At 55.8% G+C, this 56,352-nt stretch overlaps 1 protein-coding gene across 1 annotated transcript; it reads right to left on the bottom strand.

The window, feature by feature from the left end:
* Positions 1–16,786: 16,786 nt before the first annotated feature.
* On the bottom strand, positions 16,787–55,051 carry Col5a3 (collagen type V alpha 3 chain). Its single transcript, XM_026399636.2, has 67 exons — positions 54,787–55,051; positions 50,734–50,895; positions 50,459–50,648; positions 50,227–50,383; positions 49,510–49,614; positions 49,068–49,220; positions 47,386–47,499; positions 47,131–47,277; positions 46,048–46,095; positions 45,934–45,975; positions 45,575–45,637; positions 45,132–45,206; positions 44,954–45,037; positions 44,348–44,404; positions 44,205–44,258; positions 43,978–44,031; positions 43,392–43,445; positions 43,260–43,313; positions 43,028–43,081; positions 42,646–42,690; positions 42,452–42,505; positions 42,230–42,274; positions 42,027–42,080; positions 41,846–41,890; positions 40,605–40,658; positions 40,471–40,515; positions 40,277–40,330; positions 38,803–38,847; positions 38,645–38,698; positions 38,392–38,499; positions 38,045–38,098; positions 34,840–34,893; positions 34,167–34,211; positions 33,960–34,013; positions 33,809–33,853; positions 33,178–33,231; positions 33,040–33,093; positions 32,896–32,949; positions 32,675–32,782; positions 32,437–32,526; positions 32,130–32,183; positions 30,884–30,991; positions 30,687–30,794; positions 30,556–30,609; positions 30,010–30,063; positions 28,936–29,043; positions 28,810–28,863; positions 28,572–28,625; positions 28,421–28,474; positions 28,251–28,304; positions 27,703–27,810; positions 25,968–26,021; positions 25,731–25,784; positions 25,558–25,611; positions 25,403–25,456; positions 25,167–25,274; positions 24,948–25,001; positions 24,468–24,521; positions 24,209–24,316; positions 23,879–23,932; positions 23,764–23,799; positions 23,292–23,345; positions 22,728–22,929; positions 22,532–22,644; positions 20,992–21,060; positions 18,902–19,141; positions 16,787–18,810 (listed from the first exon to the last, which is right to left on the bottom strand). The coding sequence occupies exons 1-67, from the start codon at positions 54,872–54,874 to the stop codon at positions 18,664–18,666; spliced, it is 5,235 nt and encodes a 1,744-aa protein (XP_026255421.2). The 5' UTR covers positions 54,875–55,051; the 3' UTR covers positions 16,787–18,663.
* Between the last annotated feature and the right edge of the window lie 1,301 nt (positions 55,052–56,352).

Genomic DNA, 56,352 nt, shown 5'->3' with positions numbered 1-56,352 from the left:
TTGGCCCCGCCCCATGTGCTCTTTAGCCCCGCCTTCACGGCTGTCTGATTAGTCCCGCCCCCAGCAGCCTGCCCTTGAGCCCCGCCTCCATGATTACACAGTTAGCCCCGCCCCCAAGCAACTCCTTCCCAGCCATGAGGTACGTGGGACTCACCCCTAACCGCACCGCTCTCAGCGAACTCTCTGGCACCACTTGGAATAGGCAATCTAGCGTTCTCTAGGGACTGGCAGGGGTGAGGGACAGTCCCCAGGTGGTGATTCCAAGAACCCTTCATAGAAACCAAATTCAGCTTCGTCCCTGGTTCATTTTTTTCCAGCAGTTCAAGTGTGTGCCTCTTGGTCTCTGACTGTCCGTCTCTTCATGTGTTCCCCTTTGCTTTTCTCCAGCTTACATATCAATTGAGTACCTACTGTGTGCAGCCGGATGCCAGGTGCTGGACCGCACTCCTTTTCCCAACCAGTGTGTAGGTGCTGAGATGGGGAAATGAGAGGAGGGGACCCCACAACCTCTCCTCATGGAAATGAAAATCCTCTTGTCTAGAATGTATCCTCCATCCTCCCAAGCCCCCACTGGGGATGCGCACACTGATTCCTTTCTTCTGCTGGTCAGATTAAGGAAGGTGCTAGACTGTTTTTCTTCTGAGTTTCTACCTGAAAACCCCACCTAGTGACATCTACACAGACACCGTCCATACCCTTGAAGTGAATTCTTCAACAAGCTCCTAAGCATGTGGCTCAAGAACCTGACTGCCTCGGTTCAGTCCTATCTCTGCGACTCCTGAGCTGTCTGGGCTTGAGCAAGCGACTGTCCTTTTCTCTGCCTTAGTTTCCCCATCTCTAAGGGTAACAATAGCATCCACCAGTAGGGCACTGAGGAGAGTAAATGCCTTCCTTGGGGCTATGTGCTTGAAACAGTGCCCTTCACATAATGAGCACTTAGGAATGCTTGCAGTTGTTATTTCATTATTTTTGATTCCAGCTTCCCTCTAAGCCCCTCCATAGGGGGTGTTCCCACCCCCAAGATGGAGGAAAAAGAGGTTTCTCAATAGCTGAAGAAAGCTTGGACCCTCTCATTTTGCAAGGTTCCCCAACCTGCCCAAGCAATGGGATACCACAAGGAGACAGACCTGCATCTGTGAGAACATGAAAGGGGTATACAAGAAATCTACACGCACGCACACACGGGTATGTGGATGCTCTCTTTTGCACACACAATCCCCCCAACTCCCTCTTTTAGAGTAATTTATTCAAAGGTATAGAATGGCACATGGTCATCTCAGCTCTCACCCAGTCACACACCTGGTCACATGCATTTTGTTCAACACCCATGCATTTGGAAAGGGTCAGGCAAAAACTGTCACACACACAGTCCTTGACACAGCTATGGCTGCACAAATACCCCCAGGATTAACACGGTCCTCACTTGAATTGATGTCACACTGCCAGTCACACACACACTCACAACTCGCATGGAAAGCTCACAAGCCTCACCATCACACCAACCCTCCGGTCACAGCCACCCACTGTCACACACAGACTCTCCCTCACGTACAAACACCCTCTCCTAGTCACACCCCAACTCACTTACAGTTGGACAAACACCTGCAGGGCCACACACACAAACTCCCCTCGGTCACACCCAGAGCGACACAAAGACACGTTTATCCTGCCCCCCCCCAGCACCTCGAACACGTCCCCATCAGTCACTCACACGTGAGTCCCGCCCCCTTTCCCACTCTGGGGGTGCAGATGGGAAGTGGGGGGCTTCAGCTAACACCTGGGCCATGATAGAGAAGTGAAGGGTAAGCGACATCCTAAAGCCCCCTGAAGTTTCCCCCTCCACCCCACTCAGCTCCAGAGAGACGGCGGGGTGTGGGCTCCAGGTCACCGAGGGGTTAAGAGCCCCAAAGCAGGGATCATGCTGTCTCCCAAACCATCCCGGCTTGGGGGCTGCATTTGAAGTCCCCCTGCTATTCCCCCCTGCCAGGGTGGATGTCCCAGCCCCTCCCCCGCTGCGACCCCCGCCCCTCGTCCCTCGCCACCCTGCGGCTCTGGGGGGGGGTGGCTCATGAAGACCCCGACCTCGTTTCTCCGAGGACCCTCCGCGCGCCCCTGCCCTCCGGGACTCCCCCGCGCCCACACCTGCCCGCCGGGCCCCTACCTGTCCGGCGAGGCCTGAGCACAGCAGCGGCAGCAGCAGCAGCGGCAGCGGCAGGACCGTGAGCGGCCACATGACGCGCCCCCAGCCCGGCGTTCCGTCCCCCCGCCAGCCCTAGCGGCGCCTCGGCGCGGGGACCGCCACCAGGCGCGACCCCGCCCGCGCGGCAGGGGCGACCCTCCACGCCACCTCCCCCGCCTCGCCGGCGGCCGGGATTCCGCCCCACCCCCGCCCCCCAGCTCGCTCGAGTCTTTGTTGCGGGCTCCGCCCCCCGCCCCGCCCCCAGCTCGTCTTCGGGCGCCGAGCGAGCGGGGTCTGGGGACCCGAGGGGCGGGAGCTGGCACTGGCGGGGGGAGCCGCGGACCGGAGCCAGCGCCCCACCCCAGGCCATCCAGGGAGTGGGTCACGGAGATGGGGTGAGGGCGTCCGTCACGTGCTTGTCAGTCTCACCCTCCCAGGAGGTTTCCCACGTAGAGGAAGGAGGTGGGAGAGGGGTGGGGGAGAGGGAGTTAGGAGGAAGGCCTGGAGCGAGAGGGGAATCATCCAAGAACCCAGCAATCTGCAGAGAAACTGAGGCACCGGGCCTGTGAAGCTGGAAGTTGGGGAAGGGGCCAACGCCAGGACAGGGGCAGATAGAGCAGAGATGGACCCTGGGAGTGAGAGGCAAAAGCGGGGAGCAGGAGCGTGACATTGAGAGGAGGCCAGGGGCAGGACCAGGTGGGCGGACCTGAACTCCTGCGGGGGCATCTCATTTCCACTCTTCCTGGGCGCCCGTTCCCTAGGGCTCTCCTGATGGAGAACTTATCCTCCTCCCAACCCCCAGCCACACCTGGACAGCCTCTCCTGGTTCCTGTTTCAATGGCCCAAAATGACAGACCGGATTCCCAAGAGAACCAAAATATGAAGGCCGCCTCCACACGAGGCATTTGCATATGAAGGGCGTCCTTGTCCGGTCTGCCTTCCCTGGGGAGGCTCTGCGGCCCTCACCTGGTCTCCCCGCAGCCCTTCAATGGCTCTTTGCTGGAAGGCAAGTAAATCAAATTATGAAGGAATCTGCTGTAAAATATAGGAGAGGGGTGAGAAAAACTAGCATTTTTCTGACCCTACTATGTGCCAGGAAGATAGCACATTATTGATGGTTTTGATGAGACAAAGAGGAAGAACTTGGTGTCTAACAGCCCTGGCTCTGTCACTATTTTGCCATGTAACCCCAGGCAAGGAGTTTTCCCTCTTTTTAAAAGACCTGAGGGCAGAGAAAGTGGCTCAAGGGTTAAGGGTTCTTGAATTCATTCCCTGGTTCCAAAAAAGAAAAGAAAGAGGGCTGGGGTTGTAGCTCCGTGGTAGAGCATCTGTCTCACATGCATGAAGCACTGGGTTCGATCCTCAGCACCACATAAAAATAAATAAAATAAAAATATTGTGTCCATCTACAACAAAAAAGAAAAGAAAGAAAAAATGTTATTTAGTGTATAATGAATCAAAATGCATTCTGATGTCATATTTACCTAATTAGAATAAATAAATAAATTTCATTTAAGAAAAAAGACCTGTTTCCTCCCAGGATCTCCCACTGTTGGGAGACATCTGTGACCCAGGAGCAAATAGCGCACTCAGTCCCCAGAGCACATTGCCACAGAGCAGTTGAGGACACTGGATGTAGGATTGGGTCACAAGTCAGAATCTGAGCCTTAGAAAACATCTCAGCTATTCCTCCACCTCTTTTTTTTGAAACAGGAGACTGTCCCTTTGCTGGATCCTCAAGCCAAACCTGAAGAAAGAGCATGTAGTTTGGTACATTCTGAAAACTCTTGACCAAGAGTGGGCGCCCTTGTACAGGGCTTTGTTTCAGGACCATGAACAGTGTCCTCCTTGGGTTCTGATCAGGGAGATGGTCACTGTTCAAGCCAGGGTATGACCTGTGTTATAATGCTGAGCTTTGGCCAGCATGACTTCAGGTCCATCTCTCATCTGTTCTCTGCTCTCTTTTGTAGTAGGGGAGATAGCATTTGTAAACTACATTTCCCAGGCTCCCTTGCCTCTTACAAACTACATTTCCCAGGCTCCCTTGCTTCTGGTTAGGCTCAGCGAAATGGGAGGTCTAGGAAGAGATTGGAGGGTGGAAAGAAAGTCTAAACCAGAATATTTCTCCCCCTCTCTCCACTTTGGGTGTCTCTAGGAGTGGCTGTTGGGTATTCCCGGTTGTCTCAGCCCTATCAGGTGTCCCCCATCATGGTTCAACTCTGTCCAGGTGGCTGTGACTCTGGGTCTCCAGCAACTAACTAACTTCTCTGTTGTTTTATCCTCTTGGAAAGATGATAATTTGCTTCTCTGGGGCTCAGTCACTTTCTCCCCCATGCTCTTCAAACTTACCCAGCACCTCTGTGACTCATTCCCCCTGTGAAATCCCCTCTATTGAATTAACTGGCTTGGGCTCTGGTGTTTTCAGACTGGACTGGAGCCAATACATTAAATGTTGTTTTCGTAACCACTGCTATGGTCAGTGGCAATCTCAGTGTCCTCATCATGCTGTGGTCAGTGTCCTACTGAAGGGTGATCTATGCTGTCATCAGCATCCTGGTTCTGCTGGGGTCAGCAATGTGGTCAGTTTTGTGGTCATTGCTGATCATTCCTGGTCATGCTATGGTCAGTGTGGCGATCAGTATTGTCAGTGTCCTGGTTGCCATGGGCTCAGCATCCCCATCACTGTCCTGGTGCTGTGTCATTGTCCTGAACTGGCTCTCGACAGAGGCCTGGCTGTGCTGTAGTCAAAATTATGATCAGGTCATACTGTGATCAGAGTCCTACTCGGTTTCCTGGTTGTACTGTGACAGCTTCAGAGTCAGCACTGGGGCTGGTGTCATGATGAGCGTGGTATCTACCGTGGAGTGGTCGGGACTGTGACCCATCCCTGAAGACACATCAGGGTCAGATTCCCAAGGATCTCATGTGGCAGAACTGATGAACTGGGTGGGTCAGTGTCTGGCGTCAGGCAGAGGACACTGTGACATGTGTGGGAAGCAGAAAAGGCTTTGGATTTTGTCATCTCATCACTTGAGTGTCCCTAATTGGTGCTTAGGAAGCCATTGGCTCTGCTGTCCTGGGACCCTTCATGTGTCCAACTGAAGGACACAGCCCAGATCTTTGTATTCTCACACCCTGCCCAGGGCCTGTCGTAGGGAAAATGATCAAGGAGTTCATGAATGAACGAATCCATTGCATGTCTACTTACGCCTTTGTTCTTGCTAATCCCTGTCTTTATGATTCCAGGTCCTTTGGTAGTAATTGCAGAAACCCAGCTTGAATTGAACTTAGCAAAAAAGAAGAAGAAGAAGAAGAAGAAGAAGAAGAAGAAGAAGAAGAAGAAGAAGAAGAAGAAGAAGAAGAAGGGCAAGGCTGGGGATACGTAGCATACATGAGGCCCTGGGTTCAACCCCCAGCATTGCAAATGCTGAAAACAATAGTCCAGGGGTAACAGAATTTAGGCATGGCTGTATTCATGGGGTTCTGTTACATCTTCAGGATTCTGTCTCTCTCCATTTCTTGTCTCTGTGAGGAATTCTCTTTTAGACGAGAGGTGACAACATCAGTTCCCAGAGGCTTCTGTCTTCCAAGATCAGCAACATCAGCAAAAAGAGAGCTTGCAAAATAGTGACTGTGGTCCATCACCAGTCATGTGCCCATCCTGAACCAATCTGAGGGATGTGGCTCAGCCAGACGAGCTCACAGATCATCTCCCTGGAACCGGAGAGTACAGTCGATCTCCCTCAACTGCACTGGGTGGGAGGTGGGAAGTGGGGGATGCAGAACTTTAAAAGGGAGAAGATGCTGTGGAGGTGAAACAAAGGATAGGGGGTTGATTCCCCCGCATGCAGCCTAATAGTGTGCTTCCTGTATCGCAGTCGGGCAGGCTAACACTGCGTTTCTGGACTCCCTTGCAGCTACACTCCATGTGCCAGTTAGTTTCTGCCAATCCGAATGAAGCCTGAGAAGTGAGAGGTGGAGGTGGGAAAGTCGTCTTCCTGCTGTCTTGGTAGAGGCAGCTGCCACCGCAGTTGTGCAGACTTTGGGTTTTCCCCCAAGTATGTTCCTAATTCCTGCCACGAACGTTATCACCAGCTTTTATTGAGAAACAGCTGCAGTAAAAATGAGGGTGGCCCCCAAACCGCTACATTGCCACTATAGCAGTGTATTCTCTTTATTAACAGCTTTATTGAGATATAATTCACATACCATACAATTCACGCCTTGACGTGTACAAGCCAACGGCTTTTGGTATATTCCATCATTAGCTTTAAGTGGTAATAAAATATATATATAACATAAAATTTGCCACTTTAACCATTTTAAGTGTGCAGTTCGCTGCATTCATTAATTCTACCATAGTGTTCAAATCAGCGCCACTACGTATTTCAAAATTTTTCATCACCCCAAACAGAAATTCTGCAACCATTATGCAATGCTTCCCTCTTCTCCCCATTCCAGCCTCTGGCAATCTCTCATCTTCTCTCTGTCTTTGCTTAGTCCACATGTTCCATGTAAGTGAGTCACATGGTATTTGTCCTGTTGTGCCTGGCTCCTTCCACTTAGAGCAGCACTTTAAAGATCCACCTGCGTTGTAGTGTGCACCGGAACTTTCTTTCTTCTTACGGCTGAATAGCATTCTGTTGTATGGATATACCACACTTTGTCCATCACAGTGATGTGCTCTTTTTTATTTTACTTTTTTTTGCAGTACTTGGGATTGAACCCAAGCCTTGCATTTGCTAGCTCTAGCTCTGAGTTGCACCCCCAACCCCTAGTGATGTATTTATTTATTTTTAAAAAATTTTTAGTTGCAGATGAACACAATATTTATTTGATTATTTGATTATTTATTTATTTATTTATTTATTTATGTGGTGCTGAGGATCGAACCCAGTGCTTCACACATGCTAGGCAAGCGCTCTGCCACTGAGCTACAGCCCCAGTCCCCTGGTGATGTATTCTTGAAACCAACAGTTACCACAGGGTGATTCCCCACCTTCCTGCTGATCCCCAAGGCTTGTGAGTGGGCCATGGACAGGAGATTTCCTATGCTGACTCAAACTATGGGCTCACCTTAGAGCCCCTTCACCCATGTTCTTCTCTTTGTTTTTTTTTGTTGTTTTTGTTTTTGTTTATTTTGTAGTGCTGGATATTAAATCCAGGGCCTCACGCACAAGAGGCAAAAGCTCTACCTCTAGCTATGAGCTATATTTTCATGGCTCTTTCTTCCTTCCTTCCTTCCCTTTCCTCCTCCATCTATCTCTTCCTCCTCCTCTTCCTTCTCCTGCTCCTCTTCCTCCTCCTCCTTTTCTTTTTTCTTCCCCCCATCTCTCGGCAGTACTAGAGATTGAACCGAGGATCTGAGAACATGCTGTTAAGCAAGCAATCAACCACTGGATTATATCCACAGCCCTTTTTATTTTTTTATTTTGAGGCGGGGTCTTACTAAGTTGCCAAGGCTGCACTCAAACTTGCAATCCTCCTGCCTCAGCCTCCCAGGTCACTGGGATTACAGGTGTGCACCACCAGACCTGGCACCTTCCACCACTTTGTAAGTACCAAGATTCCTGCTATCTTAATCCATTCTCTGTTGCCAAAGCAAACTACTTGAGGCTGGAAACTTTATAAAGAAAATAGTTGGTTAGGATCACAGTTCTGGAGGTTCAAGAGCAAGATGTCTGCATCTGCTTCACTGGTGGGGATCTGAGGCAGAGGGCATTGCAACGGTGGGAGCATGTTTGGAAGCCAGGGGGGGTTCAGAGTCACCCTTTCTATTTTTATAACAACATACTCTCCTAGGAACCAGCCAGGGTCCTGGGAGGACTCCACTGATCCCTTCTAAAGGCAGCACCCCAAAGACCTGATCACCTTCCGCTGAGCACCACTCACCACACTGAGGACCCCGCTTCCGATCTACGAACCTTTAGGGACACACTGAAATCACATGGAAACCACAGCACCTGGTATCGGTTCTTCTCTTCCAAACTAAGCCCCGATTGACCTGTGCTGGGAACGTCCGTTCCCTTTATCTGTCAGGGAAAACTTCAGCATTCATACGGCCTGGGTGCCCCAGGCCACGCTGGACACCTCCCTTTGTTCACCAGTCTCCACTCCTTGAGCTCCAGCTCAGCCCAGAGCACTGGGCTAGACCCTCGCTGCTACTTCCTTGCACTCTCGCAGCCCTGGGAGGTAGAGGTGCTTATCCCCAATTTAGGAGTGAGAAGGTTGAGGCTCAGAGGTTAAGTAACTATCTCAGGAGCAGACGTGGGATTCCCACCCGGCTCCATCCAACTCAAAGCCCAGCTCCAGACCTCTGCGGCACGACAGCGAGGCCATCTGTCCCACATCTGTCTGTCTCCATCAAACCCACGTAGGCAACTGAGACTCGACCCTGCTGGGGACCCCGGGAAATGCGTAGAGTCCAGACTCAGAGCTCACCTGAGCGCGAGGGTGCAGGGGTTGAATCTCTGGGTCCCACTCGTCGGGGAGAGCGGCTTTCCTGGACCATGGGCTCAGCAGGCTCAGCGAGGGAGAGACCATCACGGCCCATAGAGGATGCAGAACGGAGCGGGATGCTGACTCGGGGTCCTCCAACCCAGACGCGGAGCTCTCTGCGCTGAGGGTGTACAGGGACACCTGGGCCTCCCACGGCCTGGCCTGTGCCTGGTGGGCTGAGTGCTCTGCCACCCCTCCCCACCCTGCACCCCCACAGGGATGGGAGCAGGTGCCCTCCGGCTCCAGGCCTCCCGCTCCCGCCCCTCCAGATGTTCCCACAGACAGGACCTCAGTCCCCTTCCCACTCCCAGAAGAGGGGTGGAGGGAGGCCTGGGTTCAGCCTGGACCCGCAGGGCTTCTCCAGCTGTCCTGTCCGATCCGCTGCTCAGCCTTTTCTCCTCTTGGACATTTGTCATGTCCAACTGCTGCCGCTGCTGGGACTCCTTGCCCCTCGGGCATCACACACACGCGCACCTGCCGAATGACCCAGTTGTGGGACGGGAACTTGGTCCTCGGTTACCCAGACGGAGCCTCCAGCAAACAAATGCACACATGCAGGACTTGGGCACACGGTGAGCCAAGGCAGCACGGCCGGGCACGTGGCCCCGGGCACAGCAGCCCACGGGGACGCAGCCGACCGTCAGGGGTGGAAGACCAGCCAGAGGCAAAGCAGCCACGGGAGCTCGCAGAGTCCAGCATGCGCGGCCCCACTGCACGGGGCACCCCCAACGGACCCCCAAACCCACAGCGCAGACACAGCACACTCAGATCCCGGCGTAGACGTGTCATACACACATCCACATGCAATACGTCTACAACACGAGCACACAAAACACGCAGTGCCCGCACAAGCTCTCTCTCTCTCTCTCACACACACACACACACACACACACATTCATACACAGGACACGTGGTCAGGCCCCACACCCCACTGAGCCATGAGCAGGGCAGACGGTTCACACACAAACGGGCTCTTGCACACCCACCACGGGGACACACAAGGGTATAAAACACACCTGCACAAGCACAGCGCGCACACACACACACAGTCGCACTCACAAGCAGCCGGGCAGAGAGTTCACACACACACAGACCCACAGGGATTCGCCACGCTGACTTCCTGTGACACGCAAGCTCCGGGCCAGGCAGCGTGGGAATGAGGCCGTGAGCAGGGGCGAGGAGGCCCAGATGACTCAGGAGGCCTCCTGGGGGAGGGGAGGGCGGGGAGCGTCCAGCGCATGTGGTTCCCATTACGGGCCTGGGAATTGAGGCATGAGCTGGCGGGACAAGGAGACCCAGCATCACTTCCCAGCTCTGCCAAGGCAGGAAGAAGGGAGGCCCTGCCTGAGGTTACAGGGCCGGAACTTGGCTGGGAACCACAGCGGCTCCCACAGCTGGCGAGCCGTCTGCCCTGGGCCCGGCCAGCCTGGTGCTCATTTCAGCCCCTACAGTAGCCCTGAGAAGGGTTTCAGAGGACAGGAGAGTGAGGATCAGAGAGGTTATGCTACTTGCCTCAAGTCACCCAGGAAGTGGAGTTGGGATTCTGGTCAAGGACTCTGTGTAGCCCTGGCCCCTGCCCTGAGGTAGATGCTCCTCTGTTTGATCACAAGTAGAGATGGAGTGCTGCTTATGAACAAGGCAGTCCCCACCCTCAGATTATGGGATGCCGGGGTCTCTGGCTGTGTTTGGAGAGCTCTGATCCGCCCTGGGGCGGTTGGTGTCAGGAGTGACACTCTTACCGAAACCCAGAGGATGAGGAGGAGCTGGCAAGGTTCGTGGAGCAGGTGGGACGGTCATCTGGTGAGGGATGGTGACAGGCCACGCCACAGCTGCCCGTTAAAAAGAGTGGCACTGTACTTTGGGGCCACCAGGGAGCCTTTGAAGTGGTGAGAGGAAAGAGACAGTGGGTCTAGTGACCAGCATGAAGTGCACACCTGAAGGGACAGCTGAAGATGTGCGTGCGTCTCACAGCGTCCCGCACTTCCCTTCTCAGGAATCTCCAGGCACTTAAGCGTGTGCCCAAAAGACAGAGGATGTTAGCCAGGCTCCGTGGCACACGCCTGTCATCCCAGAGGCTCGGGAGGCTGAGGCAGGAGGATCACAAGCTCAAAACAGCCTCAGAAAAAGTGAGGCGCTAAGCAACTCAGCGAGACCCCACCTCTAAATAAAATACCAGGGGCTGGGGATGTGGCTCAAGCGATAGCGCACTCATCTGGCATGCGTGTGGCCTGGGTTCGATCCTCAGCACCACATACCAACAAAGATGTTGTGTCCGCCCAGAACTAAAAAATAAATATTAAAAATTCTCTCTCTCTCTCTCTCTCTCACACACACACACACACACCTCTCTCTTTAAATAAATAAATAAATAAACAAACAAACAAACAAACAAATAAATAAAATACAAAATAGGGCTGAGGATGGGGCTCAGTGGTCAAGGGCCCCTGAGTTCAATCCCTAAATGTTGAAAACTTGACAAAATGAGAAATACCTACAAGTTCATGCGAGAACAAGATGAAGAGAAAGTCACACGCTGCAGCCAGAAGACAGGGCCAAGCTGGGTGCTGCGGCCACGCCCGTCACCCAGCGACTCGGGAGCCTGGAGCAGAAGGGGCACAAGCTCCAGGCCGTACCAGGCGATTTAGGGAGACCCTGTCCCAGGATAACAAATGAAAAGGGCTGGGTGCAGTTCAGTGGCAGAGCACCCCAGGTCCTGTCCCTAGCGTGACACTCGATCCAGTACAGCACAAGGACAGCCTCATTGCTCCTGGGAGAAGAGGCGAGGCCCCCAGTTAAGCTCCAAAGCAAGTTGCAAAAGAGCATGCTGTGTTCTGTGCTGTGAGCCCTGGCTCCAACCTGGCCTGGCCATGCACGCCGCCCATGGATACAGCCCACAGGCTCCGTCAACAAGGAGAAACACGGGGAGGACCAGGGTTCCCACACTCCGGGGAGGGGACCAGGGCAGCCAGTATTTGCTGGGGACAGAATTTCCTCTGGGACAGATGGGGAAGTTTTGGAGATGGATGTGGGAACAGCCACACAGCCACGTGAAAGCCTGTTCGTGCCACCAACTGTGTGCTTCATTCATTGGGACAGGATCTTTCTGTGTCGCCCAGGCTGGCTCTGAACCCCTGGGCTTAAAGCGATTGCCTCAGCCTGTTTAGTAGCTGCAGTGACAGGTCACACAATCGCACCCAGCTCACCACAATTTTAAGTGTTTTTTGGGGGCTGGAATGTAGCTCAGGGGTACAGCACATGTGCCAGGCCCTGGGTTCCATGCCCAGCAAAGTGATTTTTTTTTTTTTTTTTTTTTTTTTTTTTGGTGCTGGGGATGGAACCCAAACCCAGGGCCTGGTGCAAGCGAGGCAGGCACTCTACCAGCGGAGCTATAGTCCCTGCCCATTTTTTTCTTAAAAGAGTTTTTTTTTTTTTAAATAAATCTCCCCTCATCTGCCTTTGATGTGGAAAATGAGGGGGTGAGAGGCAGAGAGACAGCACTTGTGTGTGCAGGGCTGGACTTCTAAGGCAGGGTGCTGGACATTCCTTACAAAGTTCTCTGGATATCATCATTTTTAATGATGGCGACACTTTTATAGCTGTGGCCACATAGCAGTCATGATTCTCCATGTTTGGCCTCTTTTACCTAATTCAGTCCTCACACGCCGGGATACCCCGGACTGTTCTCGACCGCAGAGACCCAGGCTCTGGGCGGGGGGGGGGGGGGGGGGGGTCAAGCCCTCCTGGGAGCCCAGGTGTTTTGACTCTAACCGTTACACACCTTCTCCCCACCCCCCTTCCACACTTGGTGTGTGTGTGGGGGGTAGCTCGGTGGTAGGATGGCTGCCCGGCAGGTGTGAGGCCCTGGGTTCCATCTCTGCACCCCAGAAAAAGGAAGAAAGAAAGGGGGGTCCCCAAAGAGACTGGAGGGGAGTTGGCATGAGAAACTTTCTAGAAAACACCTCCAACTTGTTTGGGTGGTAGAATCGTGGGTGTAGACAGTTGTGAAAAACCATCAAACAGAATGCTGAGGTTTGGTGAATTTCATTGTATATCATATGTATCTCAAAAAACAAAATTTTGAGATTCCTGAGCCAGGAGGAGACATTCGTACCACCCATGCACAGCAGCCATGAGGTGGAGGCCACCAAAATGTCCTCGTGGATGAATGATGAGCAGCAGGGGCCCATCATGCCGTGAGCATTGTTCAGCCGGAGGGAGGAAGGAGACTCTGGCCCAGCACACGTGGGCGAGCCTCGAGGACTTATGCTCAACTTCAACCTGCTCCTAAAGGACAGGTCCTGCCTGATTTCGCTGCTGTCGTCCTTGGGGCGACTCCAAGGGAAGTCCCTGATATCTGGGTACTCTGGACATGAGGCGACAGAGAGGGAGGGGGTCACGTGAATGCCTGACCCCGCTGTTCCCAGAGGTGCTGACAATACGCACAGATTCACACCCGGCCACACAAAGAACCCCTTAGATACTGGATTTACTTACCGTTTGCCTCACTAAAATACTAACCCCACCACAGCACAGATCATGGCCTGTTCACTCTTGTATCCCCAGAGCCCCAAACAGTGCCTGGCACATAGTGAGGGCTCCATAAATGTTTGTTGAGTGATGAGTGGTAGGGAGGGGTGGGACCTCTGATACCTTCAGGATCAAGTTGAACTGAGTCTGTGTAGTAGCTGGATAGGGTGATGGCATGTCTCTCTGTGTGGGGCTGTGTCCCCCTCTGTGCCCACGTTCCTGTCACGTGCCAAGCCTTGGGGTGCAGTAGTTCGAGGGTGACAATGCAGGCCTCTCTCTAGCTCCAGATGTGGCTGGATCTCTGAGGGGGGGGGTCTGTGAACACCATCATGAGGGAGGGAGGGAGGGAGGCACAGCTGGATGTGCGCCCCTGTGTGTGTGCCCTGCTCTTCACACCAGGGTGTCTGAACACGGCTGAGGAGGCAGGTTGTACAATGTGGGTCTGGGATGTGACCTGCAGCTGTGGCGGGGATGTCAAGGACCAGAGTCCGTGGGCCCTTGGTCCCTGCGAGTAGCTGTGCGTGTGCCTGCCATGGCGTGGTGTGTGTGTGACGTCCCCTGCTGGGCCCACAACCATCTCTGTACCAAGCCCCGCAGCCCCCCTCCACACACACACTGGCCACCCGCCCCACCCCCAGCTTGGAACAGTGGGTTTCAGTAATTGCTCAGGAAGCACAAGCACAGTGATTAATTACGGCTGCTGAATATGCAAATCAGCTGGGGGTTTTCCCAGCAGCCGCCTGGGCACTGCCAACCACGCTGAGTCAATCCAGGGAGCCGAGCGAGCGAGGCCAGAATTCCCTTCTCACACCTTTGTCAATTAACCTTTAATTTACAGGGCCGGGTTTCTCATTCATTAACGAGCTTTGGGATAATTAAAGCACCCTTATTAAACTATGCATTCATTGTCCCTTCCCTCCATAAGGCCAGCATCAGGATGGTTGGAGTTGGAAGGCTGAGATAATCCAACTGCAGGCAAACCCTGAGCTCTGTATGCAGGTCAGCCACCATCCCTCATACTCAGGTCCTTCCTGCCTCATCTGGTGAAGTGGGAAGGAGAGACTGTTCAAAGTGGGCCTTGGTGAGCAAGGGAGAGACACTGAGAGACAAATTCAAGTGCTGAACCCAAGGGTGTTGTTTTGTTTAAATTACCATAAGAGGGTCTGTAGCTCAGTGGCAGAGTGTCTTCCTAGCATGTGTGAGGCACTGGCTTTGATCTTCAGCACCACATAAAAATAAGCAAATATGTGATGAATAAATTAAACCAGGTAAACATTGGATGAGCAGTATCTGGTAGATAGACAATAAATGGCCATTACCATTGGTATTAATAGTATTAGCACATCTCCAGTGACAAATTCACAGTGGTAGGGCTTTTGAGGACAAGGATATTCAATATTAAATTTTAATTTGTTCCTTTTCCTGAAATGAGACCTCCTGGTGGTCACACATGCTTCCATGCCAACCTTCAGTGAAAGTTGGATTCACTTACCGTGTTAGTCAGGATAATTAATGATAGCTGCTATAACAAGCAACCCTAAAAATATCTCAGTGGCTTAAAACAATCAAGCTGTGTGTTCATATCACCATCTGATGGAGATCTCTTCCAAGCAGTGACTCAGAGAACCAGGCCCCTATCAAGTCCCTGATGCAGTTGGCCTTCTGTATTGTCAGGATTCAATCAACTACAGGTTGAAATAGTTGAGAAAAAAAAAATGGGACTATTCTAAACAGGTACAGAATTTCTTCTTGTCAACATTTTCCAAACAATAGAGTATAACAATGATTTACATAGCATTTACGTTGTATCAAGTATTATAAGGAATCTAGATGGGATTTTCAAAATAAATTGGCAGCCCTGGGGATCGAACCCAGGGCCTTGAACAGAACTCTAGTGCTTTACCCTGGCCCAGAACAAGATGTCAAGTGCTGAGCCCAGGGGTCTTAATTTGTTTAAATGACCACAAAAATTCCCCTAAGGAAAGGCTGGGAGTATCCAGGGAGGTGTGCCGAGGTTATATGCAAATACCATCCCATTTTGTATGAGGGACTTAGATCCCTGGACTGTACTTGGAGGAAGGGACTCCAGGAGCCAACCCTGCAGCCTGAGTGACTGATTAGATGACGCTCCCATTGTACACCTGTGACTGCCAAGGTTACCTTAAAGGGAAAAAGAGACCAGAGGATCACACAGGAGATTTTAGAGCCACTCATATCCCATTGGCTAAGACCCAATCACTGGTCCCAACCTAACTTCAAGGGAAGCAGGAAAATCTATTTCCCAGGATGTGCTCAGGAAGAGAAAAGTCCCACAGAGCGCTGGTGTTGCCACCCATTTTACGTTATTTTTGCAGTGCTGGGCTCAAACCCAGGCCCTTGCACATTTGAGGCAAGTCCTCCTGAGCTGCAGCCCCGGTCCCTCCCCAGCATTTTTGAGATAAGGGTGTTCAAGGGAGGAATTAAAAGGAAAACAGACCCAAGTCTATATTTGGGTGGCTGAAGAGAACACAGAGTAAAGAAATCAGTAGAAGCAATAAATCAGAAGAAGAGGCCAAGAGAAACGCCAGCCCCTCTTGGCATTTGAGGGTGTCGGGGTTCTTCACTGTGGAGGTATCCTCAAGACTCCTGGCACGCTTCCAGTCTCTGTGAAGTCTACCCTCTCCTCCCTACCCCAAACCATCCCAACCCCATCATTCTCTATCAGTTCATTTGTTTAAATTTTCTTTCACAACAGTTACCACCAGCTGAAACTGCAGTCTCTAGCTATTTATTTGGGCATTATCTGTTTCCCTTGGGAGTAAAATCCCGAAGGCAGACGCCACATCTATCTTCTGTCTCTGGCATCTGGAAACAGTACCTGGTGTGGAGTGAATACCCCAGAGAACTGCGTAAGGGAGAAGTCGGCGGATAAATGAACTCATCCTCCACCACCAGACAGCAACAGATTTTCTAGAATCAGGACGCCGAGCAACATGGAATAATGAGGAAACCTAAGACAAGTCAGGTGGCCGTAGAGGGTTCAAGAGCAGGAAGGGTAGGGTGGGCAAGGCCTGGGTTTTTTAGGTGGGGGAAAGTCACCTCCGCCTGCAACCTCGGCCCACCCAGTCCTACCAGACCCAGCTCACCCCATCCTCCAGCACCCCTAACTAGACCCAACCCCACAATGTCTAACGCCCACCACCATCACCCGATGAATGGAGTGTCCACAGAATAGACTCTTGTTCAACAATAAAAAGGAATGAAGCCCCAGCAGCTCAGGAGGCTGAGGCAGGAGGATCGTGAGTTCAAAGCCAGCCTCAGCAACAGCGAGTCACTAAGCAACTCAAAAAAAAATACAAAATGGGGTGGGGGATGTGGCTCAGTGGTCAAGTATCCCTGAGTTCAATCCCGGTACCCCCCCCCAAAAAAAAAAAAAGGAATGAAGCACTGAACGGTATGCTAAGACACGCTACTAAAGAAGCCTAAAAACGACTGCTAAGTGAAAGAAGCGGGACACAAAGGGCTCTTATTGTCAAACTCTATTTATATGAAATGTCCAGAAGAGGCAAATCTACAGAGACAGAAAATTGATTAGTGGTTGTCTAGGGCTGGGAGGCTGAGAAGAAATGAGGAGTGATTGCTCGTAGATATGGCATTTCTTTGGGGTATGGTAAAAATATTCTGAAATTGATTGTGGTGAAGCTCATACCAGTTTGAACATATGAAAACCACTTAATTCCCCAGTTTCAATGGGTGAATCATATGGTGTGTGAATTCTATCTCAATATAAAATTCTATCTCAATATCTATTTAAAAACACTTAGCCAAGGCCAGCGCTATAATACCAGCTACTGGAGGACTGAGGGAGGAGGATGGTGGTAAGTTCAGCCCAACATCTAACCCTTGATTCAAGTCACCTTGAATCTAACCTCATTTCAACTGATCCCTTGATGACTCCCCAAACTGCCAAGCACTTTCTCGGTTCACCCCACTTCTGAAATCCACCTTAATTCAACCCAACAGCCAATTCCTGATTCTCATCTTATTTTTTAGTTCTTTAAATTTTCCTTTATTTATTTATTTTTAGGTGCTGGGGATTGAACTCAGGGGCACTCAACCACTGAGCCACATCCCCAGCACTATTTTTTATTTAGAGACAGGGTCTCACTGAGTTGCTTAGTGACTCGCTGTTGCTGAGGCTGCCTTTGAACTTGCGATCCTCCTGCCTCGGCCTCCCGAGCTGCTGGGATTACAGGCATGCATCACTGCCCCACCCCCAGTCCCTACCTCCCAGTCACTTCAAGTCACAGCTCCTACCTGTCTCTCCAGCCCACAATCCACCCGCTGACTTGCCACTCAGGTCTTTGGCCTCTACTGATTTCACCTCAACCTATGACCGTGTCTCCTGATCATCTCTCCATTCCCCGGCTCAGGGCAGCCAGAGATTCCAGCACTGACCAAAGCCAACATGGGAAGTTGGGTATCTTCAACTTTTCCTCTAGGATTCTGGGCTAGTAAACACGCCCATGACTTCCAGCAAAGTGTCATTATAATTAACCCCCCCCAAAGGGGTACCCCTAATTGAGACAGGTGGGGACAGGTCCTTCCAGTGAGACAAGAGCTGAACCCTAAGAGAGAGGCGGCTGAGGCCAGATGAAAGACAGAGACGGGACACAGTTCCGTGGTTTATTCTCAGACTTGAGATGCCAATTTTGCCCTAGGGGCCTGGGGGTAGGGAAGAGTGGGGTTGTGCGGGAATCTCTCTCATCATTTCCCAGCCTTCCTGAAGAGGAAGCAGATTAAATATACAACAGAGGGGCTTTTCCCTTTTAATACACACCCGGGTATAAATAGGGCAGCACCATTAGGATCCTGATTCGTCCCCACCATCTTGGTCCACAAACCACCTGGCATGGCGAGGTAAGCCTGGGGGAATGGGGGGGGGTGCTGGGCTGAGGCAGCAAGGAATACACAGCTCTGTCCAGGGAAGTCCTACTTCCCTCTGTAGTCTGACTTCAGTCCCTTCACCGTGAACCCACGTGGGAATGAGAATGAGGGAAGAGGTCCCAGATGGGATCAGGAGACATCCAGTGCTTAACTATGGGGCAGGGGAGCACCAAGGAGTGTTGGGGGCACTGACTGAGGGGCGGGGGCGGGCGGAGGGGGGCATGTGACTCGGAGTTAGAAGCTCACTGCACGGGGGTGGGGGTCACGGGCAGGAGTTGAGGGGTGAGTGAGATGGAGGAGAGGAAGGGCCAGAATGCACCTGCGCCACCCGGAAGGGGGGACGCCTGAGCCCTTGGGCCAAGGAGTCCATCCCTCAACCCCCAGAAGGGAGGAGTATTGTTTGACCTTGACCAGCGGAGTCACACCTCCTGGCTCAGAGTCCCAAGAGATGATAAATATGGTGGCTTCAAAGCCTCAGCACCAAGTGTGCCCGGTCCAGGGCTCCCTCGCTGTCCTTCCCACCCCCCAGACTCTCAGCTGCTGAAGCAGACAGGCCCCAGTTCAAACCCAAACTTCTGGTTCGTCTGGCCAAAGTCGAGGGCGGACACGTCCCACAGGGGCAGAAAGCCGGCTCGGGAAGAGCTGAGCTCCAGGAGGGTCTTGGCCTGTCCCTTCCGGAGCTGACGAGAGAAGACAGAGTCCGTGGTGAGCGAGGAGGGGCAGCAGCCTCTCCTCCCGGTGTGCCGGGGCACCCCTGCTCCAGCCCCTTACCCGGCAGCCGTCCTGAGGAACTCTGATGCTGGCCGCTGTCGTCTGGTTGAAGGACAGCTCTTCCCCATTTGTGCCGAGGAAGCGCAGGGAGCGGCCGTGGTCACCCGCAGCTTCATCCAGCCAGGCCACGGAGTTCTGGCAGGAGTAGGTGAAGCTCTGGCGGGCCACGGCGCTCAGCAACTTCAGGAAGGTCAACTGCACCACGTTCACCGGGGACCCGTCAGCGTCCACGTAGGAGAACTGAGGGGCAAGGCAGGGAGCCAGGGGTTCCGATAGCCAGGTTCTCAGAAGAACCCACCTTCCAGAATCTCCGCCCACCGACATCTCCCCACATCCCCACCTCTAGGGCAGCCCCAACCCCCGGCCTCAGATCCAAAGTCGAATCCCAAGCCCCCTCTTCATCTAGCAGATCACCAGGCCTGGCTCATCCGACTCCCAAATCTTGGCCACTTGTTCCACCAAATCTAGGCTTGTCACATGCTCAAAGCTAGGCAGAACTTAGAAATTCTATCTAGACCATGGCTCTTGTGAGCTCCTGATTCACACAGCCAATAGCTCCCCACATTCTGTATCTGCTCCATTCAATATGGCAGCCGCATGTCCAATGGCTGTAGGCTATTGAGTATTTGAAATATAACCAATACCACACAAGGAAGGAATTTTTTACTTTGATTTTTTTCTTTTTTAAATTCATAACTAATAACTGAGTCATAATCCAATTACCGAAAAGCTTATGTTTAGAAAAAACTGAGTATGCAAATCTGTTTTTCAACTGTTTTCAATGTTGAAATCTAAATATAGATCAAGCATTCCCAATAAAATTTAGCCTCCAAACCGTGATGTTGTAAGTGTGAAATTTGCACCTGATTTTAAAGAACTAGCTTTAAAAATGCAAAATATCTTAATTCTTTATGTCGAGACAACAATTTTTGGTATGTTGGCTTCAGTAAGATTATTATTAAAAGATAGCGAGCTTGCAATAGCTGGGGTAGTAACACATCTTTTTGGCTTCTTTCTCATCCCTGCATCCTGATGATTTCTGGAATCACCTGCCAGATAGACGACTGGCAACTGTACTCTTGTCTTAGGGTCTGCATTTTGGGAACCCAAACCAAGGTTTTCGCTCATGTCATTACCAAAGCTTTGTTTATTTTCTCATAGAATATCAGCCTCGTGAAGTCAGGAACCGTGTTTGGTTTGCTTCTGTTCCCAGTGCTCAGCATATGCATATAAACTATGTGAACAGCTTCCAAACTGAACCCAATGCCCCAACCCTCCCTCAAACTGACTCTTCATCTCAGAGAAGAGTCTCATCAAACAAGAGTCCCCCAGGTCAGGAACCTGAGCATCATCCCATCTCCTCCTTCCCTGCATCTCATCAGTCACCAGGTCCTATAGACTGGAACTCTAGATACCCTTCCAAGTTACGTCCTCCTCTGAACCCCTGTGGCTCCAACTCCAGTGCAGACGCCCTCCTCTCTCTCCTGAACCAACACACCAGTCTCTTTCGGGGACTCCTGGCCTCCAGTCCGCACCTCATATGCCACCCCAGAGGCATTTTTCTGTCAGATATTGAATCGGGGTCCCCTTCCTCATTCAAACACCTTCCTTGGCTCCCCTCTGCCCACAGGTGCCTTGGTCTAGCCCTTGCCTGCCGCTTCATAATTCTCCCAGTCTCTAGAGCAGGGCAAATGGCTTTCTCTGGAAATTCCCCAGACCCCTCTTGACTCTGAGCCTCTGCATATCCTGTCCCCTCTGCCCAGAACATTTGTCCTTGTCCTCCCTAACTTGCTAACCCAGCTCATGTTAGGCTTCAGATGAGCTGTGACCTCTACCAGGAGGCCCTCAGGCCCTGCTCAGTGTCTGCTTTGCACTATGCACCACTCCCCTGTCCTGGCACTAAGGCTCTGCCCAGGGATGAACGGCTGGTCACACACCCGTGCTACCCCCCACTCCAACCTGCAATCACCACGAAGACAGAAGAGAGTCTGTCCTGTACACCTCGCCCCTCAGCGCCCCTTCTGCACCTCCCTAGGCTGGTTCCCACCAGGCTGCATCTTGCCACCCCACCGTGGCCTGGGGTGACTCACCTTCTTTCCCCGGCGGAATGTGCTGTACCAGTTTCCAGGCTTCTCCTTGGACCAGGAGGCCAGCTTCACCTGGGAGAGGGTGGGAGGGTCACTGTAGCAGCCGCCTGTGGTGGCCACGCATTTACCCCGGGCATCTACCTCCTCACACCGAAGGCTGTGAACTGAGGGTACCTCAGGTCGTGCTCTGGCCACGGAGTGGGCCCAACCCATCAACGAGAGGGGCGGAGGGGCTTCTGCCCCTGCACAGTCCCCAACGAGGAAAGATGGGAACTGGGGGATGAGTACCTCGGCTCCTCACCCTCGAAGGAGACTCCTGCTGTCGTCACTGTTCCCTAGTGGGACTGAGCCCTGGGTCCTCAAGAGCACCATTTAAATGCCACATCCTCTCCTGGATGCCTTCCCTAGCTGCCCTGCGTCCCCTCCCCTGGAGCTTCCTGGCTCAACTCCTAAATAAATGGCTCATCTCAAATCTTTGTCTCAGGGTCTGGATCTGGGGAACCCCAACCCCGTCCTTAAGAATTCCCTGGAGTAGCTTCTCTTGAAGCCATCGAGGCCCACCCAGGCGCCTGCTGAGAGACCTGGTCCTGCACCTCAGCCCCCCTAAGTGGGAGGTCTGCGCTCGTCTACAGTCCCATCCACTGGGCATCTGAGCTCCTGCTAAGCCGGGAACCTGACCGCTCGAAAATACCAGCACAGGTACTTATTTACACTCGGGCAGGCTGCGGCTGCGACTAGTAAGACCAGCCAGCACGTCGGGATTAATAAATGTCTCCTGGTATTGGCATCAGGAACACCATTGCCCAACCATCCTAGGCGGGAGGGACTTTCTCGAGCTCCATTCTACAGATGGAGAAACCAAGGCAACAGATCAGAATTCCAACCAGCACTATTTAAATACTGATTTCTTTGGGGAGGTGCTCTTATCTGTCTTCCCTGTTGAAAGTAAGCTCCATAGAAACCGTGGGTTGTTTTTTTTTCTTTTTTTTCCCTTTCTCTGTGTGTCTCTGGATCCCCTGGGGGGGAAGGGAGCACAGAATCGAGAACCTGGGCATGTTAGGAAAAGGCTCTACCACTGAGCCGTGACCCCAGGCCCTGGATTTTTTTTTTAATATTTATTTTTTAGTTGGACACAATGCCTTTATTTTATTTATTCACTTTTACGTGTGCCTCGCCCGTGTTAGGCAAGCGCTCTACAGCTGAGCCACAGCCCCCGCCCCCCTCTCTCTTTTTTTTATGGTACTGGGGATTCAATTCAGGGGCACTGAGCAGACAGGGTCTCACGGAGTTGCTGAGGCTGGCTTTGAACTTGGCATCCTCCTGCCTCAGCCTTCTGAGCTGCTGGGAGGACAGGCAGGGGCCACCCTGCCTGGCCAGCCCCTGGATTTTGGATCTTCTGTTGCAGCTCCAGAGTCAGATAGGCCTTGGTGTGCAGTAGGCTCAATAAATGACACTTTAAGGAAGGATAGGGTCAGGGGTGGAGGGGACAGCAGAGCAGAGGCAGCCTTTCCAGTGGCAGAGCCAGACGGTTGGGAACACTCACCACCTCAAACTTCTTGTCGGGATAGAGGCAGGTCTCTCCTCCAGCCGTGAAGTTGCAGAAAACCCTGAACGCATCCCGGGCGCATCCCTGATTGGGGTCAATCCAGTATTCCCCTGTCGCGGAGCCGACGGGGCGGATGAGCGGAGGCGGGACCCTGCGCCCCCCTTGCTGGTTCAGGGAGGGACCGAGACCTCACCATCTGGCAGGTGCGGGTGGTTGCGGTGCAGCTCGTGGCACACGAGGCCCGGGCGCTCGGCCGTCCCTGGAGGTCTCCGCAACTGCTCCACCTCCACACTCAGCGACTTCAGCGAGGCCAGCACCTCCTCCAGGCCGCCCTCGGGGTCCCCCACGACGGAGCGCCGGCGTCGACGCAGCCCGCGCAGCTCGGCTGGGGGACCCTGGTGTGGGGGTGCAGGAGAGAAGGGCAGAGCTGAAGAGGACAGGTGAGGCAGAGACACGAAGGAGGGAGGGAGGGGGAGGAGCAGGAAGGAGGGAGAGAAGCGGGAGGAGGGGCAGATGAAATAGGGGGCCCAGGATGGAGGTGGAGACAGGTAAAGACCGGAGAGGCCGAGGAAGTCGGGGTGGGCGGGGCACAGCCCAGGGAGACAGGACCCAGGTCGGAGCCCCCACAAGACCCTCCTGGGACTGTTACAGAACTGCCTTCCCCGCCTGGGTCCCTAACTGAGCTCTGGGGACCCCGACACAGTCCCTGCCCTCCCCATAGGTCTGAGGCACAGCCCTTGCTCCCTGGGGAACTCACCGGGGGGCCTGGGGGACCTGGAGGTCCCCTATCTCCACGGGGACCAAGCGATCCCTGTAGGAAAAAGTCACCTTCAGGTGAACTCCGTCCATGGAGACCCCTTGCCATCAACACACACACACACACATACAGCCCCAGGAGGGACCCACAGTGTTGGGCGCTAAGCATAAGACACACATTTTCTTTCCATATTTTCACATGTCTGAAATCAACATCTTAACGTCTTTGGCAAGCCATAATTTACTTGGCAGAACTGTTTTCTTTCATAGCAGTTTATGAAATAATGGTGCCTCTTACAATTGATGGCATCTTAGATTTGATGAAATATAACAGTAGGTGTTGGATAAATATTTATTGAATGCATGATTGAGTGAATAAATAAATGAATGAACTCGCGGCAAGGAGGGTTCTGGTGAAGTGGAGGGAGGTGGGGAGCTGGGGTGTGGAAGACTAGGGAACAGCGTGTACTCACCGGGGACCCCTTGGAGCCCTTCGGTCCCAGAGGGCCCTGGAGGACAGACACAGAGAGAGTGGGGTCCTGGCTTCCTGCCTTGGTGACCCCACCCCACAAACTCCTCCATACTCACCGCCACGCCTGGGGGTCCAGGGTGGCCCAGAGAGCCAACAGGACCAGGGGACCCCTGCAGAAGGGACATTAGGGTCAGTATTAGTATGATGCAGCCCTATTGCCCAGATATATTCCCCTTAAGATCAGGAACTTGAGACAAACCTATGATTCCTCCAGGGAGATACCCAGGCACCAAGCACAACCTCCGACCTGCGAGCCCCCAATGCATCCTCCATTTTCCCCACACATAACCCCCATCATTCCAGATCTGGCTTCCCCAGACCCCATGCCCGTCCCCCACCCCCCACTTTGAACATATTCTCTCATTCAGGGCAGGACACATACTCACAGGGTCTCCCTGGGGGCCAGGGGGCCCCTGCACGCCTGGCAACCCCCGGTCCCCTTTCTCACCGGCCTCCCCAGGGGGACCGATGAGGCCGATTAATCCAATGTGGCCCTGGAGAACAAACAGGGATGAAGTTGGGGAGGTGCTGGGAGATGGGAGCCTAGGGGTGATGAGCTCAGAGGAGAGGGCGCCCCAACCTCCCAGCCCTCAGGCCCGGAAGGAGGGGGGACTGTGTGGAGATGGTGGAGAGAAGGGTCCTTACCTTCTCTCCCTTGAGGCCGGCATCTCCCTTCAGCCCTGGTAGGCCAGAGGGCCCCTGGGGGGAGGCAAGGGTCAGCTGGTCATTCTCAGTGTGAAATCTCCTGGGTGCTTGGGAAATGGTCTCTAGGGAGATTAGCCAGATCTCAAACGGGAACTGCCAGGAAGTGGTTGTGGGTGCCGTTGTGTGACGGGGGCGGGGAGATAATGAGGGGCTGGTTCCCGGATGGCCAGTACGAATGCTCTGTGGTATGAGTGGGCCGTCAAGAGGAGTGGTCGGTACAGACCAGGAAGATGGCAGATCAGTGTGGGGATCAGTGTAGACCATCAAGATGGATGGTCAGAATAAGATGGTCAGTGTGGGCAGCCAGGTGTGGTCAGGAAGGGGTCGGCCTGCACCATAAGCACTGCAGTCACTAGATGGTCCCTGGATGACCAGTGTGGCTCTCAGAGCTGGGGCCTCAGGAACCAAGGAGTCTCTTACCAAGGGGCCCGGAGGACCCATCAGACCTGGGGGTCCCAGGAGGCCTGGTTCACCCTGAGGATGAAACAGAACAGAGGTCGGCTCTTCCTGCCAGAACCCAGGATGGACGTGCCCCCTGCCCACCGGGGTCAGCGACTCCCAACTTTGATGATTCCCAGGTGGGTGCAAACCGCCAGGAAGAGCCCAGCCCGCTCCTGCCCGCGTCTCTACGGCACTCACCACAGGGCCAGGGATCCCGGGAAGACCATCGGGGCCCACACGGCCAGGGGGCCCGCGAGCCCCCACTGGGCCTGTCCTCCCTGGAGGCCCATCGGGACCTGGCTCCCCCTGAAAAGGGCAAGGGGCAAGGCAGAGGCCGGGAGAGTCAGAGGGTGCTGGCCTCCTGGCCTCCACCTGGGACACTCATGGCCCGGCCGTGGGGGGCGAGGCCGGGACCCTCCTGGGCCAGCACTCACCTTGGAGCCTTTCTCCCCCTCTTGGCCTTCTCGACCCATGCGACCCGAAGGGCCCTAAGGAGGGAAAGAGTCGGGAGGGGCCTGTGCGGTCAGTGGGGACTGCGGGTGGGCGGGGCCAGCCTGGAGCCGGGGCCAGGAGGTGGGTGGTCACTCACCCTCTTTCCAGGGGGTCCGGGGGCACCTGGTTCCCCGGAAGCACCCGGCGGCCCCTGTAGAGATGGTAGCGGTGCCAGCGTCACTGTTGGCCGGCGCTGGCTGGGCGTGAGCCCAACGTCCCCAGCACCACCCTCCTCCTCTGCCAGCGCCACCTTCCCCGACCCCCACTCACCGGCCCCCCAACATCACCAGGGTCTCCCTTGTCTCCTGGGGTGCCGTCGATGCCCTGTTTGGGTGAGAGGAGGCAGTGGGGGGGTGAGGGAGAGGTCAGGGGTGCGTGAGGATTTCAGGTGGGGCCTGGAGGGTCGTGAGGGCCATCCCCCCCTGACCTCGGCCAGCTCTGGGGGGAGGGGGAGATGGGGACAGGAATAGGAACAGGCCAGGCTTCGTGGGGAGGGAGTATACCCACCGGAACTCCAGGGTCTCCTGGGGGCCCCAGATCTCCGGGGAGCCCCGTGGGGCCCTGGAACACAGAGTGACTCGTATCAGGTCTCTGAGTCTCGAGGAGCCGTTCACTTACTGAGCAGATGGAGTGTCCCGGTTCTGGTTGCTAGGGCCACATCAGTGAACAGGCACAAACCCAGGCCCCGCAGAGGGACACCCCAGGGCTTAGCGGGTGCAGGCACGAGCTGGGAGTATCCCAGGTGTCATCGCACTTCACCCGCAGCCTGGGAATCCAGACTGCCAGGGCTCAGGGGACGGGCCAGCAGGGGTGGCGATGGCGGGGCACAGGTATCCAGAAGCTCCTGTCCCCCACCCCAAGCCCCACCAAGATGGAAGACCGGCCTCAGCCTTCGAAGCCCCATGCGGTCCCACAGCCTCCCGAACCCTGACTCGGCATCCGCCTTAACCCTGATTTAGAACCCACCACCATTAGAACCACTCAATGTGACTTGGGCCTTTGCTCCACACTCTGAGGAGATGACCCTGGCATTTCTGTGTTTCATTCAGTCAGTCAGTCTGTCAGCCAGTCATTCAGTCTGTCCGTCATTCAGTCAGTCATTCGTTCAGTCAGTCAGCCAGTCATCAGCCTGTCAGTCAGTCATTCAGCCTGTCAGTCAGTCATTCAGTCTGTCCGACATTCAGTCAGTCATTCGTTCAGTCAGTCAGCCAGTCATCAGCCTGTCAGTCAGTCATTCAGCCTATCAGTCAGTCATTCAGTCTGTCCATCATTCAGTCAGTCAGCCAGTCATCAGCCTGTCGGTTAGACATTCAGCCTGTCAGTCAGTCATTCAGCCTGTCAGTCAGTCATTCAGCCTGTCAGTCAGTCATTCGTTCAGTCAGTCAGCCAGTCATCAGCCTGTCGGTTAGACATTCAGCCTGTCAGTCAGTCATTCAGCCTGTCAGTCAGTCATTCAGCCTGTCAGTCAGTCATTCAGCCTGTCCGTCATTCAGTCAGTCAGCCAGTCATCAGCCTGTCAGTTAGACATTCAGCCTGTCAGTCAGTCATTCAGCCTGTCAGTCAGTCATTCAGTCTGTCCGACATTCAGTCAGTCAGCCAGTCATCAGCCTGTCGGTTAGACATTCAGCCTGTCAGTCAGTCATTCAGCCTGTCAGTCAGTCATTCAGTCTGTCCATCATTCAGTCAGTCAGCCAGTCATCAGCCTGTCGGTTAGACATTCAGCCTGTCAGTCAGTCATTCAGTCTGTCCGACATTCAGTCAGTCATTCGTTCAGTCAGTCAGCCAGTCATCAGCCTGTCAGTCAGTCATTCAGCCTGTCAGTCAGTCATTCAGTCTGTCCGACATTCAGTCAGTCAGCCAGTCATCAGCCTGTCGGTTAGACATTCAGCCTGTCAGTCAGTCATTCAGCCTGTCAGTCAGTCATTCAGCCTGTCAGTCAGTCATTCAGCCTGTCAGTCAGTCATTCGTTCAGTCAGTCAGCCAGTCATCAGCCTGTCGGTTAGACATTCAGCCTGTCAGTCAGTCATTCAGCCTGTCAGTCAGTCATTCAGTCTGTCATTCAGTCATTCAGTCTGTCAGTGAAGTCTATAAGTCTTTCTGTCCTTCCTTCCTTCCTTCCTTCCTTCCTTCCGTCTGTCAGTCAGTCTGATCAGTAAGTTGGGAAGGACCCTGGCCAGCGGCTTAGGAACAGATTCGAGTGGTCTTGAGCGGCCCCTGCCCTCGGCCTCCCTCCCCGGCTCACCGGGTTCCCTTTGGCTCCGTCCTCTCCAGGTGGACCTTTCTTGCCTGGGGGTCCAGCAGCCCCAGATGGACCTGAGTCCCCCTTTTCACCAACTTCACCTTTAGGCCCCTTTGTGGAAACAGAGGTCAGAGGTCAGAGTGGCCCAGACTCTGCTGAGACCGAGGGTTAATATCCTGGGCTTTTCCACAGTCACAGATCCGACTAACCCAGCTACCCAGGGGCTAGAGGGCAGAAAACCCTAGGACTTATGTGAGCTAGGGGCATGGCTGGTCCAGTTGCCTGGCCATGGGCAAGTCGGTGTCGGCCATGTGCTGCTTCTGAGTGAATGGGAAAAGGCCCCTCTGGGCAACTCATTCTCAAGTCAGGGCTCAGCTGGGATTTGAACCCCCAGCAGCCCCTCAGCCTGCACTCTTGTGCAGTGTACGACCTATACAACTCTACATTGGCCCTCCGTGAGACCTTCTAAGGGTCTTTCATTAAGATAACCGGGGACGTCCATAGCCCGAGGACTGCCCAGGGTGCAAGTGCCGCATCACACAGTCACTCACGGGGATGCCTGGAGTTCCCGGGGGTCCTGGGTCTCCGGCATCTCCAGGCTCACCCTGCAGGAGGCAAAGTGAGAGGGGGAGGTCCTGGTCATGGCAGATGGGGAGGGACACCCAGAGCAGTCGCGCACAGCGAGAACGAGCGTGGCCGCCTCCTCCCCTGCTCTCCTCACCTTCTCGCCCACAGCGCCTGGCTGACCAACTCCTCCAGGTGGCCCCGGAGGGCCCTGGGGGAACAGCAGAGGGCAGAGGTGAGACGTGGAATCCCGACAGCCGTCCTTGGAAACGGGTGTCCTCCCACCTGCGTCCCCCCAGAGTTCTCACCTCTGAGCCACTGGGACCCTGGGGCCCCCTGGGACCTGGAGCTCCATGGGGACCCTGTGGAAGGACCAGAGAGCGCCCAGTGACTCTCACAGCCCCCCCCCAAAAGGCTGCAGACACCACCCTTGATTTTGATGACCTGTGTGACCCTTAAAATGACAACGGGCCCTACCACCCCCAAGTGGACCGAAAGGCCACCCCTTCCCTGGGGCCCCCTCCCCTCCTTTCCCTGGGGTCGTACCATGGACCCGACGTCTCCAACCTCCCCCTTCTCTCCAGGAGGGCCTGGGAGCCCCTGTGGACCAGAGCAGCCAGGTTAGAGCACACGGCGGGAATCGGAGGTGCACCCCCAAACTCAGACACCCACCTGCAGGCCGGGGGGGCCAATCAGCCCCACAAACCCTCGGACTCCATCATCTCCCTTCTGCCCAAAGAGGCCTGGGGGTCCACGGCGTCCCTGCGCTCCATCGGCTCCCTGGGAGGACAGAGGCAGGGCACCGGGGCGTCTGGACCAGGCTCGAGGTCAAGGGTCAGGGTGGGGGTTAAGGCTTGGAGTCGGGGTTGGAATTAAGATTGGGAAGGATCAGGGTTGGGTGTGGAGTTGGGTTTCAGTTTAAGGCTGGAGTTCAAGGTTTTGAGATGGCCAGAGATGATGAGCCCCGTCTGGAGCCCAGGTTAAAGACAGGGCAGGGTCCAGATGGGGTGGAGGTGCGATTTAGGATTGGGTTTGAGGTTGGGGCCTGCTGTGCTTTGAATTTTCCCCCTCAAAGCTCATGTGTTGGAAACTTAATCGCCAGGTTCCTGTGTGAATGGTGTTTGGAGACAGGCCCTGGATGATGAGAGTTGGCCCATGATGGCCCAGGTTGGCCCACGTGATCTGTCGTCTCCCAGGTGCTGCCCTCCGCCAGGTGATGAACAACCCTTTGAAGATGCCAGCCCCAGGCCCTTGGACTTCACGGCTTCCAGAGCCACAAGCCCAGCAAACCTCTGTGGCTGTGTGTGGGGTGCTTGGGATGAAATCCAGGACCCTTGCACACCATGCCAATGCTCCGCCACTGAGCTGCCCTAAACTCTACCCCGGCCCCCAGAACTCTTTTCTTTATAAATTACCAGGTCTCCGTTAGTCAGCAACAGAAAACTGACGGAGACAGGCCAGAGTCCAATTCCAAGTTCAAGTTCGGATCTGGGTTCAGCAGAGGTCAGGGTGGGGTGGAGGGTCGGACGAGGCTAGGTTTAGGTGGCATTTAAACATCAGGCTTGAGTTTGGATGGAGGTCAAGGTCAGGAGCAGGGTTGAGGTTGGGGCTGAGGATGGAGGTGAGTCCACACTGGGTGTCAACGGCGGCATTGGGGGTAAACAGGGTTGGGCGGAGACTGGGACTGGGTCCTACAGAGGGACACTCTCCCTTCCTGTCAGGGGTCACAAAGCTGGGAACACTCACCGGGGGGCCGGGGAGTCCTGCAGGACCCCGTATCCCTGTCGGTCCCGGTGGGCCCTGGGGAAGGGACAGATAGAAAATCGTCTCGGTTCCAGGTTGGGGGGGGGGGGCTCTGGAAATGTCAATCAACACCTCCCCGCCCACCCCCACTTAAAACTTCCCTCCCCAACCTGACTCCGAGCCCCAGCCCATGGGGTCAGGGACAGGTGTCTGCCTGAGCCCGGCCCATCAGGATCTTGGCCTAGGTGTCCCCCGGGGCCCGGGGCACAGCTCGGGTTACTGGAGCGAAAGTTCTGGGGGAAGCTGGGAACAGAACGTTCCCAGGCCCAGCAGGGTCACAGCAGAGGGAGGCCCACGCCACCAAGGAACAGGAGAGGCGGGGACCCCCGATGCCTTCCCAGCTCCCGGGGCCCCGTCTCCTCGTCTGTGGCCCCTTGACCGGGGCAGCTGGGTGGAGGCGTGGACACGGGGCAGGAGGAGGCAGCCCACCCCCCACGCCGGCCTCTCCTCCCCCCTCTGAGGGCCACCCGTCAGTGGGTCCCCACTCACCGCATCTCCCTTGTCGCCTCTGCTCCCCTTGTGACCAGGGGGACCCACTTCTCCCTGCAGAGAAAACAGGGTGAAGGAGGACCCAGCCTCCTCCACCCAGCCTCCCCGACCGGCCTCTCTGTCCCCCTCACCTTGTCCCCCTCCTCTCCAGCAGGCCCAGCAGCTCCGGGAGGTCCCTGAAGCCCCAGGGGCCCCGGGATCCCATCTTTGCCGGTGGGGCCGGGGGCGCCTCGTTCTCCCTGTGGGGGAGAGTGGGGGGTCAGGGCCGCCATGTTCCTCAGGAGCCGGGTCCTGAGACGCTGAGGGTTGGTGTGGGCAGGACACTCACCGCGGACCCCTTCTCTCCTGCAGGACCCACCGGGCCTGGCCCTCCACTTTGACCAGGAAGCCCAATACCACCTGACGGGCCCACAGGACCCCGCTCACCGGGAGAGCCCTGCGGACGGGAAGGAGGGTCAGCGGTCTCCCCGCTGGACCTGCTGTCCCCAGCATCACAGTAACCTGCTCCCTGCTCACCGCAGCCGAGGGCACCCTGGGGCACCCAAGTCCAGGCACGACCCTCCTTCCTCATCACCCTCCGTGGCTCCCACCTTCCCCTGCTGCCTGCCCTCGCTTCCTCTCACTCTTCTCCTCGCACTCAGCCCAGGCACAGGCACCTCCCTGCTGCTCCTCAGCACGTCAGGGATGGTCCTGCCTCGGGGTCTTTGCAGGGACTGTTCCTCCTGCCCGGAACACCCCCCTCCAGAACCCACGGGCTCCCTGCTCTCCTCCTTCAGGTGTCAGCTCCAGTGTCACCTGTCAGGGAGCCCTTCCCTGACCGGCCTGTTTAAGTTGCTGTCCCCTAGACTCCACAAACTCTCCCGTTTGGCCTCACGGCACGTCACTAACTGTGCTAGAAGGTCAGCACCAGAGAGGATCCACGCTGCAGGCTGCAGGTGGCATTTGTTGGGTGGCGCCATTGGTGGAGTGTGTTGGCCCCCGGGGTCCATGTGTTAAAACGTGATCCCCACTGTGAGGATTGGCAGGGCAGAGACTTAATCTGACTATGGTGCTCAGAGGCGGGCCTTTGAAATTATTAGGGTTAGATAAAATTCTTAGGATGTATTCCCCAACTGAATCCTGGTGGCTTTATAAGAAAAAGGAGAGAGACCAAACATACAGACATGCACTCTCTCTCAACTATCTCAGGACTCTGCCAGCAGGAAGGCCGTCACTAGGGGCAGTCCCTTGACCTTGGACTAGGACTATGAGCTAAAGTAAACCTTTCTTCTTTATAAAGTTCCCCAGCCTCAGGCATGTCATTATAACAATATAAGACAAACTAATGCAAACAGGTCATGTCATTAAGGCTTATGATTAAAAAAAAAAGGAAGCTTGTCATCACAGCTATTTTACATGTAAGGAAACAGGCTCACCAGTGGTACAACTGCCCAGCCAATGGGTGGCAGGACTGGGTGAGCCCCAGGCCCATCTGACTTCAAAGACAGCAGGCTGAAGCATGACAGTGCCAAGCTTCTGATCCCCCCGAGTTCCTCCCACCCCCCTCCCCACCCAGCAGAGGTACTTGTACTTACATTGGCCCCAACAGGGCCAGGAGGGCCCTTGTCACCCTTCAGACCCATGGGTCCCTGAGGAAGGAGATGACTCACAGTCAGGAGACCCCCAGGGAAGCCCAGGTCCCGTCTCCACTCTGGGGGACGCAGTCGCCACCCCCTTCCTGGGACCAAGCGCTGAGTCTGGGGTCCATCTCCTCTGGGGCCCCCAGCCTCCATTCTGTTAGGCTCCGGGCTGCCCCCACCTAGGAGGCCACGTCTCTCCCTCGAGCCCTCGCCCTCCTCTGCGTCCAGCCAGGCACAAACGGGGCCCCCAAGGGATACTCACGGGGTCCCCAGGGGCGCCTTGGGGGCCAGGGAAGCCTCTGGGCCCGGGTGGCCCCTCCTTTCCAAGGGGTCCCAGGGGTCCGACCTCTCCCTGCAGAGTCCAGGGAGGAGTCAGGCTCGGGGGTCTCCCCTCCGACTCTGGCCCCCCACACAGGCTGGTCAGAGCCCTGAGTGGCCCGGGGGCCCCCGGGGGCACTTGGGGGCCACTCGATATGGATGGCCGGTCACGGGGGTCTCACCTTGGCCCCCTCTCTGCCTTCCAAGCCCGGGAGACCTTGTTCGCCAGGAGGTCCCGGGGGGCCCGGGGGCCCCCGCTCGCCCAGAGGCCCCACGTCTCCTATCTTTCCCTGGAGAGCAGGAGGGTGCATCCTGAATGGGGGTGGCCGCGGGGGCGGTCAGATCCCCAGCTTCCAGCCCACAGTGTCCCCCGACGGGTGCAGTATGTGGGGCCCACTCTGACCTGAGGACCCAGCACACCGGCGGGTCCCGGTGGGCCCGTCAGACCTTGGAAGCCCTGTGGAGAGAAAGAAGATGGAGGTGTCACGTGGGAGGGAGAAAGGGAGGACCGGACAGGTCAGGGGTCAGAGGTCAATGGGTCACTCACCAGTTCTCCCCTCGGTCCAGGGTGCCCTGGTACCCCGTCTTTCCCCTGGGGGCCCTAGGGAACAAGGCCAGAGAGAGTTGGGGTACAGATGCAGAACCTCTCCCCTCCCCAAACCCCAATCAGGGTGACCTTACTCACAGGTGGGCCCTTTGTCCCCGGGAATCCTGGGGGGCCTTGTAGACCAGGGAGGCCCTGAAATGGAACCAGAAACCATTAACTCATCATGACTTTAAGAGCCAGCACACAAAGCCGGGCGCCGGGGCTCAAGCCTAGAATCCCAGTGACTTGGGAGGCTGAGTCAGGAGGATCACAAGTTTGAGGCCAAGTGAGTCAGGCCCTAAGTAACTTAGCGAGACCCTGTCTCTTAATATTAAAAAGGGTTGGGATGTGGCTCAGTGGTTAAGCACCCTGGTTTAATCCATGGTACCAAAAACAAAAACCAGAAGCGGGCACCTAGGGAGCGCCTGCTGCCTGCCAGGCTCGGGCTGAGCACTCTCCCAGCCAAGTCATCCCACTCAGCACCGCAACCCTCCTGGGGGAGGGGAGGCTGTGGCCATTCCCCTTTCACAGAGGGGGAAATCCAGGCACAGAGAAGTTAAGAGACTTGCCCAAGGTCACACAGTTGGCTAGCGGCAGAGCTGGCATGTGGACCCATGGCCCTCTCCTGACTTTGAGACTGCGCTCTTTCCAGTGTATTTTAATGTCCCCCCACCCCAGAGTTTGTCCCCTGCTCAGAATCACTCTCTCACACACACACACACACACTCACCTTCTCTCCGGGGATCCCAGGGGACCCGTCCTGGCCCACATCACCCTAGGACAGAGTGAATGAGGCTCAGACCCCAGAACAAGCTCAGCTGGGGAGGGCCATTGGGGGTGACCCCAGGATGGGGCAGTGAGGGGAGCCGTTGGTCCCATACCTTGGGGCCTGGCTGCCCCGTGGCGCCTGGTTGCCCCCTCTCCCCACGGGAGCCCTGCACAGAGGAAAGCAAAGAATTGAGAGGTGAAGGAGCCGCTGCCCAGCGCCCCCAGGACCCTCCTGACTCCCCAAGGCCTCCCCCACCCTCTCCCAGCCCCTCCGCCCAGCCCTGCCCCCTGGCCCAGCAGTGGGGGCACCGCACACTCACTGGGGGTCCCCGCTCTCCTTCCTCTCCTGGCTGCCCGGCCTTCCCCTGAGAAGTCAACGGGTGAGGCAAGCAGAGAGGGTCAGGGGACAGAGGGACAATGACCCGCCACGCCCAGACACGCCTGCCGCACACTCACAGCCTCCCGCACACACAGCGTGGGAGATCACGGCCACCCACTCCGGGTCTGATGGCACCTACAGGGCCCAAGCACACCACCACCTGCACCCGCGTGGACACCGTTGTCACGCGGAACACCACCAGAGGTGGCCGCCCACACCCCGCGTAAACACACGCCCAGACTCCATGAGGACATGTCCTGGTCAACAGCCCAGTCGCCCACACCCCGCGAGCACCCACCCCGACCTCACACGGCGATGCCAGGAGCAGGTACACGTGCGTGTATCCACACCCTTTTGCACACGCGCATGTGCAGTCACACCATGCGCATGCAGGGGCAACCCGAGCGCACCCCAGCACCAGCGCAGGGGCCACAGCACACACCCGCTTGGGCTACGGGCGTAAGGCAGGGCGCGGGAGGCAGGCAGCACCAGGATCACCACCCGCGCCCTGCCTTGCGCATGGAGTGCTTCTAACACAGACCCGGCCCAGCACCGCCGCCACCCTGCCCTTCCAGCTGGCCCTTCCCTCTCCCACCCCCTGGATCACCACTCACCCGCTTCCCTTTCTCTCCTAATGGTCCCAGGGGCCCCGGAAATCCAATAGATCCCTGAGTGGAGAGAGCAGAGAAGTGAGAGGGGGTCAGCAGGGCCTGGTCGGGGGATTCAACCTTTCTGGGCCACTGACTCCAGTGGCTTCCTTGGGTCCCTCCAGCCCCAGCACCCTCCAAGGCAGCCCTCTGCCTTCCCCTTCTCCATCCGCTGAAGACACTGGCCTCCCCCATGTTGCTTAGGCACAGAAGCATGTTCCTGCCTCAGGGTCTTTGCACAGACTGCTCCCTTTGCTTAAAATACTCCCCTCCCAGGCCCAGAAAGCCAGGTACTCGGCATGGTTTGGATCTCAGGCGACCTTTCATTTATTTATTTTAGTTGTAGATGGACTCGATGCCTTTATTTGTTTTTCTGTGGTACTGGGATTGACCTCAGGGCCTCACCCTTGCAAGGCAAGTGCTCTACCACTAAGCTACGACTCCAGCCCTCAGATGCCCTTTGGCCACCCTCCTGACCACCACCTCCTACAAGTCACCCTGGGCCTGTCACCTGTGGTATTTTTCCCGGGACACGGGATTGAAATGACTTCATTCACTTTCTTACTTATCCCATGTCTGTTTCCCAGACGAGGACTTGACTCACGGGCCGACTGTGTGGCCCACGGTGAGTGCCATTCAGCATCTGCTAATGGCATGTCATCTGCCAGTCGTGTGTCCCAAACCTCCTGGAAGGACCCTGCCTCCCCAGGGGGAAAATATCCCCAGGTTCTGCTGCCCCCGCCCCCTGCCACCGCTGTGCAGCTGAGTCCAGACCAGGACAGACACCTGCCCAAGTTGCCCAGCAAGTGTGTGGTGCCCTCCGGCTCCAATCCCACCCCACGGCCACCCTGTCCTTCCCCACAGGACCACATGGTGGGTCCCTACACGCTTCAAGAGTTCTGCTCACGTCCCCACCGAGATTTGCCAGAATCTTAGCTTCTTACTGGTGAATCAGCTTCTTACCAGGCCTGCCTGACAGGAGGCACTTCCACTACGGGTCAGAACGCCCCTCTCCTACACCAGCGCTGCGACAGACACTCACCGAGAGCTTTGCCTGTGTCCTTGACCTTCCATCATTTGGTCTGAGTCTGATCCCAGATCCACCCCTCCCCAGCTGTGTGGCTCTGGACCAGGGGCTGAGTCTCTCTGACCCTCCGTTTCCTGATCTGTCACCTGGAGACACCAACAGTGCCCTCCTCACAAGGTTTGGGAGAGGATTCGGGAGAATCCTTCCCAGAACGAGCGTCAAGTCCCATTTGGCACCTAGTAAGTGCTCAAGAAACAGCTGCCTGCTATGGTTCTGATGAGTGTCCCTCAAGGACCCATGTGCTCAGGGCTGGCTCCCTGAGGTGGGCTCTTGGGAGGTGGTGAACTTTAACAGGCAGAGCCTAGAGGGAGGTCCTTAGGTCACTGTGCACGTGCCTTTGAAGAGGATGGGCACCCTGGTCGGCCCCTCCCCCTCCCCCCACCCCACTTGCCGGCTCACGAGGGCAGCCATGTTCTCCACTCTGCTCTCCTGCCATTGCCATCAGCACCCCTACCAGAGACCCCAAGAAATGGGGCCACTTGATCACGACTGGAAACTTGGGAGCTAGACAAACTTATCGCAGGCGTGGCTTGATGGTGACATGAGTGTGGCTTGATGGTGACATGAGCGTGGCTTGATGGTGACATGAGCGAGGCTGGCTGGAGTCCTGCCTTGTTATTTATGATGACTTTATTGACCTGGTCTTAACCGTCTGTCCTGACTCCTGGGAAACGCATTGCTCAACAGCCAGTAACATGTCCACTGGGCTCTGCGGTGATGCTGCCCTCGAATCCCCACGAACCTCCCCTTTGCAGGGGTTCAGTTCTAAGGTGACCGGGGTGTCTTGAATCTGCCCCCAAGCCCTTTTAGGTCCCCTGTGCTTGCCACCCAGGTCATGCAATTCGATGGAGATGTGTGAGAATGGATGGGCTATCGTAGGAAGAGAAGGATGTCCGTCAAAACTGAGTCGAGCGGAAAAGACGCACCCTGACGGAAAGTCACAGGCATACACACAAGGTGCTGTCCCAGTAAGTGGGTGTCGGTCAGATCTCCACATCGGCTCCAGAGGGCGAAAATGGGAGACTCTGCAAGAACCCTGCACTCAGATTTGTTTGGAGTGTCTTTAAGACCCGGATGTACTTTATGTAAACAGAAAGGATGAGTCGCCCATGATGTAACACGGGCGTGGTGCAGGCAGAAAGATAAACCTCCTCGTGTGCTCATCCAGCAAGACGTTGGCAAAGAGACGTATGTTTTTATCTAAGTACATTTTGTATAAGTACACTTTATCAGGTCCAATAGATCCAAGATATGTAATATCTGAATTATGTATGATTACCTCCTGTGGGAGGTGAATGTGGTCTGTCCCCCACGGGCTCCTGGGATAGAGGCTTTGTGGTCAGTGTGGTCATAGTGAGGTGGTGGATTCTTTAAGAGGTGGGGCCTAGAGGGAGGTCTTTATGTCACTGGGATTAATGGGAAAGGATTAATGCAGTTCTCTTGGGAGCCCAGCTAGTTCCCACAAGAGGGTTGTTATAAAAGAGTAAGACTGGCCCCTCACCTGCCCCTCTCTCTCTGTCTCTCTCTCTGGGTTCCTGTCTTGCCATGGCATCTCTTCCTCTTGCATGCATTTCTGCCATGATGCCATATACCAGGAAGGGATATAGCCAGGAAAACCCTCACCAAAGGCTAAACCAATGGGGCCAACTGATCTTGGACTTGCAGCCTCCAAAACTGTGAGCTAAACCTCTTTGCTTTACAAAGTACCAAGCTTCAAGTGTTTTGTTACAGCCACAGAAGACAGGCTCATACATCCCCCTTCATGAACTTGGCTGATGAGCCAACTCTGATTACACAAATAAGGATCACATAGTTTTATCATCATCAAATTGATGAGGATAATACTACTGGTATCTCTCTATTTTGCAGCTGAAAAAAATGGGCTCAAAATATTTGGTTAAGGTTATATAGCTGATAAGGAGTGAGCATTTGATCCTAACTCCATTTGATGCCAAAGCCCATGTTTTATACTCTCTCAGTGGCTCATGAGGTCGACAGCCCACCACTCAGACCACAACCTGGGCCCCCCATATATTAGTCCCTGACCCCGTGATCCTCCCAACCCCCAGCTCCCTGGCTTCTTACCTTAGGTCCTGGGCGTCCTGGGTAACCTGGGAGACCTGGCACCCCAAGCTTGCCCTGCAGAGAGAGTTCAGAACAAAGGTCAGATTCCTCACCTGTAAAAGCGGGGATCAATGCCTATTGCACGTGGTGACTGCGGGTCTGGAATAAGATGTGTGTGGGCCTGCTCAGATGCTGAGCTGTGGAACCGAGGGGGTGACAATGAGGTAGAAACATCCTGTGGTCAGAGATCAAAGAGCACAGGCTGGGGGTGTGGCAGGGTGGAGTGCTTATCTAGCGTCTTTGCTGAAACAGGGGACAGTAGCAAAGGACTGGGGAGAGAGAACGGAAAGGGACCAACATTTATTCACCTTCTCCCCGGCTGCCCCTGGGGGGCCCTCCTCTCCCTCCAGACCCTCTGGCCCCTTTGGCCCCTCCGGACCATCCTCTCCCCGGGGACCTGGTGGTCCTGGGTGCCCCTGGAACAGAAAGAAGAGGCACTGAATTCGACTTTTGCTTTTCCTGCCCCTCAAGCCCCACCTTAGCCCCAGCTCACCCCCTCTGTCTCCCCAAAGCCCAAAGCCCCCCAGACCCACCCAACCCCTCATCAGGAGCTTGTCTTACCCGATCACCTTTGGGCCCCGCATCACCCTTAAATCCAGGGAAACCGTCCTCTCCCTGGGTGAGAGAGAGACAGAGGTCAGAAGGCAGGGCCTCGGGGACAGACACAGCCAGGGCCCCATTATGGGGGTTCCCCCCTCCAAGGGTCTCGTCCCTCTCACCCTCTCGCCCTTCTCTCCTTGGAGGCCCCGGTTCCCAGAGGTACCCTGAAAAACAAAGGAAGAAGCTCTCAGGGGCTCCTCTGCTTCAGAGAGCCCCGGGCTCGGCCCCCTGCCCTGGAACAACCAGAAGGATGCTGGGACCAGAGGGCAGGGGACAGCCGTGGAGGAAATGACCTCTCCCCAGAGCCTGCAGGGTGCATCCCCTCCCCCCTCAGCCACTGGCCGCCTCCCAAGGTCTTCCACGTGGGGTGCACAGGGAAGGCGAGATCTCCAAGTAAATTGATTCCCATTTCCCAGGGACACTGTGTCCACAGCTCCTTCTGGCAGGAGGAAGATGAACATTCCAGACTCCAGGCTCACTCCGAAGGCAGAGGAATGTTCCCCATTGTGCTGGCGGTGAGGAGGCCATGCTTGGTGTCAGGGAGACGGCTCAGTGCAAGCCGGGAGGCCAGCTCCCTGCAAACTCTGGGAGTTGCATCTGGCTGCAACAGAGCTGTGAGCTCAGAGGCTACCATGAACTTGCACTTGGATACAATACAACTGTGTTTGGAAATAGCATGACTAGCTCCAGCCCCAGGGTAATTAACTTGACCACAATGTAACTAAACTTGGCTACAATTGTTCTCTGGCCTGGGCTGCAATATAACTAGATTCAGCTACAACACAGGCACAACCACAGTTGTTCCTCTTTATCTACAGGGCATTCACCCAAGGGCCCCAGCAGTTGCTGGAAACCACAGAAAGGACTGAGCCCTGCATATATTATGTTTTTCTTCCCCCTCTCTGTGTACATACCTATAATAAAATTTGACTTGTAAATTAGTCACACAAAGATATTAACAACAGTGACTAATAATAAAAGAGAACAATTATAATGATAAACTGTTATAATTAATCATTTTATAGCAATTATAACAATATACGCCCCCAAACATATCTCATTGTACTTTCACCTTTTCAATTAAAGAAAGCACTTTACAGCTTCTCATTGGCATATGTGAAATGCCAGCGTGAACACTCTTGCACTCTGGGGCCATTATTAAGTGAAATAAGGGTTACTTGAACAAATGCACTGTGATACTGTGAAAGCCAATCTGACAGCCAAGACAGCTACTAAGTGACAAATGAGGAGGTAGTTTATACTGCGTGGATACTCTGCATAAAGGGACAATTCCCGTACTGGGAGAGAGAAAGCAGAATGGCTCACCATTTCACCACACTCCTCAGAATGGCATGCAATTTAAAACTTATGTTGTTTCTTTCTGGAATTTTCTACTTAAGAGTTTCAGGCTGAGGTTGACCATGAGTACCAGAAATCTTGGAAAGGGAAATGGTGGATAAAAGAGTCTCCTGTGTATGTAACTGTACCTCGACATCACTGGGCTTACGGAATGCTCAGATCCAAACCCCGTTCCCACTCCATCATGCCTGGCCCATTGATGCCTCTCTAGGCACAGCCAGAAGGTTCACCTACCTTCACGCCCCGGCCTCCTGGATAGCCTGGAGGGCCTGCCGATCCTGGGGGACCCTGAGAGGAAGAGAAGGCCAGTGTCACCCTGTTCCACCCGCCCTGTGTGTCCAGTGCCATGGCCCTCCTCACTGGCCCCAGACTCCTGGCCCTGTCTGTCAACCCTCCTCCCCCAAACCAGCCTCCTCCTGGCCACTCACCTGGGCCCCTTTCTCTCCTGTGGGACCCTCATGGCCTGGGTGACCCTGAAGAAGAAACACGCTAAGTCATCAAAGACCAACATTTGCCAGCCTGTCCCTTATCCTTCCTCCCTGTCCCAGCCCCTGATTCTCACCGGAGGGCCATCAGCTCCTGGGAGGCCTGGAATTCCTGGATTTCCTGGGGGACCCTGAAAGAAGACCAATAGCAGAGGGAGACAGGGGGCAGGACCCAGAGTCCTGCAGCAGGGTTTTTCTCTGCAGACAGGCAGCTGCCTCCAAATTAGCAAAAAAATGGTGCCTCTGGCCAGGAAATCTACCCCAGCTCTGCCCCAACTTGCTGGCTGGCCCTGGGTGAGCCCCTTGCTCTCCTGGAGTATGGAAAGTCCTCCTCATCTAGCCAGCTGCGGGGATGCACGTGTAATCCCAGCTACTCCAGAGGCTGAGGCAGGAGGATTGTAAGTTCGAGGCTAGGTGTGGCCATATATATGAATATATATGAATTTACATGTTTAAAAAAGGAAAAGAAAATCCTCCTCCCCTGAGAGCCTAGAGAGAAGGGATGTAAACCAGCAGGAGAGGCTAGGGATGGAGCCCAGAGTTAAAAGAATATTTGCTTAGCCCGCAGGAGGCCCAAAGTTCCAAGCTGAGCACAAAACAAAGCGACAGTGTAAGAGAGGCTGTGGGGTAGGGTGGCGGTTTTCCCAGCCACACCCCTTTCTTTAAAAGTGTCCCCCACCCCGAGCTCCATCTGCAGAAGGGTGGGTCTAGGCAGGCATGAGGTAACCTCCTGGTCCTGCAAGCATTTACCAGGTCCAAAGACGGACCACTGGGCCCATCTGAGCCAATCCACTTCTCTTCAGAAATTGAGAGGCAAGAGACAGAACCATGATGGATGGCATGGCTTTAGATGGAGATCTAAGGTCATGGGGAGCTGGAGCCAGAAATGGTCACACCGCAGCTGAGGATTGTGCAGAAATAGCAGTTGGCAGGGGGTGGGGACAAACAGACATGTGCAGAAAGCAGCCTGTCTGCCAGGGGACATGGGCACAGATGTGCAAGGAAACAAGGAGAAGAACGCGGGCCCTGGGAAGGGGCTACTGTGCCTGTGCGTCTTAGAAACCCCCTCTGTTTAAGGCTTCTGTGGGGTCCTCTGTATCCTCACAAGGCCCCCTTATGTGGTCTGGCCTTGGTGGTTTCCGTTCCTCACAGCGGCTTTCCCCACAATGATACTTTGTACCTCTCGGCTGACTTAGGGAATGTGGCCATTCATCACTAGCCCAGACTGACAGAGGGGCCCTGGTGCAAGGATTTTCCTGACCACAGAGTTGGCGGAGAATGACATGAGGAGGTGGCGATGGGTAGAGTGGTCACTCACCTTCTCCCCAGGAGTGCCAATGGGCCCCTGGGGGCCGGGAATTCCCTAGAAACATAAAGGGAGGGGGTGAGGCTTGAGAACAAAGCAGTGAGTGCAGAGGCTGGGGAGGCTGGGGAGGCTGGGGAGGCTGGGAGGCTGGGAGGCTGGGAGGCTGGGAGATGTCCGAGGTCTAAGTTCCAACCTGGGACCCATGGTTCCCCTGCTGTCCTGGAGGACCTGGTTCTCCTGGAGGACCCTGTGGAGAGAATGAGGGCTCACTGACACCGGGTCATGGCCTTGAGGGTCAGCAAGGCGGACATGATGGGTCACAGGGGCAGACAAGGATATGACGATTATGAGCTCGGGGAGTGGAAAGGGCCAAGGCTCAGATGGCAGGACACTTACCACATTGCCTTTGGCACCCGGAGCACCATCACTTCCGGTGACACCCTGGAGAAAGAGAGGATGTGAGACCAGGACTGGGGACAAGCCAGGCGCCTGAGAGGAAAACACTGAGAGGTACAGGCAGAAAGGAAAAGCAGACAGAGCTACCAGGCCACGGAAACGGACATGCACAGGGGGACAGGTAAGAAAAGGCAGGGACGCCAGGGCCGACGACATTCTCACCGGGCGTCCCAGAGGGCCGGGGGAGCCCCTGGGGCCAATCAGTCCACGGGGTCCCTGAAAGAAAGAGCAGTATTAGCCCAGCACCACCCTGCAGTCCTGGGAGTTCAGGGGTGTGGGCAGGAATCCGGGGGCCCTAGGACTTCCCACTCTCTGCCCTGTACCAAGCGAGCGGGGTCAGGCTCCCTGATACTTACTGGCTCTCCAGCCTGGCCAGTGGGCCCTGGGGGTCCCTCTGCTCCCTGTGAGAAAGGCCGTTATTTGGAGAGGGGGAAGCCCAACTCTGGAGCAGCATCTCCCCTCCTCTGGGCAGCCCCAGGGGGTCAGCTGAAGGGATCTAGGTTTTACTGAGATCCCTGGGATCCCACAGTGTGAGGGCACGGATCCTCCTCAGGCTCCTGACTCCAGGTCTAGGTGTGTCCTCCCAAGTCCACCTCCTGCTCCCCTTGAGATGCCCCCACCCCCAACCCAGGGCTCCCTGATGCTCCAGGGCAGAGCCCATTCCCCACCCAGCTCTCAAAGGCCCTCCTCCTTGCCCATCGTCACCCAGACTCTCCTCCAAGCACCCTCCAAACTTACCTTCTCACCATCCTCCCCTGGGGGGCCAGGTTGTCCCACACGGCCAAAGTCACCCTGGAGGGGGGCACAGAGGGGAGGGTGGAATCATGCAGGGGAGACCCCCCCTGGGAAAGGAGGTGGGGCATGAGGCGTGAGGACTCAGGCACCGGGTCAAGGCTCTGGTGCTCAGGAAGGAAAGGAGAGAGGACATGTTGGGAAGGGGGCTTGGCTGTGGGGAGACTCGCACACTCACCCTTTGGCCCTTCTCACCAGGCAGCCCTGGCAGGCCGTCAAAGCCCCGATCGCCCTGTCCAGAGAAACCCCAGCTGAGCCCGGGTCCTTGATCCTGACAGCGCCCGCCTCCCAACCCGGCCCTGGGGCCTACCTTAGGTCCTGTGTCTCCCGGGAGACCGCGGGCCCCGTCTGCTCCAGGGCGGCCCTAGGAGGAAAGTGAGCCCAAGTGTCAGGGATAAAGCCCCCCAGGACCCCGTCCCCAAATCAGGAACTCGACTACATTCTCGTCATCATCATCAAGAGATCTGCCATCATTTCTGGACTCTTGGCTGGGGTCTTCCATAACTCCTTATCCCCAGCCCCCTAATTCTAGCCCAAGTCACCATCATCGTCAACATTGAGCATTCCCATTGCAGCCTCCACGATGGCCCTGCTGTGGTCCTCCCGGCCTCGGTCGCCACCCGGAACTGTCGTGTTGATCAGTTCCTCCAGGGTGCTGGTCTGTTCCTTCTGCCCGGAACACTCTTCCCTGCCAGTTTCCTGGTTCCACTTTAGACCTCAGGTGGAGGGTTACTCCTGTCCCAACGTCCCCCCTGACTCTAGGACCTTGGCCCTACTCCTGAGCTTCCATTGCCAGCCTCAGGGACCCCAGCGGACCCTGGAGGCACAGAGCCCCGGTGCCTGTTGGGTCATGAGGAAAGGGCAAAAGGTAGCTTGGGGACCGGGAAGGTGCTCACCATCTTGCCCTCTCGACCAGGTGGCCCAGGAGGCCCCTGCAGTCCTCGGGGACCCTAGAAGCAAAAGAAAAGATGGAAGAAGGAAGGAAGGATAAAAAGAAGGGAGGACTCACTTTAAATCACTCACCAGGGAAGGCAGTAACTGCAAACCCCGGCCCCGGGATAGTTTCCCCAGCGGTCACTTTAACCTGTGGCCTTGGGGGAAGACCCTTCCCCTCCAGACTCACCTGTGGCCCCACTTCTCCTGCTTCTCCCTTCAGACCTGGGTATCCAGGGAGACCCTTGGGGAAGGAGAGACGGGGAAGTGGTTGGAGGAATGTGACCCCTCTCCACGGCTGTTGCCCCTCTTCTCTGCAGACCCCTTACTCACCACAGGGCCTGGGCGTCCAGTGAGCCCCACTGGGCCGGGGGGACCTTTCATGGAGAGCTGGAGAGAAGAGGACAACAGGACCAAGAGTTTCCCCCAAGACCCCCAAACAAGATCCCCTCAAAGGCACTACTACAGTTTGAACGTGCCCCCCAGAAGTTCATGTGTCAGAATTGAACCCCAGTTTATATACTAATGGTATTTAGAGGTGGGGCCTTTGAGACATGATTGGGAGTAAATGAGGTCATGATTGTGGGACTGCATAATGACATTAGTGGCTTTATAAGGAGAGGAAGAGGTCCTAGCTGGCACACTTGCTCTGTCCTGCCGTGTGATGCCCTCTGCTGTGCTATAACACAGCAAGAAGGTCCCCACCAGATTCTGAGCAGGTGCCAGCACCATATTCTTGGATTTCCCAACCTCCAGAACCCATGACCCCAATACACTTCTTTATAAATTACCCAGTCTCGGGTATTTTGTTATAGCAACAGAAGACAAACCAAGACATGCATCTCAGGAAACAGACACTGCCACCCTGTCTCCTGGGCAGACCTTCATTATCCCTCATTTCTGCCATCTCTCCCATGAACACTCCCCCATCCCACTCACCTGAGTCTGTTGCAGTACCGCCTGAGCCTGGGCCTGCTGGAAGGACACTGGGGGTCCTTTGAGGGAGCTGCTCGCGAACTGGAACTAAGGAGCAATGATGGTGAGGGCAGTCCCGAGCAGAGGCCTCCTCTGTGATCAGGGATCTCCTCCCCAAGGCTGTGCCACCCCATCTCCTTACCGGCATCATGATGACAGTGCCCGGTGGGCCCCGGATCCCATCAATGCCAGGAATTCCCGGGAGGCCAGCAGGCCCCTAAGAGAGGGCACCAGAGAAAGATGGACGGAGGCAGGAAGAGACAGAGAGAGACAAAGACAGAGAAAGGGAGACAGAGAAGATGAAGGATGGGGGAAGAGAGGTGGAGAGACAGAGAGACAGACAGAGACAAAGATATAGGGAGAGAGACAGACGGAAGACATGCAGAAACAGAGGCCCAGGGAGAAAAGCAGGGGACTGGCCCCCAGAAGCAGAAGAAGGGCCAATTTTATCACAGATGGAGAGAGAGATCAGCAGAAGATCACCAACTCCAGATGGCGTCTCCAGGCCCAGCCCCTGAGACCCACATTCAAACCACCAGGTTCCCAACCTGAAAGCTCACGCACTGAAGACAGACAGTCTCTTACCGGTAGGCCGCGGTCCCCAGGGAATCCTGGGGGGCCAGGAGGGCCTGATGGGCCCACCACCCCCTGTTGGGGAGGGAGAAACAGAAGTCACCGGAAATGCAAAGCTAAGCTGAACTGCAACCCTCCTGGCCCCTGACCCCAGGCTGACCTCTGTTCTACCTCCTAGCCATTCCTGCTACCCTGTTCAATAGTGATCCATATCAACCCCCAATTTTGTGTCCCAACCCTTGTTTTGACATGTCCTTTGTGCCTCCAATGTCCAGTGGCCACTACATGATCAGGCAACACGACACCCCACTTTGGGGACTGGAACAGCCCCTCTACAAAGATAGCAAGAAGGCCGTGAAGCCCGTACTCACTCGGGGTCCTGGGGCTCCTGGAGGTCCCTCAAATTTTTGCCCCTGGAGAGAGAGAGAGGTGTGTGACCCCTGTTCCAGTGGCCCCCTCAGCCCCTTGCTGCCCCAGGTCCTCACCTGCTCTATCACTGCAGGTTCTCCTTTTGCACCCTTCTCTCCCATACCCTGGAGAGGAGGTAGAGAGGAAAAAGAGGTGAGCCCACTCCCTGTCCCCCAAACACACAAGGCCCACCCACAGAGCCTAGGCTGAGACGTTCAGTCTCCTCCGTCAACCTGACAAAGCTGCATCAAGGTCAAGGGCACAAACTCCCGAGTGTCCTAACTTGGATCGGCCTCTTGCCTCTTACGCAGTGACACTGGGAACTTACTCAACCCCTTTGGCCAGTTACAGATCACTGGGTCACCTGTAAAGTCAGCTGCATCCCTCCCACGTAAAGATGAGTGATGAACACAGTCCTTGGTGCAGGGCTGGTAACCACTCTGCCCCTTCCTCTGTCCAACACCAAGGCTAGAATCTGGGTCCCCAGCTCTGTCTGCATTTTTTTTTCTTAGGTAATTTCATTCCAGTATCTTGGTTAAAGATACCATCTCTCTGCTGAGGCATCCCAAGTCTTTCTCTCCAGCCTAGACAGTCTCCCCTGAACTCCAGAATCTTCTAGCCATCCCCCTTTTAACATGGCCATTGGATGTCACCCAGGTGTTGGCAATTCGAGACATGAAGACTGAGAGCCTTGACTCTCCACTCCCCTGTCACAAGGCTAGAGGACACCCCTTATTCAATAGTCCCATTGGCATATCTACCTTTCTCCACTCCAGCAGCAAGGCCAAAATGGAGCCTAACCCAAATCTGGCTCCTGTCTTGCCTGGACCACAGGCTTCTTCTGCCTCTCTGGCTCCCCCTACTGTCCGTGTGCCATCGAGCAGGCGGAGATTGCTCTGAGACCTCCAAGTCAGACGTTCCCTTTCAAGGGGTTTCTCATGCGCTTAGTCTGAAAGCCCAGTGCCTCACCCTACCCGCAGAGTCATCTGTTAACACAGTCCCTGTCACACTGTAGGCCCTGGGGTCTGCACTGCACGGGGGTCGTGGGAAGGCATTCAAAGCAAGACAAACAGAATCAAGAGAAAGAATGAGGCCCCTGGGGCTCGCGAGAGGAGTCCCTTCCCCTGCACCTAACCAGACCCCCACGGCCCCAGACTCACAGGAAAGATCTGGAACTCAGCCTGTGAAGGCTGTTCTGCTGCCCGGAACTGGGGACCCATGGTGGGGCCGCTTCCTTCTTCTTCCTCCCTCTCTGCTTCAAGCTCTGGAGTCTCTAGCTGGGTTCCACCTTCAGCATCCAGTCCCCCCTGAGGACATTGGGACAGTCAAAGTTTGTCCCTGGCCTCCTTATTGTCTGCCGCCACCAACACTACCCCAGGGCCCACCCCTTCCAGCACCGTCCACTTCCCACCGACCTCCAGGAGGGTGACGTTGCCGCCCACAGTCACAGTGGTGGTGAAGACCAAAGGCGTGGGAGTTGGAGGCAGAGTTGGAACCGGCGTCTCAATCTTGGGGACATCCATAGAGGTCTGGAGCAGGCATGGAGGAAGTGTCAGGTCTGGGGTCAGGCCGGTTGAAACACAAGGGAAGCAAAGGAGGAGCCAGGCCTTGACCTCAGGGACCTCTCATTCTGGGGAGGGGGACACAGGAGGATTCCCAAAGAACATGGAGGCCAGCCCCTGGGGTCTGGACCAGGACGGCCAGCAGGGGGAGCCATCCTGCATGGAGGAGGAACAGGGCTGAGCCAGATTCAAAAGCCAGAGAGGCAGAACCAGGCTGGCTCCAGAGCTCAGTGGTCAAGGTCAAGGTCCAGGACTCAGGGCCAGACTCCGGAAGCCTATCCCACATGTCCTCTCCCAAGGCAGAACTCAGCAGTCAGCCAGCCAGGCCACAGTCGGCCAGCTCCTTCTGGCCTGAACAGCTGCACAAGAACTGGGTCAAGGCAGAGGAAGAGGGCAGTCGGGGCCCAAGTGAGGGGCTGGGGCTGAGGATGTGGCTGGGAAGGGGCGTACTATTCATGGTATCTCTGTTAAGGGCCAGAAAGGTTGGAACTGAGATGTGATTCAACCAGTGACCTTTTGACTAAAGTCCCCAGTGACCTGTGCCAAGGACCTCTACTCAGTGACCCACCAGCTAATGACCTCCAGCAATGGACCCCAATGACTCCTACAGCCAGTGACCTATAAGTGACCCTCCATAGTGATTCCCATCAACGGCCCCAACCAGGTACTCCTCCACCCAGTGATCTTCCCAGAGACCCCCAGCCAGGGATATCCCCCAACAATAAGCACTAATTAGTGCCTCCCCTACCTAATCAACTCTTCCAGTGACCTTTGATCAATTATTCCTCCAACCAGTGAGCCTCCAACATGGAGTGCTTGCCCAACTAATGCTCCCCAGCCAAGGATCCTGAACACTAATTCCTGATAACCCATTAGAGACCCCAAACTATGACTCCGTCCATGATCCCCTGAAAATCACCCCTACAACTATGACCCCAATGGGTGACCCCACTATGCATTCTAGTGACCCCCCAACAAAACCTCCAAACTAATGACTCCTAACCATTAACCTTAAACAAGGGACGCCAAAAATATCGACAATGAACTCCATTAATGTCTTCCTACAGTGACCCCCAACTGGGATCATCCCAAATATTGACCCTCTTCAGTGACCCTCCTGACCAGCACTCCCTATCAGGGAAGCCAAGTAGTACCCCCATTAGGAACTGCCCCAAGGAATAGTCTTCACCAATGACCCCAGTTGGTGAACCCCACCCCCAAAAAATGACACACTAATCAATGAACCCTTCATGATTCACCCCAGCCAGTGACTCCCCTAAATAGTAGCCCTCATCAAACCCCCCTAATAATCAGGTAGTCATCTGGGGGAGACCCCCAGGACTGGAGGTTGGGGAGCAGGCCTAGGAAAGCCCACAAGACAGGGTCACCCCACCCCAGATGGTCATCAGCTGGCGGTCAGCTAAGGGGAGTGGGAGCTCAGGTCTAAGGCTGGATTCCAAACCAGGGCCAGAGGAGGGAATCGGAGGCCAGAAGTCGGGCAGCAGAGGCCGAAGTGACAAGTGCAGGCCCCTTACCTGGTTCTCCAGGGAGCCGGCAGGTGCTCCCAGGGTCGGGGCTTCCTTGTCCTTCTTCTTCCTGCCCTTCCCCTTGCGGCCTCGCCCTTTCTTCTTCCCTTTCCCCTTGCCCTTGCGCCGAGGAGGGGTGGTCTCTGGCTCGCCCTGCGGGGCCTGGAAGGAGGGTCCACGTCAGGTCTAGAGCGTCCCCCAGTGGAGAAGCTATTACTCTGTCACCTAGGTCACCAATGCTGGCGCAGGACCTGTTAGTTCTCAACCTGGTGACCTGGGGTCAAGGACCACTCCATTATGTGCCTTGAGTCCAAGGCCAGTCCTGCCTGGGGTCTGTTTGGGGTCAGAGGTTGTTCAACCCCATCTTTGGGGACTTTAGAATTCACTCCTGCTGCCACCTGGAGCCAGGGGCGGCTCAGACTGTGACCTGAGGTCACAGTCCCTTACTCACCCCTGTGGTCACGGGGTCCAGGTTGTCACAGCCAGGCAGGTACTGCTCACAGGCCCGGAAGGCAGCTTGAGGGTCTGGGCTTATCAGCAGCTCCTGGATGTCTCCCTGGGAGAGGGTGGGGTGGGGACAGGGACACAGGCTGACTCACCCATTCCTTGGCACGGTCCCCCACCTCCTGGCATGCAGCCTTGGCGCTTCCCCCCGCCCAGAGACCCTAGGTACAAGGACGGCAGCCGCATCACAGCAAACCCTTGCAACTCAGAGAAGCCCAGGTGCTATCTGTGCCTCATCACATCACCCCACAAACCACACCCACGATGCCCCACTGAAGGTGCATTGGTCCCTTGACGCAGGCACACGGTGAGATGCTACCCTGTGCAGGTCCTTCCAGGAAGGGCACGAGATAGATGAGGTCCCTGGCCTCCTGGAGGTGACACATCTCACAATGGCACACAGCAGTCACCCGCCCTGTCTCAGATCAGTCTCCATCACACGTCCCAAGTGAAAGCTCCCCTGACAGACAAGCACGCAGCACAGCATGACCCACTGTCTGTGGCTCTGTGTGCTCCACTCACACACGGCCACCCACAATGGCCAAGCCTCACACTTGCTTCTCCCATCCCCTGGGCTGGGCCGAGGCTGGGCATTTCCCTTCTCCAATTCCTTCTCCAGGTTTGTCACCCCTGCCTCGGTTTCCCTTATCACGGAACCCTCTACCTCAAAAGTCTCCTCCCTGATGTCCTGGGTCCCCAGAACAGTGAGTCCAGCTATGCTGAGGAATCGAGGCTTCTGGCCCGACACAGGGGGCTGAGATTCACAGTCCGCGACCAGGGTCGCTGTGTCTCCATCTATGCTGACCGCCACACGGTGCCATCTGTAAGGGAAGGGTCTCGGTGCCGGTACTGCTCACCTCACCCTCCCTGGACCCTACCCCTCCTCGGATACTCACTGGCCATCCACGAGGTTGACCTGCTGGGGCAGGGGGTCGAAGGAGTCACCTAGGAGGGCCAGACCTGGCCCCAGTGCCAGACCCAGCTGCCGGGCACCCCTCTCGTCATAAATAGATAGAAGGACAGACTGATTGGCCTGCTGGGCCCTCAGAGTCATCAACATGGAGAAGTTGGCGGGAAAGTGTCCACCTGGATGGACAGAAGGAGTGGGCAGTTCAGGAGGCTTAGAGGGCTCCACGCCCCCCCGTGAGGACACCCAGGAGCCCGCACTCACCTGGGAACAGCTCCCGTGTGGGGATGCTGAGCTTGCTGGCCCTGCCCACTCTGAATGCTCGGTCACCCTCTGGAGCCCTCTGGGGGCAGAAGCCAGGTCCCTCGGGGACCCCAGCCTGGCCCCCACGCACGCCCAGGGCCTTCAGCACATCTACAGGATCGGCTGCAGAGAGAAGCCAGGGTGCGGAGAGTCGTGAGAACAAGCCCAGGACTCCATGATAGGGGCTCAAGTTTGGGGACCCCTCCTCCCCCCACCCCAAGTGTGTTTATGGCTCCGGAAGAAGCAGGCGGCCTGGGACCAGCAACCCCCCCCTCCGCCGCACAGATGTTCCGCCTGGAGCAGTCTGTTGACTCCGGGGTTCTTTTCCCCCTTGGTTTTTGGTGAGAAAAAAAGCTGACCTAGTTCTGGGATGAATCAAAGCTTCCTGGCCTGAGCCCCAGAGCCAAACTGTCCCCTTCTCTCCACTCCCCCGCACCAGCTCCTGGGATGACTTCCCATGCCTGGAGTCCCCCGCCAGGGGAAGCACACGGGAGGGAAGGAGGGGCTCCTGTACCTTCTGCTCCTGCCTGCTCCCTCTGACCTCCTCCTGGCCCCCCAGCTGCTCTGAACATGGCCCTGTGACCACCGTCCCCCATGACCCCCTTCCTCTGCCCATCACCTACCCCGACTTCCTTCCGACCTTCTCCTTGGTCACTATCGCCCATGACCTCTTTCCTGTAACTCCCGCCACCGTGAGTCTCCTTCCTCTGCCCATCCCTGCTCACCTCCCTCTGGGGCTCCCCGTTCTCACCTCCTCCCTCTGACCTTCCCATCTGACCTCCCTCGTCTGGCTTCTCTCCTATTCCTTCCTCTGGCCTTCTCCCTCTGATTACCCACTGACCCCATCCCTTGGCCTTTCCCAGTCTCTGCCATCTGACCTGTGACCTCCCAGTTCTATCACTTTGACCTCCTCCTTCTGATCACCTCTCTCTCTGATAACCTCCCCCTTCTCTCATCCCAGCAGAGGAATAGATCAGTCTGGCCCAACCCTATCCGAATCCAGGCCATCCTCCCAGCCCCACCCGAGGCAGCCAGGCCAGTGTTAAATGAAACCACATGGCCTGGGCAGGGGCGGGTGGGGGCTTCCCCTGGGCCCAAAGCCCCTGCCTGATCACATCCCCTCCACCCTCTGCAGACTGTCCCACTAACCCCCTGACCCAGCCTCTTGGCAGGAGCTAAATTCTGCTGAGTCTGCCATGACCTCACCCCCCAGGGGCAGCTCTGCTGAACTCATCGTTGGGAGCTGGGTAGGGGCCAGACATGGAGAGGACAGGGGCTTAGACGAAGACCCTCATCCCAGCTCCTCCTGGGGCGAACACTCACTCTCCAAACTCCAGAGCCTCATCCCAGCCCCTGTTCCCTCCTGACACAGCCTCCTTCTCCTTCTCTCTCCTTCTTTCTCTCGATCTCACCTTCTGTGCCATCTTCCCAGTCCTCTGCATCCCACTCTGAATCAAACCACCCCCCTCCCTTGCTCTCTCGGCACCTTGGTTGTTTGGTTCTTTCCATCTCTGTCTATCTGCAGGTCTCTAACTCTGTGCTTTTTTATCTCTATAGTTCTGCATGTAAATCAATCTCTCTCTCTCTCTCTCTCTCTCTCTCTCTCTCTCTCTCTCTCTCTCTCTCTCTCTCGCCCCCCTTGCCCTGTCTCCCCAACCTGCCTGCCAACCCCCACTCCTAATTGCTTGTTTTGTGGCTGGGTTGTCATTAAGAGGCATTTGAGTTACAGGCCCCTGGGACTGAGATCTGGACTCCCAGGCTCTGCTGACCACAAGGGTCACTCCCCCATGGAACAATCTCGGTTGCCCCTTCTCTAGCCTGGGGCCCTGGGGAGGACTGACATCCACCACCTCACCCTGCCCAGAGACTCTCCCCTGCCCCAGACCCCAGCCTCCATGCAGTATGAGGGGGTCTCCCTCAGCAACTGCTCATTCACATTTCAAAAGTCCTTCCTGGCATCTAACCCAAAAGATTCCTGCTTCAATCTTGTGTCCCTTCTGTAATGACCTTTCGGAAACTGACTGCCCTTTCTTTCCATGGTTGGCCTCATGACAAGGAGACACACAAGAGGCATTGAGTCCTGCCTGCAGGGCCAGGAGGTGGGGGTCTGTCAAGGACCAGCCCACGCTTCTCCCCCACCCGCACACACATAACCCTCCCCGCTGCGCTGGTCAAGTCCCCAGGGAAAGACTGGGTGGGGTCTAGGCTTCAGAGGGAGGCAGGCAGGAGGGTCTAGACTGGGACATGGTTGGGATCTACTCAGGTAGAAGAGAAGAGGTGTCAGTGTGTGCGAGAAAAAAAGTACACACAGGAGATTGTGCAAGTGTGGGTGGCTGAATGGATAAGAGAATGGCTGAAGGGTGGATATCCACGTGTGAGCTGCCGTCCTGCAGGTTGTGCAAGTTGGTCTGTGACCATGATGGCTCAGATGTGTGATGGGGTTGTGGTTCTACAGCCAGGAGACTACTACCACATGGTTCATGGGAGAATCTGACCAAGTCAGCGAGTGGGTGTTTGGTTGTAAATGTTGGCCATGTTTGTATGGATGCCAGGGGAAGTAAGTGTGAGAATTCAAATGTGTAGGAGATGGGCCAAAGCAGTGACCATGTGTGGGGTGGTTGATGGGCTGCCTGGGCTGGGCCACGGTGTTTCCATTCCTAGTGTCTCAGGAGGCTTATATTCTGAGTGGATGCATGAGACTGCATGACCATGTGGATGTGTGGACGTGGGAATTGGGCAAAGGCCAATCGGGGATTACCCACATGGTCAGTCACCTCCCTAGACTTAAAAGAAAGTGAGAAAGTGTGGTGTGTGTATGTCGAGGACTGAATTCACCTTAGGGAGGGATTTCCGGGAGGGCCTAGCCGCCAGTCCCCCAGATCAGGAAATCCCTGAAAATCCATCACTTCAGGAGCCACTACGTCCCCCTTGACCCCTGGGGCGCCCCTCACCCCTAACCCTGCGAAATGCGGTAGGGCTCTTGGCCAGATGCGCGCAGCTGGGCGTGCGTCAGCGCTGACTCACCAGTCCTGCCGGCCCCCGGGACCCCTGGGGGGCCCCTGAGAAATTCCTAGGGAAAAACACCCCAGGCTCGCGCAGCTGGGGTGGGGAACAACTTCCCCGCCGGCCCCCACCCGCACTCCGCCCCGCCCCGCCCTGCGCCCCACCCGCCTCGCCCCTCGCCGCAGCCCTCCCGAGGCCCTGTCCATGGTGCTGATGTTGGCTCTAGGGAGCGCGGGGTCGGGGAGGGGCGAGGGGTTGGGGAGAAAGGGAAGCATGCGCCCATTGGGGCAAAGGAAGAAGAGGGAGAATGAGATGAAGCCACTTGGGGACGCGTAAAGGGAACTGTGGCGCCCCGAATAGCCTGCTCCCACGCTCACCCCTACTCACTATCAATCTCAGAACCGACCACTCATGTTCTCATGGGCAACGACTTAGTTCCCCAAAGCACAACTACAGCCCTCCCGGGGTCACCCAGAGACACACAACCATACCTGGAGCAAACACACAATCACTTCCCAAATCAGCCCCAGACACAACACTGCACACTCGTATCTGCCATTACACACCCTCCTGGGGACCACCCTACCATCCAATCAACCAGTCAAGGTCAACCTCCACATCTAGGCGCGCACGCACACACACACACACACACACACACACACACACTCACTCCAAACCGCTGCGCACGCTTTCTCTCTCTCTCTCTCTCTCTCTCTCTCTCTCTCTCTCTCTCTCTCTCACACACACACACACACACACACACACACACCTAGAAACTGCATTCATTTTCATCCACCCGCCAGGAAACAGTCATACCCCTCCCAGGACAACCCCCGCCTCCAGCTGTCACACCCACGAATCACCCAGAGTCAGACACTTGTGTCCCACACCTCACCGTGCTCACACGCAATGCTCATGTCCCCTGCGCTCGCCCCCATGCCCTACTCTGCCCGGTCTTTGGGGTCTCTCTGGGTCCTGCACCCAAGTACTATGGTCTCCCTTCCGGCTCACCGGCCTGCGTCCTGGGCAGAAGCAGCAGCGCGGCCAGAAGCAGGCAGAGGCCGGCCCGCGGCTGGCCCAGGCCCCAGAGGCTCTCCATCCCAGCGCGGCCCGTGCGCCAGGCGGGGAACGGCACGGGGCGTCTGCGGGTGCGGCGACTCCTCAGGCTCAGCGCGTCACCCGCGGAGGTCGGCTGCAGTCGGGATCTGCAGGAGACGGCCCGAGACCCCGCCCTGGCCGCGCCCTGCGCTCCAGCGCCGGGCCAGGCAGCGCTCGCAGGAAGGGGGAGAACTGACAGCTGGAGGGGGAGTTGGGAAAGTTTTCACTGAGCGCGGATTGGCCAGCGGGGGGTGGAGCCCTGGACCAGGAGCTGGGCCGTTCCGACCTACCCCACAGCGGAAGAGGAGGTCACTCCCACCCAGTGCTAGAATCCGGGGTTCACATTAACCAATCTAAACCCTTTCTTCTTAGCAGCCCCCTCAAAACCTGCACCTCCATCCGGGCCCTGGCATTAGCAGGACTTGCAGCTCCTACCAAATCCTTCCGGGCTCACCCAGGCTCCCAACCCGGGGGCAGGCAGGCTCACCCCCATGCTCACCCACCTGTGGTACCCCAGTCCTTTAGCCCCACAAAGTAGGTCCCAGCTGCACCCCAAGGCCTTCCCTTCAGGACCTTCAGTAAGAAGTCCTTGTCCTCTCTCAAACCTCACCCCAAATCAGGTCTTCACTTACCCTAAACCTTCATCTCTCCATCCGAATCCCAGAATTGGGTGTCTTGATAGCACCCCAAACTCCCAGCACGGATTCCAAAACAAAATGCTCACTTTCCCCCTAATTTTTAATCCTTGAATAAAGAGTCCACCTCCATGCCTAGTCCTCACCTCCCGCTCCTTCAGGTGCCCAAATGGGTGCCCGCCCTGTCCTAAATCCTCACCAAATGGGGAAGTGTGACCTACCCAAAGCAGAACATTACCACCAGGGGAGAGGGATGGATTCCTTCCATTCCTGGGGCGAAGGAGAGCCTCCCTCACCCAGCTGGCAGCCCCCCCCCCAGCTGAAGAGGCCCCTGGGGTCAGGGAGGGATTCTGTGCAATTAGACAAGTGCAGACCTGCAGGGTGAGAGGTGTGAGGGAACTTTCCCCAGAAAGGAACCAAAGGGGCGTATCCTGGGCCCTGAAATGCCCCCCTCATGGGAGACGCAGGAACCGCCTCTCTCTCAGCCTCGGCCTCCTCAGACAAAGAGTCTCTGTGTCCCTGGAGAGGAGGGGGTGGGGCCCCATCTGGCTTGAGAAAGAGATGCCCCCCCCCCCCCCCCCCCCGTGATGGGGCAAGGAGAGGAAATCTCCCCAAGCAAACCCTCCTCCCTTCCCAGGGACATCGGAAGCTGAGAATTCTCCAACTAAAAGGCCCTTACAAAGTTCCTGTCCTGCCCTGCCTTGTTAGGAAGTTCTTCTTGTAGTCTAACTTCTTGCATTCTTCTCTGAAGGGACCCTTCCAGAATCACACTCCTATTTCCTTTCACTTTCTCCCTCCACCAGAGATTCTTCTTCCAGAGTAGATATAGTATAAGAGAAGGGAT

This window comes from Urocitellus parryii, chromosome 3 (genome assembly GCF_045843805.1).
Source record: "Urocitellus parryii isolate mUroPar1 chromosome 3, mUroPar1.hap1, whole genome shotgun sequence".
NCBI classification, from domain to species: domain Eukaryota; kingdom Metazoa; phylum Chordata; class Mammalia; order Rodentia; family Sciuridae; genus Urocitellus; species Urocitellus parryii.
Note: the sequence above shows the minus strand (reverse complement) of the source record. Positions and strands in the feature narration are given on the sequence as shown.

Excerpts from the sequence above, each read along its gene's own strand:
- Col5a3 (XM_026399636.2), bottom strand. The coding sequence starts at position 54,874 with ATGGAGAGCCTCTGGGGCCTGGGCCAGCCGCGGGCCGGCCTCTGCCTG. Across the intron at positions 50,896-54,786 it reads TCTGCCCAGGACGCAGGCCG|CCGATCCTGTAGATGTGCTG; the intron begins GTGAGCCGGAAG and ends TTCTCTCTGCAG. Across the intron at positions 42,506-42,645 it reads CTGGCCAGGCTGGAGAGCCA|GGACCCCGTGGACTGATTGG; the intron begins GTAAGTATCAGG and ends TCTTTCTTTCAG.